We start from the raw sequence: 72089 nt of genomic DNA on the forward strand, positions 1-72089 counted from the left end.
TTTCAAAAACCTCTTGACATGTCCCTCATGCCATGTCACTGCTTTACATTGTCATATCTAGTCTCTTGTCCCATCACGCAATAGCCCTTGAAAATTGCATCTGTATTGTCTCCATGATAAAAGGCCTTTGTCTTCCCTCTATCCACCAACATTTCAGAAAGCCTATTTATTCACCTGTCATATTCCTTGCCTTGCTAGACACTAGGGACAAAATCCTAAAAATCAAATAAATGTCCTGAAATAAAAAAAATAAAAAATAAAAATTGAAAAATGTGCTGAAATAATCCAAAAACATCAAAAAAATGTCCTGAAATAATCCTAAAAACATTCAAAAAATGTCCTGAAATAATCCAAAAACATCGAAATAATGTCCTGAAAAAATCCCTAAAAATCAAATAATGTCCTGAAAAAATCCCCAAAAAGTCAAATAAAGTCCTGAAAAACGAACAAAAAAAAATTGTAAAAAACTCGAAATTCCTACAAAGTGAAAAGCATCAAAATCCAAAACCAATTTCTTTGGCATTTCGCATTTTGTCAATAAATGGTCCCCTTTGTGCATAGACAAATCGCTGTGCATACATCCAACGACAATCAATCAAACATTGTGCTTTAATGAAATCACGCATTAACAAATGAATTGTTCGACCAAGCAAGAATTCAACCTAATCACAACTGTCACATCAATCCAAATAGCATCAACGTTACCATTGGTCCTTGTCAACATTATCATGGGTCTTATATAGGGTGTGGTATACTCAAAACTAGACTGTGTCCTATCTTCGACGAGGTACCGCATTCCCTAAAACCAGATAGCATGATCATTCTTGTTTTCCACTTTTGACAATGATGATCAGACTGTTTGTTTGACTTGGTTGAATTTGTGCGTCTTATCTTTTTATTGATTTATCTTTGGCTTCTATCATGTTCCTATGTTGCTCGATGATGTCACTGAGTGATTTAGAGTGACCGGGATGGTTCATGGTCCCTGTCCTTTTTTTGTTGTTTGTTGTTTGTGGAATGTTTGTCACAAACTGGGGCAACTATATCATTGGGTGTCTATGATAAGTACGTTTGCTTTGTGAATGCCGCACATACCTCGACCCTTGATGTATGCACCCTAGGATGCTTCACTCATTCCTTGTGTGCGATGTGTCTATCTTTTGCAAAAGGGGTTGCGTTCCAGCTCTAGCCTTCAATGCCATGATGCTCTGCATCCGCTTTGCTACAATAAATAAAGGTTCTCACCTACTTATGTGCATTTATGAAAGCAAGTTTTCCTTCATCTCTAACTGTCCTCTGTCTAATTTCTTCATACTAACATTTATTCTGTCAGTCTTGGCAGTCCGTTGGGTCTAGTTTGGTCATAAGTACACAATTGCGCTTGTGCACACTGTCTTGCACTTGTGTAGCATCAAGCTACGCCTGTGTACATTACACAGGCGCAGAACATCTCTACGCAGGTGTAGAACATCTCCACACAGGTGCAGATCTGCATTTTTCCCTCCCCTATGCGCTCCGCAATGTCCCGCAATCAAGCAAAATTCATGAAATTGAACATATGGGTTTTTGAGCTACATATCGTTGTTCCCGCATCGTCTAGTCGTCTGTAGGTGCCTACACATTCCCCAAGGTGATCTGCCATTGGAATGTTCACCATCTCTCTACAAGGGTCCTTTTTCCTGAGCAACAACTCCTCCACTTTGACCAGTGCAAAAGAACTCTTTTCCTTCTCCTTGTCTCCTATATAGATCATTGTTAGTACCTAGATGGATGTGCATGCTCTCCATCTTATGATGGTCGCGATCTTTTGCACCTTCCACTGCTTGTCCTTTGTGCATCCGACCTTCGATTTTTGATCCGTTTGAACCTATCGTCTTTTGTCATTCTTATCGATCACTTGGCCTCTTTTCTGGATTTTTCCGGCCAATTCCTTGAGGGGGCATGCATATGTTATTGTTATTGTCTGGGGCATTTTCATTATTGTTCTTTGAAACAACGCTTAGAATCGCATTGTCTCAAAGAGGGGCAAAATGTAGACATCTAAAAATGGTCAACGCTTGTGGAGTCCTACTTTAACATTTGCGCATTGCCTTATTTTAGGGTTCTTGTGTCGCATTAACATTTCTTCTATGTTGCGCACTTGGTCTTTATCATTTGTGAGCATCGAGTCCTTCTTCTGCATTCCTTATTTTTCTTGCTTTCGAATTAGGTCTTGTCGATAGCAATCTTCAGTCATGATTTTGGTTGATCTTATCCTGTCGCATCATGATGCATGCTCATTTATCATCATTTTGGACATCATCAATCCTAATCGATGATAGAATTAGGGTTTTGTCCTCTTGTCAATCTTTCAATCATCTTTAGCTTGTTAGTAATCATTTGCGATTATCAACTTGTCAATCTCATCATTTTGCGATCGATTCGTCATCGATCCTTGTCCTTGTCAATCTTGTCATTTTGCGATTGATTTGTCATCGATCCTTGTCCTTTTCAATCATGTCAATTTGGATCGATTAGTCATTGTTCCTCGTCAATTGGTGCCTATCAATTTGATCTCCTTGTCAATCTTGATCAATTTGTCATTGATTTTTGTCAACCAATCTCAATCATTTATCAACATTGGTCCTTTGTCAATCAGAATCATGATCGAACCTACATTAATTTCTTATTGTCTTGACCTAATTCCTTGTCCTCTTATTTCTAGGCTTTTATGATTTGATCATTTAATCCTTTTCTTCTTCTTTGTGGGTTAAATAAATCTATTTATTTAGTCCTAGGTCTCTTTCATGAATTAATTAATGGATGAAAACCTATTAATTAATTCACCTAGTTTCTATTTCTCATATTTTCTTTAATTTTTATAATATTTCCCCTAATTTAATTCCCTCATTTTCTCCTATGTTTATGCTTCCATTTGTTGCAATCATGGAGGCTATTTTCTCTCTTCCCTTTTGTCATGGGAATGGCATTTCAATCTTGTCATAATTTGTCATAATTTTGCCATTCTTGATTTGAATTTCCTTTCAAATCTCTTCATGCTAATCTTGTCCTCTCTCCAATTTGTCTATAAATTGGATGATTTTCTTCAATGAAAGGGGGATCAATCACATTTTTGAGTAACCTTATGCTGTGAATTTCATCTCTCAACAACTTGCTTTCCACTTGCATTTTGCACTTGTAGGTGAGATCCACATCAAATTTGAAGGTGAAAGAAGAACAATGGAGCCACATGAAGGAGATATCTGCGTCGGTTTGCTTCGATTTCATTTGATTTGAATATCTTGTCTTTATGTCTTCATTGATTGGATTAGGATTGCTTTCATAGCAGCTTTAGGTTTTGTGGTTGTCCTAATTGCTATTGTTTTGATGATTTTCAATTTCCTGATCTACATATACAATTCATCAACCTTCACAACAAGGTCAGCTAAACCCTCAACTCACAATTACAAAACTACAACAAATGATACAAAGATCGACCACTGGACCAATACAATGATTTATATGACATAACATGGACCTAATTCAAATTCCCAAATACTCAACACCATCGGTAAGCATGCCAAGATCAACCACAACACACTAACCATCAAGAAAACTGCATAACATCAATAATATCACCGGTTCAGCAAAATCACCAAAAACTCACACAACAATCAATGAAGATTATCAAAACAAATAGGACATACTTAGGAAACACCAGCAAGCACATTAGAAAAATCAGCAATAGTCGCACCGACACCACTAATCAAATCTTCATCGATCAACATATGAAACTCAAGAACGCACACAACAACAACTGTCACGGAGAAAAGATAACTTGCAAGGAGCCAAACAATGAACCATCTAAAATGAAGATACACAAGACCATCCCAAACAATCTCCCAAAATCTCAGATCAAGATTTGATCACACCAAAATATACAGGAGGAAATATTGAACTCTGTAAAGCATTGATCAAGTAAACAAACTGCAAAACTGGATCATCTGATATGATCAATTAAGATTCCTGGAGCACCAAAACCAATACAGAAGAATATAATGATACTATAAATACTCCATATACCAAACCATAATCCCAATACACCAATCTACAATCACCGGAGCAAGAATATGTTGACATCAATGACAACAAAATATCCTAGTAGCAGCAATGTACAATAATTTCCTCATTTGGCATTGATGGCAACATAGGAATGTGAAAAATGATCAATGCAAAGAAATAAAATATCTCTAACAAATTCCACCTAAGATCAAGCAGGTAAAATAGTTCTTCACATGCATCTCTCCCCCTTTGACAACAACACCAAAGATCTCAAAACAGATAACCAAACTCTACCCCTTGATAGGAAAATCATGAATCTCTCCCCCTAAAACACATAACTAGACTAGTCCACCAAAGGAGCAGCACCAATTCATCCATCTGGATAGAAAGATAAGGCTCTGAGATCCACCAGATTGATGCAATTCAATGCATCTAGTTCTCATCAAGAGGGGTAGATACACCTAATTTGTCTCCCAAATAGACAAATGTATCTATAGACAAAGGCTTAGTGAAAATATCAGCAATATGTTCCTTTGTAGATACATACTCCAACTTCACTTCCTCTTCACTGAATTTTTCTCTCAAGTAATGATATTTGATTGACATATGTTTAGTTTTTGAATGTTGTAACAGATTCTTTGGCATGTTAATAGCATTGGAATTATCATAGTATATGATAGTAGGCTCATCATAAATAACTCTGATATCCTTCAATATTTTCTTCATCCAAACCACCTGAGTGTAGCTACCAACAGCAGCAATGTATTCATCTTTAGCAGTACATAAGGACATTGGATCGTGTTTCTTACTAGCCCATGAAACCAATTTCTTACCTAAAAAGAATCCTCCACCAGTGGTTCTCTTCTAGTCATCAACATCACCAACCCAATCAACATCAGTGTAAGCACATAGCATGAAATCATCATTCCTCAGATACCACAAACCATAATCCACAGTCCCCTTCAAGTATCTAAATATCCTCTTCACAGTAGTGATGTGACTCTCTTCTGGATCAGCTTGATATCTAGCAGTCATGCACACAGCATCCATAATGTTCAGCCTAGTCTGAGTAAGATATAGCAGTCCACCAACCATAGATCTGTATAAACTCTTATTAGCTTTCGGAGATTCATCATTTTTAGACAATTTGCAGCCAGTCACCATAGGAGTTCCAACCGGTTTGGAGTCATCTAACCCAAACTTTTTCAACAATTCCTTCACATATTTAGTTTGAGATATAAAAATACCTTTTCCAATCTGTGAAATCTACAAACCTAAGAAAAATTTCATCTCTCCTATCATAGACATCTCAAATTCTTTCTACATATCACCAGCAAACTTCATTCTCAAGTTATCATCTCCTCCAAAGATAATATCATCAATCAACAATCAAGATGTTATCATTCTCAATCTTAAAGTATAGATTACTATCAGCATTACCTGTATTAAATCCCAATTTCATAAAATACTTATCCAATCTAGCATACCAGGCTCTAGGGGCTTGCTTCAATCCATAAAGAGATTTCTTCCATTTACATACTATATCTCCATCATCTGATAATGAAAATCCATCAGGTTGCTCAATGTAGACTTCTCACTTAAGATCATCATTCAAAAAGACAAATTTTACTTCCAACTGATATACCTTGAAATCTTTGTAAGCAGCATATACAAGCAACAATCTAACAACTTCAAGTTTGGCTACCGAAGCAAAAGTCTCCTCATAATCAATTCCTTCTTTCGGTGAATATCCTTTGCATACAAGTCTTACTTTATTTTTGAAAACTTCACCAGCTTTATTCAATTTATTCTTGATTACCCATTTAGTACCAATAACATTCTTATCTTTAGGTCTAGGCACAAGCTCCCATGTATTATTCTTTTCAATCTAATCTAATTCTTCTTCCATATCTCTCATCCAATTTTCATCTTTACAAGCTTCAACAACATATTTAGGTTCAATTTTAGAAATCAAACATACCTCTTCAATAGCTAGCCTTCTTCTAGCCATCACACCTTTATTTTTATCTCCAATAATCTAATTTTTTAAATGATTCAATCTTAAATACTTCGGAGTCTTCTGATTGCTATGATTTTCAAGATCTTGCACCTCTCCACTGGCAGCAGCAACATCCAGATTAACAATCTCTACCGGATCAGCCCACTTCAATTCTTCAATCTGGATAGGATTTAGAACAACATGTCGACCATCATCATATTTGCAGACTCTAGTCTCTTTTCTATAATCATCATCAACCTTCACATTTGCACTTTCGACTATCTTTCTTAGTCTCTTATTGTAGCACCGATAGGATTTTCTCTTTGTTGAATATCCCAATAAAATTCCTTCATTACTTCTTGCATCAAACTTTCCTATGTCGTCATCTCTCTTGATATAAAATTTGCTACCAAATATTATGAAATATCTCACAGTAGGAACATGACCAAACCATAGCTCACAAGGAGTCTTACCAGTATCACATTTAATGTGAACTCAATTGAATGTGTAAATAGTAGTGCTAATAGCTTCTATCCAATAGATCTTTGCAACATTCCCTTCAATCAACATAGTCCTTGCAGTGTCCAAGATAGATATGTTCTTCCTTTCAACAACTTCATTCTATTGAGGGGTTCTAGGAGTAGATAATTGTCTTCTCATGCCATGCTTTTCACAAAATGAATCAAACTCACGGGAACAAAATTATCCACCTCTATCAAATCTCAGACATTTCACCTTCAATCCTGACACAGTCTCAACCTTTGATTTGAATATCTTGTGTTGGAATCCAATAACACTGAGAGGGGGCGTGAATCAATGTTATACCGAAATGAACAATTTTATCCTTATTAAAACATGCATACACCAACCAGTATACCAGTACATACAAAATTGAAAGAAGTAAAGCAACCAGTAATCCAATCACATAAATGAGAATCAAAACACAAAATTATACATGGAAAACTTCAAAGAGAAAAAACCACGGTGGGATTTGTGACCCACAATATCAATCCACTGGCCACATGAAGAGATATTACACAATATAAGGGGCCTCCACTTGCAGGAAGGCTTACAACCTAGAGCACACTGCTCAATCACAAATGGAGCCTCAATGACTACATATAAATCTAGACTACAATCTGGAGAAGTGTTGAACTACTAAGATAGCATCTTCTATGCCAGAATACAGTTTTGGTTTAAGCTTTATTTGTTCTGGTCTGAAATCCTAAACCCTTTATTGGAATAACCCTTACACAAATATCCTCACATACATAATCTCCCTGATATATTTCACATTATATCACATTCGCATATCCATCATCATCTTATTTCATGTCAATATCAAAATGATATAATCCAACTGACCTATATACCCTATACAACTTATCATGCCTTATGTCGGCTTACAAAGATAATTACAATATCAAATTACATGTTAGCTAGATAACATAAATGCATGAATATCAAAAACAATTGCCAATGTCGGATCCAAGAGATGTCGGCCTCCAATACTAATAACCATATTCTAAACCATGTCAGCCTAAATTGTCAGTAACCAAAGAAATCCTTCTATCCTACTAGTGTCGATGTTGGTGTAGTGTTTGTCGGTACACAATTGAACCAAAACATGAAGCTAGAACAAAATATCATGTTGCCATCAATGAAAACATAGTGAAACCAACCAATTGAGTGTCAATTACCAACAATCTCCCCCTTTGACATTGATGGCAACACTCATGTGAAAAATGGTCAAGCTTTCATCTGTTGGTTTCATCCGACTCCCCCTGAGCTGAATATCCATTAAAGAAAAATACTCCATACTCCCATATCTCCATATCTCCCCCTAATGTATACAACTCCTATTATTTTTCACATCTATATCACTCCCCCTTTGACATCAATGCCATCAAAAATTCTAAAAAGAATGTGAAAGAACCAAAATAAACTGTACAATGAATATCCCAAAAATATCTTACCGGATCTTAACAAATTTCAAAATTTCCGGATAAGCCTTCTCCAATAGCTCAAGATAAGTATCCCAACCAGATTTGAAAGTGTCAGAAATAGATACAAGTCCATTTAATATATGTGCAAATGACTCTTTCTCATTTACCTCTGTTGGTGTGGGCTTTCCAACCATATGCATACATTCTTTCTTATGTACACTGAGTGAATCCAACTGAGGACTCACCAAGCCTCTCAAACTTCTGGCTCTTCTTATAATTTTGTCTCTTTCCTTCTCAAGAACAGAAATTTGGGATTCCAAAATCAAAATTTGACCATCAATGGATGTAGTCAATGAAGTCAATCCATCAAAAGAATTAGTTATATTTGCAATTTTCTCCTGAAATTATTTTATCTTCTTATCCACATTAATTGTAAGTATATCTATGTTACAACATACCCTATAAATATTTGTACACTGCTTCAAAGAACTATATATCAGTTTCAACTTTTCATCAATCTTCTTCTTCTTGGATTGAATCATCTGATCAAATGCAGCTCTTTTAGCCTGAGTGAACCTCTCCAATGCTTGACAGTTTGAAATTTGTTGTAAGGATTGAAAATCCTTTGAAATGTGCTCAATAATTGTCTTAAGATTTCCGAATGGGCTTGCTTCATTGTCAATCTTGCACTCCTAGACTAGTCTGTGTAAAATAGTGATTGGTTGATCAATCCCTTTATTTGTAGATCCCTCCTTCATTAATTTTTGTGTTGTCATCATCATGAGTTTAGTAGGACTCATCTCTATTATGTTTTTCTTTACAACATACGAGGTGTCAATTGACAACAATGATGGACCAACTACCGGTTCTCTGTCGGATTCCCCTTTCTTCTCCTCTGATGATTTATCCTTTATAGCTTCATCGCTTGCACCAGTGGCTTTGCCACTTGGTGTAGTTTTTGTAACTGTCGGTTCCTCTGTAGGAACTGTAACCTCAACCTGTACATTTGTATATAAAGGACTATTATCCTCAATATTAATATCATGTACATCATCAACCTTTTCAATCTCGATATTAGCCAGTATCTCAACATTTGTCTGTACATTTGTATCTACCGGGGGCTTTATTTCCACTATCTTAATGTTTTTCAAAACTGAGGGTGAAGTACACATAATCCCCTTTCCTTTTCCTTCAATCGAGGTGTCTAAAGTGTTTGTCTTTGATTTTGGTGAAGTAAAGAATCCTTTGTTCTCTCCAAAGAACTTAACCCATGCCTTTTGAGTCTCTTTTATTACCTCATTTACCCTTCCTAGCATCAAATTGGTTATTATATGTTTTCTATTAAATAATTTTCTATCCGTCACCTCAAGTGTCCTTTCCATTTCCTTTGGAGTAATAGTAACACAAACAGATAACAACTCTTGAATTTTAATATGTTCACCTTCTTGCATTGTTGACAGTCTTCTAGCATCTAATATATTATATAACTATGTCAGTATTTGGTTTTCAATTTCTATTAAGGCTTTCTTATAAATATCCAAATATAATAATACTGCCTCCTCTACCTCTCTTTGTTCATCATCCTCTAAATGATCATAATAAACTGTACATTCTTTAACATGCCATCCTTAGTGATTTCATCTACTAAATCTGCACAATTTTTAGGTGGAACATTACCAGATTGAATAGTTGTATCAGTTTCATTCAAGTTCTTCCTTTTTGCAGTACCGGATGCAGCTGGAGTGGTTATTTTTGGTGCTTGCTTCTATGCTGGTATTTTGAATGTAACCTTCCTAACTGGTTGCTTTTTAGCCTCTACATTTATTTTCTCAGTTTTCTTCCTTACAACCCTCTTGAATGTCAAGGGTGTGTCATCCTTAGATTCAGACTCTGTTGTAATAGGCTCAATATGTACTTCTGGATTCTTCCTCTTCTTGCCTTTTTCTGGGACAACATCAATTAATGCTTTAATGTCCTTTGAGACCTTCTCAACAAATTTACTAGCCTTTCCTTCTTTCTTCTCTCTCTTCTTCCGGTTGAACTCTATTTCAACCTCTTGTGATTTGTGTTTTGCAGTACCACAAGGCTTCTCTACCTCATCAATAGGTGCATCAATCAACATTTTTGCATAAGCCTCAAGGATCTATGCATCCACTTCATAGCCCATTTCCTCAATCCAAATCTTCTAGGACTTAACTGCTTCCATAAGTGTTTCATCCTTCTTCACTATGAAGCATATGTCAATTGAATATTTTTCAACAATATGATTAGGAACCCTTTCCTTAGACTTCATAGATTTTTGGAATGCTTTGAAATATCCCCATACCTTATCATCTCTCTGACTGCCTAAAGTAGCAATTGACTATTTCAATTATCTCTCTATCGAGATATCAAATGTCCATTGCCTCTTCCCAAAACTAGGTGTGTCATTCATGAAAAATAACATTAAGCAGACAATTAAGTTTCCGTACTAGAAATTTCCTTTCTTTTCTCCCTTAATCTTTTTTAGGTTTATTAATAACTCATCTAACATCCAACCGCATAGATCCAATTTCACATTCTCTCTCATTATTTTGTATGCAGCGAAAATGCAGGAACTGGAACTGGAGTTTAGTCGGTTTGACTAAATTACCTTATATCCAATGATCATGCTACTGAATCTGATGTCTGTGTCGATAATAGTGATTATTCTCATAGATCTCATGTCAGATGTCACGTCGGTGATTTTGTTGACATAATCATTTGAAACCTTCTTATCTAGATATTTCCCAAATGATGGTAAACCAATGATTGCCCTGATGACTTCCTTGGTGATCTTGTAAGGTCTATCTAACCTAATAAACTCCCCATGTACTCTACTCAAAACATACCTAATTATCTCATCTTTGAATTTCAGGATGTCCAAAATGTCGGTAAACCCTAAGTCTTCAATGTTCTTGTATGTCGGTTTGATCTTTCCAGATTCTCCCATTAGCTCACTCATGTACATGTCCTTTATTTCAGATGTTCAAAAGTCCTCAATTGGACAACGTATGTATGCCCTAACATCTTCAACATAGACAACTCCCTCTGGAACACAGGAAAATGCTCCAACTGAGTCTTCCAGGGTAGCCACATGTGGATACTACTTGAAAATTGTCTTGGGGCTATCCTTGACCTCTACCACAGTCAGATTTGCAATAAAGCTAGGAATAGATGATGATCCCACTGCCATGTTTAAAGATAAATACTTGTTAATCGCTTCCGATGAAAACTCCTAACAAATTCTTCTAGACGCCGGTGAAATCGCTCAAGAAGAAATCTGATTGCTCTGAAATGATTTGATCTCTCTTAGTCGCTCTTAATCACTCTGAAATCGCTATGAATGCAAGGTGATCAATAATGAAGTGAATTTGACCTTTTAACCTCCGAGAAAAACCCTAATCTTTCATTGACACAAATGACTGTCGGTGAAAGATACCGGATCTTGAATAGACCATATCCATGTCGGATAAGCATCTCCAATATCTGGAACATCTTCTAGAACCTCTTCCTGGGGCATTGCAGCATATTCATTAATTTTTCTTACCCCTAAGGCATCTGCCTTAGTTACCAAATGAGGTACCTTCTGATGCAAGAGCAACCTCCTTTGTCGGATCAGTAACTGGTGCATTTCCATCTGATGATTTCTCTTCAGTATTTCTAACCCATCTCTAGGTATGATCTTATTGGATTTCATTAACTTTCTCTTTCCCTTTCTCATTTGATCCTCCATTACCAACCAGTGCATTTTTGCTTCTACAAAATTTAGCAATATGTTCAACCTCATTACATGCATAACATGTAACATTGTTCTTTTGAATTTATTTGCTAAAACCAGTGAAATTGCTTGACCTGCACTGATTAGCCATATGTTCAAACTTTTCACATGCATAGCATTTAACATTTATTCTGGAATCTTATGCCTTATGACCATACTTATTGCATTTAGAACATTTACTAGGAGCAGTTTCAGTGTTCTGATTTTCTTTGTTTCTACATTGTCTAGCCATGTGGCCAGATTTATTGCAAACAAAACATCTACCATTAAATTTATAAGCATTAAATTGTCTTACCAGTGCCTTATGGTTTTGATCTTCATTAGTAGTATCGAAACTTTGTCCTTGCTCAAATCCAAGTCCACTGGAATCTCCAATCTACCTTTGTCTCTTTGAAAACTCATTTAACTATGCTGAGCTAATCTTGATTTTTTCTTTATACTCACTTGCAGTAGTGAGATCTTCTCTCATAATTATCATTTTCCTCACAAGCTCTTGTTCATTACTTTGGGATTATACTAAATCAGTTCTCAACATATCATTCTCATGAACCAACCTACCACATTCTTCAAATTTTCTCTTCAGGGATACAGCAAGATTTTCTTCCTTTTTCTTTCAGTCCTCAATCTCTTTAGACATTCCCATAGTTATAACTTGCATTTAATTTCTCATAACCATGTTCTCCTGACTCAATTTCTGACATTGTTCCTTAAGTGCATCTTTCTCTTCATCATCCTGACTTTGCAAAAGTTCCTTCCTCCTAGCTTGAACAGATGATCACCTCTCTTGTAGGACAAGAATGAATTCCTTAGCAGAATTCAATTCATATTGTAGCTTTAAATTCTTCAACCTTTCAACATCATAATCTTCAAGTGTCATCTCAAGTTGTTTCTCCAAACCCATATCCATGGATTTCAGATTCAAGATCTTCCTCAAGCTGTTAAACTTCCTCCGAGGCACAAGGCTCTAATACCAATTGTTTGAATCCAATAACATTGAGAGGGGGGTGAATCAATGTTATACCAGAATGAAAAAATTTAGCCTTATTAAAACATGCATACACCAACCGGTATACCAGTACATACAAAATTGAAAGAAGTAAAGCAACCAATAAGCCAACCACATAAATGATAATCATAACACACAGCATTATACGTGGAAAACCTCAAAGAGGAAAAATCATGGTGGGATTTGTGACCCACAATATCAATCCACTAGCCATATGAAGAGATATTATAAAATATAAGGGGCCTGCACTTGCAGGAAGGCTTACAGCCTAGAGCACACTGCTCAATCACAAATGGAGCCTCACTGACTACATATAAATCCATACTACAATCTGGAGAAGTGTTGAACTGCTAAGATAGCATCTTCTATGCCAAAATACAGTTTTGGTTTAAGCTTTATTTGTTCTGGTCTAAAATCCTAAACCCTTTATTGGAATAACCCTTACACAAATATCCTCACATACATTATCTCCCTGATATATTTCACATTATATCACATTCGCATATCCATCATCATCTTATTTCATGTCAATATCAAAATGATATAATCCAACTGACCTATATACCCTATACAACTTATCATGCCTTATGGTAGCTTACAAAGATAATTACAATATCAAACTATATGTTAGCTAGATAACATAAATGCATGAATATCAAAAACAATTGTCGATGCCGGATCCAAGAGATGTCGACCTCTAATACCGATAACCATATTCTAAACCATATCGGCCTGCATTGTCAGTAACCAAAGAAATCCTTCTATCATGTCGGTGTCGATGTCAGTGTAGTGTCTATGAAGTGCCTGTTGGTACACAACTAAACCAAAACATGAAGCTAGAACAAAATACCATGTTTCCATCAATGACAACATAGTGAAACCAACCTATTGAGTGTCAATTGCCAACATCTTGAACTTGTTTAATGCTTCATATTTCTCCTTCAAAAAGAAAACCCACATCATCCTAGAATAATCATCAATTAGCAACATAAAATATCTATCTCCCTGCACACTTCTAACATTTGTAGGTCCACATAGGTCAGTGCACACAAGATCTATAAATCCATAAGATGTATACTTCTTGTTCTTCAAATAAATCCTTGTTTGCTTACCCAATTGGCATTCCTTACATACCAGATTAGCAGGGTTAACAATCTTAGGATGATCGCTAACAGCTTGAGTAGAACTGATGTTAATCATTGAATCAAAATTAACATGACACATTCTCCTATGCCACAACCAATTTTCATCAATCTAAGCAATCAAACAACTTTTCTTACCAACATTCAAATGAAAGATATTACCTTTAGTCTTAGTTCTAGATGCAATCTCTATACCAAAGGAATTCAGGATCTTGCATTTACCATTCTTGAATTGCAAATCATAACCTTTGTCAACCATCTATCCAACAATCAAAATATTATGCTTCAAACCTTCAACATACAAGACATCATTAATGTTATGCTTACCATCAAAGGAAATAGAACCTCTTCCATGGATCACATAGGCTTTGTCATCTCCAAATCTTACTATTCCACTATCATACCTTTCCATACTCACAAATTTTATTTTATCATAGTTCATATGATGTGAAAAACTATTGTCAATTACCCATTCATCTTTCTCTTCAACTTTAGCAGCTAAAGTTTTCTCCTCAACAATATAGCTAGTGGAATCAACCGGTACCGGTCCATCTTCTTTGATAGCAATAAAAACAACTTCATCTCCTTCTAATTTTTCATCTGTAACACCTTCATCAGTAGCATAATAATAGTTCTTCTAATGCTTATACTTACGGTTAGACTTGTAAGGCTTATCATACTTCTCATGCCTCTCATATCTAACATTTCTATCATTCTTCTCGAATTTATCATATCTATCATACTTAGCCATTTTCTTCGGGAACCTAGAAGAAAAATGTCCTACCTTATTGCAAGAGAAACATTTTAAAGGAAATTTTCCATCATACTTACCGGCCCCTTTAGGAAATATCCGAGCAATCAATTCTTTAAGCTCATCTAGTTCTCTTTCTTGCTCTTCCATCTCTCTTCTTTATCTTTCATATCTAGATATTCAGCATTCTTCAAGTTCATACTTCTTTTTGGATACAAATGCTCTAAATATTGTCTGACTTTCCATGTGATTCACCAAATTCGCTCATCTCAAATGCAACAATCTTTCTGACAAACATATCTCTTGTTAATGTAGTCACACTCTGGAGATCATCAATAGCAGCTACCTTGTGTTTGTATGCAGGAGGCAAAGATCTCAGCACCTTAAAATTACATGACAATATCACCTATTTATACAATTCATCAACCTTGACAACAAGGTCGGCTAAACCCTTAACTCACAATTATAAAATTACGACACACGATACAAAGATCGACCATTGGACCAATATAATGATTTATATGACATAACATGGACCTAATTCAAATTCCCAAATGCTCAACACCACCAGTAATCATGTCAAGATCAATCGCAACACGCGCATAACATGAATAATATCACCGGTTCAGCAAAATCACCAGAAACTCGCACAATAATCAATGTGGATCATCAAAAAAAATAGGACATAATTAGGAAACACCAGCAAGCACATTAGAAACATCAGCAATAGCTGCACCAACACCACTTATCAAATCTTCATCGATCAACATTTGAAACTCAAGAACACACACATCAGTAACTGTCGCGAAGAAAAGATAACTTGTGAAGAAAAAAATCATGAACCATCTGAAATAAAGATACACAAGACCATCCCAAAAAATCTCCCAAAATCTTAGATCAAGATCTGATCACACCGGAGTATATTAGAGGAAATATTGAATTCTGCAAAGCACTGATCAGATAAACAAACTACAAAACCGGATCATCTAATATGATCAATTAAGCTTCCTGGAATACCAAAAGCAATACAGAAGAATATAATGATACTAGAAATAATCCATACACCAAACCATAATCCCACTATACCAATCTACAATCACCGAAGAAGGAATATGTTGACATCAATGACAACAACATATCCTAGCGGCAACAATGTACAATACGATTTGCCAAAATTATTCAACATTTCTAAATTACTGAGATAATTGCATATCGATAGCCTCAACCAATAGACCAGCAGGTTTGAACTATGTTTTCATAAGATGGTCTATATCAATGACATTAATATATGATTAAGCGAGTTTGCACTATTATTTACTGGGGTTGTCTACACTCGCAAGTTCCTAATTTGTTTTTAAGATTTGTCTTTTTTGTACTAATCAGCGAATATGTCATGCATGTGATTAATCTAACATATTGGTGCAGCTTACCTTCGAATAGTCCAAGACAAATAAACCCAAACTATTGGTGCAACTTCTATAGGATGTGATCATAGAAAATGTTTACACACTAAATTAGGCACACTTCAATTTTATCAAAGGATAATTAATTATTGTCTATCGTGTTTGGGGTTAGCATCCTAATATATGCTTAACCCTTCCATGCCCATGTGAACCTAAGTATTAGAAATAACCGTTAATTCAAGTCACGTGTGTCAATCTTGTGGGTGATAGCTTGTGTGTATGCTCTACCCTTGCTTGTCAATATGAGCCTAGGTATCAAAAATAACTAGCACTTTATTTGTTTTTAGGGAGCCAGTTTTGGGATTTCATCACCCCAAATTAGAATCTTAACTTCATGAATTGATAGGATATATAAAGGGGTATGAATAAAATTCGTAGCCCAATCCATCTCTCATGGTGTTTAGCAAAATCCTAAAGCTTGGTCGATACTAAGATAGGGGTCTACGGCTGATCTAAATGTCTTGACTGGAATTCTCAATTCACACTTATGATAGAGTGGTATTCACAAATGTACCTTGTGTACCCTCATGTTATTCAAAGGATGCAATTATATTGCTTGTATAAACCTAGCAAGAAGACGTCTCCCACCACTTTCTTTGGTGAAAGAGATGTGAATCATACCTCAAAGTTACTCATAATGTACTTATTTAGGTTAAGATAGGAATCTCTTGGTTGGGCTTATCTAGCCTCCTAGAGAGAGAGAGAAGGAAAATATTTTGTAGGCTCGAAGCTCTAGCTATACACTACTTGTGGTATTATTTCTTGCACTATGATCCCATGTTAGTAGGCATTCCTACTTGTCTATGAGCCTTTTTGGCATGTATTCTTGTTGAAACTAGTGCATATACTTAGTCTATGTCTGACCTACTATTTGTTGTGTTTATTTATCTTAGTCATATTTTTCCAAACAACCTTTCAGTTCAAAATTTGGTTTAGCGGGAACACTTTGTCTTCCATTAGGCTTGTCATACTAGGAAAATTTGGTTTAGTGGGATCATTTGGTGGGTTTTACTTGCATACCAATCAATTAAATTAGTAGGCCCTCTTTGGGTTTTGGCAGGTCCGTCCATATTGAGGTCAATAATATTTTAATGGTCTCACTTTGTCTTTTGGCAAGAGTGATCTTAAATATCCACCTCCTATTTTGACAGGTTCATCTTGTCTTTTGGCATGATCATGTTGTACAAAACTAGTCTATACATAAAAAAACATTAACAATCCTAAAACATCGAGTTTGCCTTGTCTTGAGTGGGGCTATCAAAAGTTTCACCTGTCATATTTTAGGGGGTTTGATATGTATTCCGATGGTCCATTTTTTTAACAAAATCTCCATAACCCAACAAGCTTGAGCTATCTTTTAGCAGGTTAGTCAAAAATTTAACTTGTCACAGTTTGGTGGGATTGCTCTATCTTTTGGCAGGTCTATGCAAATCAAAGCCTTCCATATTTTAGTGGCTCTAATTTGTCTTTTACTGGGTTCATGTTTAAAAATAAGGTCTTTCATCTTTTGACAAGTATTTCTCTATCTTTTGGTCAGTCCATTCCCCATATGAAATCCAAAGAATTAACCCTTTTAAACCCAAGTTGCCACATAAAATCTAAGCGTTCTCAAGAAAATGAATTTTTTTTGCGTTCATTAGTTACAAATTACATCAAACTAATCAAAAACATAGTCAAATAATCCTCATCAATATTTGACCTTATATTATGGAGTTGCATACACTTACATCTAAATAAATCCTCCCCATCCTAGTACTTTCTCATAGGCCCAACTTGTCTTGAGTTAGTCAATCCATCATTCTAGCCAAATTACTTTAATGTAGAGGTCTGACTTGCATTGACTATCTTATTGATTGATAGCATTGTTTGTCTCAAGTGACATCCAAACTCATTGAAACATCAACTAGGTCTTTCAATTCACATTTGAGTGTCAAACAGACTTCTATCCACCAATCAAAAAAATAAAAAATAATCAAAAAATCCTTCAATTTAGAGTCACAATCATCACCATATAAATTCATTGAATATTTCATACCCATTAAAACTTGTTTGCAAAATAAGTCACTCATGGAGAAAGCCCCACCATAGTTTAGTTTGAACATCACATCAAAATTTTAGCCACCATGATTTCGTGAGCCCCTATTGATATACCCTACACAACATGTAGTGCTTGAAGATGAAATTGTAGATCATCTTGAGGCCCCTATGTCAATGTCCATGGAAGATTCCCTTAATCAACTTGGGAATGTGATCATAATGGATAGTATCATAGACAATCATTGTGACACAATCCTAGCATCATTACTCATGAAAGGGAGACAATTTCCACTTGGATATGACCCCACAAAAATTGTACCAAAACAAAGACCTCATCCACCACCTAATTACACACAAACATCCTACTTAAAATACTTGGAGCTTGGTAATAGTGTATTGAGAGAAGTATTGCAACCCTCAGGTGTTGGCATTTGACATTATAACAGACAATGGGAGATTGTTGGCATTTCAATAAGGATATTGAGAAGGTTGTTGCTGATTATGGATATAACTGATTAAGGATGTTTACTGTCTTGATATTATTATTTTGTCATTGATGTCAAGAAATTGATTTTCTAATTCAGTATGATGTTGCCATATCTTGAGAAGTATGATTTGAAGAGTATAAAGATGTCGGTAAAAGACACAGAAAGAATATGATGAATAAGGGGATGAATAAGGTATTCAATGGGCAACTATTACCGAGTCAGACAATTATGAGATCATGATGTTTAGATTGTTTTAACATCATACATATGTTGTAAATTGTAAGGTTAATACTATACTATGTTACCGAGCAAAGAACCTAGTCGGTAAACCCTAAGGTTATCGCTATCCGTTAATGAAGGCAGAATGTCTACCGAGTGATGTTAAGTATTTACTGAGTTGTTACCGAGTTGTAACCAAGCTATAACAAAATACATTAAATGGTTACATGCGTTATTTAATGAAGGAAGTTGATGAGCTAGAACTGATTAAATGATTGGTATGCCATGCATGAAGTTTGTTAATGAATCTATGGCAAAGGAAAATCGGCATGAAGATCTACAGCTCAGATTGAACTGCAATACCCTAGCACAAGTTCCAAGAAATGTATGCAAGTTCCAAGGCAGGGTAAAATGTTTTTAGATCGAAGGATACATTCAACCTAGTCAAAGTTTGAAGATCTGATGGCTATGATTGATCATGAGAAATGTGATCAAGGAGATTAAGCGGTTAGCTAATTGTTTATAAATAGGGAACTATTGATAAACAATGTATGCGGGCAAATGTATGCACAAGAATGCTACATAGTGATTACCGAGCACAGAAGCTTGAAGACCTATTTGAATAACAGAGTATAGAAGCCCAGCAGATGGAAAAGATTAGTTCTATGTCTAGATTGTATTGAACAAATAAGAATCTGCTTTAGCATTTTAGATGTGAAGTTGCAGATAGATTTTTATTACTGTTATTTTGTGAAAGTGACAGAAAATCTCTTAACCGAGTGGACTTAACAGTCTTATTTGTAAAACTCTCTAGCAAGGTGACATTCTGATTGAGTGTTTGAAATCCTTTAACAAGATCACTTCTAACAAGGTGAAGATCCTAACAGATTTGAGGGAAATCCCTTAACCGGGTCACATCTAGCAATGTGTTTGTAATCTTTAACAGGATTTTCTTTTAACCGAGCATACTCTAGAAGAGTATATTTCTTAGTGGGTCTGAAATCCCACAGTGGTTTTTCCTTATTTGGGTTTCCACATTAAATCTAGTGTTATGAGGTTTATGATGTTTATATGCTTTTGAGTTTGCATGTTTAGCAGTTTTGGTTATATTACTGAAGTATATGTTACCGAGGTTGAATCTGATGTTTTTATGGAAGATTAAGTTTGTATGATTCACCCCCCCTCTCATCTTGTTGGCTATTGGATCTGTACTTACATTAAGTATCAGAACTATCAATTGGTATCAGAGCTTTGGACTCCGGAAGAAAAGTTTAAAGGTACTTGAGGCAAAGATCCAAAGATGTATAAGAGGGATGCACCAAAGCTGAACAAGTCAAGTTCTCTACATGGCAGAAAAGGATGAAGTTGCACCTATTAGGAGTTGGAGAATATGTTGTATATTATCTGGAGAATGATTTCATCACACCAAGCACCTATCCATTGACTATGGAAGAGATAAAGGCAAAGCAAGAACATATGCAAGCAATGATTGAAATAACATCTGCATTGACCGACTTAGAGTTTAATGATCTAGAAGGCTGCAATGATGCGAAGGCTATGTGGGATAAGTTCATATCAGTATATGGAGGAGATGAACATGTTCAAAGAGCAAAAGTAGATAGTCTAAGAGGACAACTTGAATTTATGAGGATGAATGAAGGTGGTACAGTACAAGACTAAAGGAGATTGTCAATCAAATCAAAGGAGCAGGTGGAACTATTGAAGAAAAGGATATAACAAGTAAGTTGTTAAGAACCCTTCTACCGGCTTACGCAATCCAAGTCTCTGCAATCAATGAATTGAGGTATGTACCTAATATGTCAATTTCTTTAGATGCTACTATTGGTAAGCTACATGCATTTGAGCTAAGTAACATTGATAATAGTGGATCTTTGGTAAATAAAGTTGAATCTGCATTTAGTTCTTTTCATCTTGATGAATCTAATGATTACAATGAAAGAAAGTTTAAGTACTCTGAAGGAGATTACAGTGGAACAAGTGAAAGATTTCATAAGAACATGGAAGAAGTACACAAACTGTATGAGGAAATCAGAAAGTAGAAAGAGTTTGAAGCACTATTAGCCAAAAGGTTACCGAGAGGCAAAGGTAAGTATAAAGGAAAACTACCTTTGAAATGTTTTAATTGTGATAAGATGGGACATATGGCTTCTAACTGTACTGACAAAGATTCTACTGAAAACAGATATTACTGAGATGACAGACAAAAAGACAATCATTACAGAGGACACCGAGACTTCAGAAGAAGAGATAGAAAGAAATGCTTAATAGTTGATGAGGAATATAATGATGATAAATCAGATGAAACTGATACAGAGGAAGTAGTTTATGTGGCTATCAAAGATAGATCAGATGAAGAAAGGTATAAAGAAAAAGCCTTAATATCTCACATAAATACTAATGATTCTTGGATCATAGATAGTGGATGCTCACATCATATGATAGTTGATAAACACAAGTTTGTTATGTTAGAAGATTATGATGGAGGCTATGTAAGATTTGGTAATGATGCACCATGTCCAGTGAAAGGTAAAGGATCTATAACACTTCTTGACAATGCAAGATGCAATGATGTTTATTGGGTTGAAGGTTTGAAATACAATTTGTTGAGTGTAGCACAGCTAAACAATACAGGTTACCGAATAGAATTTCAGAAAGGAGTTGTCAAAGTTCATGACAAGAATGGAAAGTTAGCTGCTACCGGGACACAAACAAAAGGTAACACATTTCACCTTGACTCAACTCAGAACAAGTGTTTGTATGCAAAGATAAATGATACCTGGTTATGGCATAAAAGGTTTTGTCATGTAAATTTTGATAATCTGATCAAAATAAGTAAGAAGCACCGAGTAAGAGGTCTACCGAGTCTTGAAAAACCTGAGAATGCTATGTGCCGAGGATGCCATATGGGTAAGATGACAAGATCAAGCTTTACAAGTAAGTCTTACACTTCTAAGGGAATTTTAGATCTTGTGCACACTGATCTTTGTGGTCCTATGAAAGTTCAGAGTTATTATGGTGATAAATATTTCATATTATTTGTGGATGACTATTCAAGGATGATGTCTGTAATGTTTTTAAAAGAAAAATCAAAAGCTTTTCAAATGTTTAAATGGTACAAGGCAAGAGTTGAAAATGAAATAGGAAGACAACTAAAATGTCTTAGATCAGATACAGGAGGAGAGTTCACATCTGATGAGTTCAACTTATTCTGCAATGATCATGGTATTAAAAGACAAGTCTTTGCACCGAGAACTCCACAATAAAATGGAATAGCTGAGAGAAGAAACAAATCTATTGTGGATTGTTCTAGAACCCTGATGATTGAAAAGAAAGTGCCACAAACATTTTGGAGAGAAGCAATAAGCACAGCAGTTTACACCCTGAACCGAGTACAACTGAAGAAAGGTACTTTGAAGACACCATATGAAATTTGGTATGACAAGAAACCTAATATAAGTTATTTTAAAATCTTTGGAAGTAGATGCTATGTACACAAAGATGATAGAAATGGCAAGTTTGATCAGAAAAGTGAAGAAGGAACATTTCTAGGTTATTCTTCTAGAAGCAAAGCATTTAAATGTCTGATCAAATCATCTAACAAAATAGTGGAAAGTGCAAATGTGAAAATTGATGAATTTGCAAAAAGAAATGATGAAGGAAATTCCAAAGAACTAGAAGATTATGATGAATTTGTCTATGTTCAACTGACAAGTCCTACCGAGAAAACTGTTGAAGAAAATGTAGAGAATATCCACCTACCGAGTGATGAAGAAGATCATACAGAGCCTACCAAGCCCGTATTAGCCAAGTATGTCAGAAGACATCATGCACCAAGTTAGATTATAGGAGATAAGGATGATCCAGTGAAGACAAGGAACAAACTGAGATAGAACACATGTCTAATATCTGAATTTGAACCGAGAATAGTGAAAGAGGCATTTAACAGTGAAGATTGGATAAATGCTATGACAGAAGAGATTGATAAAATCAAGAAGAATGACACATGGACACTAATCCCAAGACCAAAGGACAAAAATGTAATCAGTACAAAGTGGATTTTCAGAAACAAGCTAAATGAAAAAGGAGAGGTCATTCGAAATAAAGCAAGACTAGTTTGAAAAGGTTATGCTCAAGAAGAAGGAATTGATTATGGTGAAACTTTTGCACCTGTGGCTAGACTTGAAGGAGTAAGAACATTGTTGGCATATGCTGCTTTCAAAAACTTCAAGGTATATCAAATGGATGTCAAATCTGCATTTCTGAATGGAATATTAGAAGAAGAAGTTTTTATTGAACAACCTGAAGGATTTGTTGAAGACAATAATAAAGATCAGGTATGTAAATTGAATAAAGCATTATATGGTCTGAAACAAGCACCTAGAGCATGGTATGAAAGATTGCACTCTTATTTGATTAAGATTGGTTTTATAAGGACAAGTGAGAATACCAATATATACATGATGAATGATGAAAATGGAATACTGATCTCAGCCATATTTGTTGATGATATTATATTTTGTGGAAATAACTCTCTATGTAAGAACTTTGGAAATGAAATGAGAAAAGAATTTGAGATGTCATTAATCGGTGAGATAAAGTATTTTATAGGTTTACAGATACTGCAAATGAAAAATGAGATTTTCATTACTCAATCCAAGTACATAAAGGAAATCTTGAAGAAATTTGGAATGGAGGATTCAAAACCAATAAGTACTCCTATGACTGCCAACTATAAATTATCAAAGAATGATGAATCTGCATATGTTGATGAGACACTTTACCGATCTATGATTGGAAAGCTACAATATGTTGTTCACAGTAGACCAGACATAGCACATGCAGTAGGTATAGTTGCAAGATTCTCTGCATATCCTAAGGAAACACACATGATAGCAATCAAAAGAATTTTTAGATACTTGAAAGGCACAGAGGATTATGGCTTAGTATATCAGAAAGGAAATGATTTTGGTTTAAAAGTTTATACCGATGTTGACTAGGTAGGCAACATTGATGACAAAAAAAGCACAAGTGGAGGAGCTTTCCCTTTACGAGAAAGACTAGTGAGTTGGCTTAGCAAGAAACAAGGATGTGTTTCACAGTCAACAACAGAAGCTGAATACGTTGCTGCAGCATTGAATTGTACCAACATTGCATGGATCAAACACCTATTGGAAGGAATAAATGAGAAAGTTACCGAGCCAAGAACTATATTCTGTGACAATACTAGTGCCACTAACATTTCAAAGAATCCTGTTATGCACTCTAAGACAAAGCACATCTCTATCAAATATCATTATCTTAGAGAAGAATCTCAAGAGAAGAAAGTGGTGTTGGAATATGTTAGCACAAAGGAACAAATAGCAGATATCTTCACCAAGCCACTACCAAGGGACACTTTTGAATATCTCAAAAGTAAGTTAGGGGTCCTATCCCTATCTTCTACTCACTGACCGAGTTCGGTGAAAGCATCAATTCAATGACTCTATCGAATATCTTTTTAGAGTTGATGTTGATTTACACACTTTAGGATGTTTTCTAAAGGTGTACAGGAAATAATACAAGAAACAATACAGGGAATAGGAATTGAAGACAAAATGCTCTGACTGAGACTCAGTTGATACACAACAACAGGAAATCACTTCATACAGGAAGAAATTATGTTTTAGTTCTTTACTTTTTGGCATTTTTGTCAAAGGGGGAGAAGACTAATATAAGGGAGAGAAGACTGATTGAAAATACTAGAGAAAAGAGGAGAAGTCTAATGTATGGGGGAGAAAATCTGTTGACAGCAAGAGAGCATTTTAGCATTTCAGAATCACAGCAATCCGAATCTTTTTAAGGTCAAATCAATGGGTTTTACCATCAATGCCAAAGGGGGAGATTGTTGGCATTTGACATTATAACAGACAATGGGAGATTGTTGCCATTTCAATAAGGATATTGAGAAGGTTGTTGATGATTATGGATATAACTAATTAAGGATGTTTACTAGTCTTGATATTATTATTTTGTCATTGATGTCAAGAAATTGATTTTCTAATTCAGTATGATGTTGCCATATCTTGAGAAGTATGATTTGAAGAGTATAAAGATGTCGGTAAAAGACACAGAAAGAATATGATGAATAAGGGGATGAATAAGGTATTCAATGGGCAACTATTATCGAGTCAGACAATGATGAGATCATGATGTTTATATTGTTTTAACATCATACATATGTTGTAAATTGTAAGGTTAATACTATACTATGTTACCGAGCAAAGAACCTAGTCGATAAACCCTAAGGAACCTAGTCGGTAAACCCTAAGGTTATCGCTATCAGTTAATGATGGCAAAATGTCTACCGAGTGAAGTTTAGTATTTACCGAGTTGTTACCGAGTTGTAACTGAGCTTTAACAGAATACATTAAATGGTTACATGTGTTATTTAATGAAGGAAGTTGATGAGTTGGAACTGATTAAATGATTGGTATGTTGTGCATGAAGTTTGTTAATGAATCTATGGCAAAGGAAAATCGGCATGAAGATCTACAGCTCAGATTGAACCGCAATACCCTAGCACAAGTTCCAAGAAATGTATGCAAGTTCCAAGGTAGGGTAAAATGTTTTCAGATCGAAGGATACATTCAACCTGGTTGAAGTTTGAAGATCTAATGGCTATGATTGATCATGGGAAATGTGATCAAGGAGATTAAGCAGTTAGCTAATTGTTTATAAATAGGGAACTATTGATAAACAATGTATGCACAGGAATGCTACATAGTGATTACCGAGCACAGAAGCTTGAAGACCTGTTTGAATAACAGAGTATAGAAGCCCAGTAGATGGACAAGATTAGTTCTATGTCTAGATTGTATTGAACAAATAAGAATATGCTTTAGCATTTTAGATTTGAAGTTGCAGATAGATTTTTATTACTGTTATTTTGTGAAAGTGACAGAAAATCACTCAACCGAGTGGACTTAACAGTCTTATTTGTAAAACCCTCTAGCAAGGTGACATTCTCATTGAGTGTTTGAAATCCTTTAACAAGGTCACTTCTAACAAGGTGAAGATCCTAACAGATCTGAGGGAAATCCCTTAACCGGGTCACATCTAGCAATGTGTTTGTAATCTTTAACAGGATTTTCTTTTAACCGAGCATACTCTAGAAGAGTATATTTCTTAGTGGGTCTGAAATCCCTCAGTGGTTTTTCCCTATTTGGGTTTCCACGTTAAATCTAGGGTTATGAGGTTTATGATGTTTATATGCTTTTGAGTTTGCATGTTTATCAGTTTTGGTTATATTATTGAAGTATATGTTACCGAGGTTGAATCTGATGTTTTTATGGAAGATTAAGTTTGTATGATTCACCCCCCCCCCTCTCATCTCGTTGGCTATTGGATCTGTACTTACATTAAGTATCAGAACCATCATTAGGACAAATGCCACCTATTTCTAACTTTGGTCAATCCACCATGAAAATTTAAACATCCATCCCACAAACTTCTCAACCTTCCATTCTGCAAATCATGGTTCATACCACTCTCCAACATAATACCTTTGCCACCATGCAACCTCACATACCCTTGATACTAGCAAGACCACAATCCATGCAATCCACTTTGTATGCCATGTCACAACAACCCACTCAAGCCACTTCATATAGTATGCCCCAATATTCCATGCAACCTACTTCATATGGGATGCCGACCTCTAGAGCATCCTCTTACACTACTACTCCCATTTCACATCAAGCTACCATATTTCTCCCACAATCATTTTTCTTCTACAAATTGTGTACATGCCATGATTCGCACCTCTTTCAAATGTAACAAGTCCATTCCACAATCCACTTATATCCCTCAACCTAGTATAAAACCCACTCCACCTCCTATGGTATGACATAGTCCTCCACTTTCCTCCCCCATCAGAGATTACTTTAGTGGCGAATATTCACCAATGCTGAATTTTTCACATTGGCCATGTCGGAAATGGCGAATATTTTGTACTGACTAGGGGTGGCCATGTTGCCAAAACATTATCAATTTCTGTCAAAGTCACGACCTGATCGCCATATGTTTTATGCAATTAAATGTTTCTATGCGATGAATACGCCAATGCAATATATGGTGGACACACGGTAAATTTAATTTTTTTGCCTACACTTTTAAGGTTGCCTCAATAGATTACCTTAATTCTCCTATAGGCATGTGAAGATTTGTCAGCCAAGGGGACCCAATTCGCCCGACATCTTGCCGACGTGTGTCTCCATTCACCCCAACTTTCACCAACTATATTGTATTCACCTATTATTTGGATGACCTATAATCACCTCGAAAATTACATGTCGTATTTGGACAACCTATAATCGCCTCAAAAATTATATAAGTCATGTTATAGTTACGCGGGATTCGCCAAATATTTGTATACCATATAAAATTTCAGCGGAATTTTCCATATAAGGATTGGTATAAATACATGCAAAGATCGGATCTATCTCAACACAATCTGGTGGGTTCTAGGCTCTGAATTCTGATCAATAGCAAAGTTTAAGACCAAGGAAAATCATTGTTGTTGACTGCATTGGCGACTACTAGTGACCTAAAGCCTAAAGGTGAGCAGTCATATTTTTGAAGTGGTATATTATACATTATAGTCTATTATTGCTTCTTCAACAAATTGATATTTTTTTGGCAGCCTTTATTTTGTTGGAGATGTTGAAGAGGAAGTGGGGTAGGAAACCTGAATGTGGGGAAGGCCAGGAGAGGCCAACAAAAAGCAGAACATTGTCTTCGTACTTTGGCATTGGAAAAGATTGTGGTAAAAATCAGGAAGGTACATCATCACAAGTACAAGTACAAAATTCACCACATGCACCGCATGTTGAAGACAGTGGCGAACTTGATATCTCAAATCAGGATGATCTTGAAGAAGATTATCTGGTAGATACCCAAGTTAGCCGGAATGATATAATCGACTTGGGTGATAATGCCATTGATGATAATGCACAGAAGGGGAAAAGAAAAGCCATATCAAAAAAGGGTGAACCACAATCAAAAAAGGATCAGAAGTGGGATATGTCAGTGAGGAATTTTCAAATTAATTGGGCATCAAATTTTCCATTCATTGAACCAGTGGAGAATCCAATTGAAGGCGAGCCTCCAATAGAATGCAGGTGTAAGATTTGCACTTGGAAACATAACAACGAAATTAGGTTGCAGCTAAAATTTGATGCCACAGAAAAGCATATGGGTAAAGTCTATGAAAAACAAATGATAGACGGGGTTGAAAAATCAGTGATAAGATGGAAAACAAAGGAGGAATGTAAGCATGTGAGGAATGTCAAAGAGTATTATCTTCATGAGAAATTACAGACAAAGCCTGCTGAAGTTAAAGGTTCTATTGAAGTTGTTTTTGGAAAAGCAATGCAAATAGAACAACTGGGAAAATTTCTTCAGTTAAGCGTTGTTTTTCATATTTTGAGCAGAGGGCGTGCTATGACAGATTTCCATCAATTAGTGGTTTATTATAGTTTTTGAAAGTTCCTAACTATCCTAATAGACACTGGTCAGTAAATAGTGGATGGGAATAGGCAAGTTGTCTTGCTGACGTTGAAAAAGAAGATGTACAGGAAAAAATAAGAGAGTCAAACTTCATTGCATTTTCTTTAGATGAAGTTACGGCAGTAGACAATACTTCATGGGTATGCATGCATGTTTATACTATAGAGAATCATACCCGCCAACCTCATCTACTATATGTTGCTAAAATGAAGGAGAGTGCGACAGCGGAAAATTTATTTCAACTAGTAAAGAGAAGTTTAATTGAATATAGAGGTATGGATGACATGATGGTAGCCAAAAAATTGGTTTGTGTTGGAGCAGATGGAGCTTCAATAATGCAAGGTCATATGTAGGAACGGTCTTTGTACAAAGATTGAAACTTCATTTGCATCATACATTACTGCAATTCACTGCATGGCTCACAGAATGAATCTAGCTTTTGGAATTGTGAGCAAGTTTGCTTCGGTTAAAAAAATTGAAATTTTAATCAGAGAGCTCTACTCACACTTTTATCGAAGTCCCAAGTGATTTATGGAATTTCAACACTTTGTTGATGGATTAACTGATGGGAACAAGCTTCTCAAGGATAATGATACCAGATGGATCTCTTTGGATGGTCCAACACATCGAGTATTTTCAGAATATCCATCCTTGATTGGACTATTTCACACAACTCGCGACGAATCAGATGAACCGCAATTTCCTGAACTTCTTGGCAGGTTAAGTAATTTAGAGACACTCTTAACTTTAGCAGCTCTTCTGCCCATGCTAGAGGAAATGAGGAATATTATGAAGGTTGCCCAAGAAAGATCTTTGTATATTGAAGAATATGCTATGTTGCATAAGATGACATGCATGATCCTCAATAATCTCTATCGAAATCAACCAACACTATCTGATGAAAAATTTGTTAAGTGGCAGACACTCACAGATTTGAACAATCCTGATAACTTTTTACAAATCGGTGCAGATGGGGAGGTATGTGCCAATGTACAGGGATTTGAGATACCAATGCATTTGTATGCCTCAGTTGACCCTAAGGAACCAGGAAAGCACCCCAAGAAGCAAAAAGAAAGAGTTACAAGGGAAGATTTTGACAAGATTGTTGAGACTGTAACTACTTCTGTGAAGAAAATTGCATATGATCTTTCCTCACAAATTAGAAGCAGATTCCCTCCTAACAACCTACTCGAATCCATGTCTATTGTGTTTCCTCATTATTGGAGCTTCAATAATGCAGCTGATTTTTGAAGTAAGCTACTGACTTTGATAAAACAATTTTGCATATCCAGAGAATTGAATGGAGTAACTATAAATGGACTATTAGATGAAAATCATCTTCGAGAGAAATCATCTCGTTTTGCATACACTATGAAAGAACAATATGCCAAAATGGAGAACCCCCACGAAGAGGGATCAATAACAAGGGTTTGGAAATCTATAGCTGAGAACTCAATGTTGATTCCATGCCAGAATATGTGAAGCTTGTTGATTTATGTCTTACCATGATATCGGGTTATGTGGAAGATGAGAGATTTTTCAGTGCTTTGGGGTTCTTAAAATCAAATCTAAGAAACAAACTAGACAAAAATTTAGAAAATTGCTTGAGGCTCTATACATCTAGGTATGATGTCCACACTTTTCCTTACGATAGGGCACTGCAAATCTGGAGGTCCAAATGTGAAAGAAGAGATTTGGGAAACACTTCAAACCAAAGTGGGACTATTGACTCATGTACTTGACCTACTGGTAGCATTGAGATGCAGCTCAGTGAAGGTATGCAGACTCGGAGTGAAGAAACCACAGACAAGAATCAAGAAAGCACTAAATTTGATGAGGATGAATGGAAACTGTAAGAGATTGGTATTTATTAATCTTATTACTGTATCTCATCATTCATATTACAAAAGCATATTACTTTTTGCAATTAGAATTTAATATTGATTTGTAATTGTATTTTTCAACTTTCTATTTCCAGATTTAAAATAGCATAATAAAAAAACCATAACACATTTCTCTCATTCACATATCTCTAACCCTAAAATCATGTTGTATAAATAGACTTCTTATGTCGGTGATCTGATTCATTGCTTCGATCTTACAAACATGATTTCTCGAACAAATAACCATGCAACATATTTCATTGGTTAGATGACCTCAATATTATACAAAATCTATATGTGAAATTTCCAATGCAATAACGATTCTATGTGCCTTGATCTTGTAACACGTTTTCATATGTGTGTCCAGGTTCAATGAATCTGGTAACATGTTTCACTCAGTGTATATTAACTTGGTGTATTATCTTTACTGCTTGGTAGACATGAAATAACACTCGGTAGATAGCTCGGTGTATACTGGGCTCTGTGATTGTTTTCCTTCTGTAACCGACTAGATTGTTCATACCGACTAAATATTTCGGTAGTGGTAACCGACTAGAGTATATAGAATGACTTTGTATATAAAAACTAATGGCAATTTGATAAGTAGTAACAATCTCCCCTTTTGACATTAGTTGAGATGTTTGACAAAACTACTTTCAAAGTCATTACTCAAAAATCTGTATACTTTACAAAATTTGACTAAACATGCAATATATACATTCGTCAATGAAATAGTATAATCAAATATACTCCCCTTATCAATATCTTGTACAAGACTCTGATTATGTGTGCTCAGTGATCAATACTCTGTAATCATTGTTCTTTCCTCTGTTCGTTGCTCGGTTCACTGCTCTTGGATACTCTGCATATTCTGCTCATTCTCTGCTCGGTATACTCCCCCTATATACTACACTCTAGTTGTTTGATACTTTGAATACTATACACTCCCCCTGTGTACTTTGATGCTATATATACTCTGATGATATATGATATACTCCCCCTTTTTGACAAACATCAAAATTTAGTAACCATTGGGAGGTGGCAACTGATCAAAAATGGATTTGTACTTTGTCTTGGCTTCGGTGAGAGCGATAGAGAGTGCATCCTTTACACTGTCCATTAAATAATTGTGTGCATTAATATCAGCCAATAATGAAATTAAGCCATCTACAGTGCTTCCCTCTTGTGTAGTAGAGAGATAAGTGGCTCGGTTTAGCTGTTCTTGAACGGATGAAAGATGAGGAAGGAATAATGTTTGAAGTGTCATTATGTCCATCCTGGTCTTGTGTTCTTCATTCCTCTGTTCCAATTGTTGAGCCATGAGTTGTTGTAGCTTAGTATAAAAATTCTGAACTGAATTGGGCTTGGGGGTCAACTTATTTGAGAGATCGGTGATCTCTTTCTCAATTGCTTCTGTTTTATTCTTAATGTCCTTAAGAAATAAAGAAAATATGCAGATTTTCTGAAATAATGAAAGAATGTGCTTGAGCAGTTAGCTCCTTGTCTTTTAGTTTGCTCAAGTATTCGGATGCATCTACTCCAGATGTCTCAATCTGATTTAGGAGTTCATCCAATTGAATATGGATGGCTGCATCGATTGATATTGTAGCTGAAGGTATCATATCTGATAGTAAGGTCTTTACCTTCTGAAGTACTTTATTCTTCTTTTGTATAGCCAGTTGCTTCTCCTATTTGGCCTTTGCTTTGCACAGTTCACCGAATTCAGTGAGTGCTTGCCCTTTCAATTTGGAGATGTCTACATTGGGCAACACTATCGGTTTTGATAAATCAATTTTGAAACTATGCTTTTTCAACTTCTTTTCTTTACCTTTCACTAGGTGAACCACTACAATAGCTTGAGAGGCTTGAGGACCCTCGATAGGTTGCTCGGTAGAGACAACACTTTGGTCGGTTACTTTAGCCTCGGTAGTGTCCTTCAGTGTCTCGGTGCTTGGTGTCTCAGTTGTAACATTTTCCGTGCTAGAAGGTGCTTGAGAGGTTTGTTCTTGTGAAGTACCTTCTACTGTAGACTTTTGACCTTTGGTGCCTTCACCTGTATCCTGAGGAGCTTCGGTTGTAGCAGGTTGATTGATTGGTGGGTAAGGCTGAACTTGTTCCAAAACAGATTCACTAGAGACAAGTTTTGCATAAGCATTGCCTTCTATCATTTCTTGTTCAGGTGCCTCTGCATCCATGATATCTTCATCTATTTGAATGGTGTCAGTAGGGTCTTGCTCGGTGACATCAGGCTCTTGGTCGGTGACATCGACTATTTCCACTGTAGATTGTTCACCAGCATTCTTTCTTCGAAAGATGGTCTTCCATTGCTCTTTTGTTTCCTTCTCCACTTCTATATACAGGCCATTCATCAATTTCAAGGCCTTTTGTTTTACTATAAATTGTGTTTGGCTGTTTGTCAGATGTTCTTTTATTTCATCAACCAACATATCAGGAAAGAGATGCACCAAACTTCTTTCTTTGATTTGTTTCTCCGAGTCTGGGGCATATTGCCATCTGGTTTCAATATGTGCATATAATTCCTTAGGAATAGAATTACATACTTCTAATGGGACCACTCGGAATTTTAGAAGTGTACAAATGATAGCTTCTTCAATTTGCCTCTTTTCATCAGTAGATCTAGATTCATATTTGACAAATCTGAATCCACCAAATCCACCATATTCCTTTATATTATTACAAAAAAATTCTACACTATGTACATCTACCTTCTTGCTTTTCACAATCTGAAATTTATTTGCATCTTCAGATTCGGTATCACTCGACTCTTTTGGCAAAATGAGTCTCCGAGTAGATTTCTTGTAAGTTCTAGTTACCTTAGGAATGGCAACAGTCTTTTGTTTCTTACTCAGTGTTGCAGCAGATGCCCTTGTGCTAGGTCTCTTTGTTGGAGGGGTCAGTAGGGCCATTGAAGTGTCCTATTTCTTTCTCTTCAACACTTTTCCCTTAGGTAATTTGGTGCTAAGTGTTATGGCTGCTTCTTGGGCTTCTGTCTCCTCTTCGGTGATGGCTAGAACTCCTTTGACAGGTGTAGAGGAGGATTCTTCTCCGAATTTCTCAGATAAAACCTTTATCATTTTTGTAGCTTTTCTTGTAGCCTTAGGTACTACAATGCTCATTTTTACTTTTTCCTTCACCTCTTCATAGTTTCCATACCTCCACTCGGTAGTATGCCTTGGCAATGATAGATAGGCATCAATTTGTTGTTGTGTAATATCAAAATCAATCTCGTAACCCATAGGTGACAAAGATTGAGTCCTCAGTTCCACATCAGTCACATAGCAGTAATCAGTGTCAACCTCAAAACATATTTCATCTTTGTATTTTTCTACCAGCTGTGGTGGAATCCGGTACCTGTTATGCATTTTCTCTTGGAACTTGCTGAAATAATCATCCATTATATCATTAAAGTTATCACCTAACTTCTTGATGAAGTCATTGATCTGATGGGTGATTGGTCGATGTAGTTCCCAAACAACTTTACCAACTATTGGAAAAAACTTCTCAAAGTAGAAAAACATACATACAAGTAGTGATCCAAATTTTAGAGTATTTGCCGAGTTGTTCTTCTTCGGCTTCCTGATTGTGTTCAGATTTTCAAACAAGTTCTTCAGCAATACTTCACACAAGTCAATTTTCATGCCTTTCTTAACAATTTTGTATGCTAAGTCCACTGTTGCACAGGGTACACTGTTTTCCCTTGCCGATTAGAAGAAACAGTAACCAATTACTCTAATGGCAAATTTGAGTTCAGGATCAGTGACATTGTTCAACTTCAGACCTCTGCAATCCGATTCAACTCCAGTCAAACTGATCAATTCCTTCTGTGATATCATTTTATGTGCTCATTCATGATCATAGATAGGATAACCGGTGATCAGATGAATGATTTCTTTAGTGATCTTAAACGGTTTCTCTTGTAGCCATATGAAATCATCATGCACTCGGCTTAGTACAAACTTGACCCACTGGGGTTTGAACACACGGGGATAGGTTAGGGCTTCAGTCAATCCCTTGATTTTGATATGCTCATACTTGCTATCCATTTTACCATCTGTGCACAATTCATCATATGCATCTTTGATCTCAACATGACCGAGTTCTTCAACACGGCATTTTGTGAAGAATCTCACATCCTCGACTAACAAGACTCGATCCGAGATGAGTGAAAAGGCAATTTTGTCATCCAGTTCAAATGCAATTTTGGGAGTCAAAGAGTATTTTAGTGAGGGCTTTTCTACATTTGTGACAACAATGGGGTCTTGGATCTTAGGTGCCATTTTGATTTCAGATAAAAATTGACACAGGAACCTTAGGGTTTGAGAACTTAACAAACGGCAGACGCTTCACACTCAGTAGATAATAACAACTTAATGAGTTCGGTAAACCAGCTTAGCAATGCGATGAGATTCGATGTAAATACCTTAGATTTTTCTTTGAAGATGGTTTGATCGCCTTGATTCGCTCTGCTCTGCTTCTCGAAAACTTGGTGAATGAAAATGACCGTGAAAAACCTTTAAGTACTCAAAAATACCTTATCGGGTTCCGTGCAAGTTAGGTCAAAGAAATTAAATACACTCGGTTCACTTAACTTTCTTTCCCTTTTTTTTTTTTTGCGCTTTAACCGAGTAACCAGATTTCCTTCATATACCGACTTGACAGGCTTCCTGAATTCACTGACTTAACAGTTTTCCTATAAAGTGCTCCAAAAGACTTTGATAGAATTTCAAACTTACTACTACATCTTATTATGCAGATTTTGAATTGAGTACATACTAAAATAGGAACTGTTTAAGATTTAACCTTGTGAGAATGCAGTCCCTTCATACCTTTACCAATTAATTTGGAGTGGGAGCACCTAACTCGGTAGGTAAGGTGCTTTCTTCATCTGACATGATTTCCTTCTTTTTCCAAATCATCTTGAATTTTTCTTTTATCTCTTAAGTGCCTTCTCTAGGTTGATCTCTGCAATCTCCAGCCAAGTGTCCAACTTTGTGACAATGAAAACATGCCATACCAGGATTTCTCCATGATCTTCAGTTATTCATTCCAAACCTTATAAAGTAGTTGGCACGTATATGTCCATATCTTCCACAACATTCACACCATATCCTTGTATTGTAATCCCATGGTACTGCGGAATATTGTCGGTAAGGATCTATGTGAGTTCGGTAACCTCTAGTATTTGCTCGGTGTGCAGACCACATGTGGTTCTTTTGCTTAAACCAACACTTCTCGGTACTATGTCCATATCTATTGCAGTTTTTACAAAACCCTTTGAATTTTGCCTTCTGATAATTGTTAACAGACTTTGTCCTACATTGATTAGATGTGTGACCATATTTATTGCAATTATAACAATAACCATTGTTCTTAGTGGTATTCGGTTTCTTACCTTTTCTGATTTGACACATGTTGGCAGCATGACCTTGATTTCCATAGTAGTAGCAAATAGGCTTCTTCCTTTTGATGTTATTCCTTTTTCCAACTTGTTTTGATGATTCTCCTCTCTCGGTAGTGCAGATTCCCTTCTCAGTAGAGTCTTTTCCTTTGTAACCGAGTCCTCCTTCTTCGTAGGGTCGTCTTGTGGTCAGTTGCTCATCCAACATCTTTGATGCTACATAACTCTTCTTCAGTGTTTCCTTGGATTTCTTCTCTATTTCAAGTTCATTGCTCAACCTTGATACTTCAAGTTTCAATGCTTGATTCTCATCATCTTTTAGATTTGCTTCATGATGTGTATAACCTAGTTGATCTGTCAGATTTTGTTGAATCCTAGTCAACCTTATGATTTCATCATCCTTATCAGATACTAAAGCTTCAAGTTGTTGTTTCTCTCTTTCTAGATCTCTTACTTTGTCCTCGGTTGTCCTCAATGCATCAAGATTTTCAGTCATCTATGTGCTGAAATTTTCATGTTCTCTTTCATTGCTTTTAGTTGATCAGCCAGTGCCTTGTTCTTTTCTTTCAATTGTCCAATCATTTCTTCAGTCTCTTCAAACATACTATTCTCAGATGATGTCTCAATTTGTTCCACTAACTCTTGAGATTCCTGTAAATCATCAGATAATCTTCTTCTCACTTTCAGAGATTTTTGCATTTGCCTTTGCATGTCTGCAATCACTTGATTTGCATTATCCAGCTCTTCTTGTAGATACACAATCCTCTGCGATTGTTTGTAGCCTTCCATTGATAAGATCTTTCTCTTTAGGTAGTTAAACCCTTTTCCAAGATTCAAGCTCTGATACCAATTGTTAGGCCCAATATGGAAAGCTAATGTACTGAGAGGGGAGGGGTGAATCAGTACTTCAAATCCTTTTCTCAACAATATCTTTACTGTTATTCATAAACAGAATAGTGCAGTAACATAAAATAAAGTTAAAACAAACAGATAACAATCATACATGATTCACTCCATAACACATATATTTTGGTCACGCAAAAACTCTTGGTTAGAGAGAAAAACTGTGGTGGGGATGGCACCCACAACTTCACTACTGCAATAATAAAGATTGCTCGGTTAGAGCTACATGTTTAGCTATTTCTGATAGCTTACCCTGTTAGGAGTAACAAGATCTGTTAGATCTACCTTACTAAAGGATTTTACAACACTATATAAATGTTGCACCTGGTTAGAGGATTTACAATTTATAGACTTGATTAGAGTCTTTTACCCTGTTAAAGGTTTCTCTTACAACTTCAAAATATTACAATAAGACTTGACAAATATCTGCAACTTTACATCTGAAATGCTGTAGCAGATTCTATGTGCTCAAAATAATATTACCTCACCTATAGAATGCCTCGGTAACTCATAAAGTAACTCGGTAAACCCTTATGTTTACTCTGTTCTTCGACTATTCTCTGATAACCTTCTCGGTGACCTCTATGTCTCTGTAATAGTCATAATACTCTGTGATTTCTCATGTATCACATAAGTCTTGCTTCGTACACATATGCACACACATTTCTCTCATTCACATATCTCTAACCCTAAAATCATGATATATAAATAGACTTCTTATGTCGGTGATCTGATTCATTGCTTCGATCTTACAAACATGATTTCTCGAACAAATAACCATGCAACATATTTCATTGGTTAGATGACCTCAAAATTATACAAAATCTATATGTGCAATTTCCAATGCAATAACGGTTCTATGTGCCTCGATCTTGTAACACGTTTTCATATGTGTGTCTAGGTTCAATGAATCTGGTAACACGTTTCACTCGATGTATATCAACTCGATGTATTATCTTTACTGCTCGGTAGACATGAAATAACACTCGGTAGACAACTCGGTGTATACTAGGCTCTATGACTGTTTTCCTTCTGTAACCGACTAGACTGTTCATACCGACTAAATATTTCGGTAGTGGTAACCGACTAGAGTATATAGAATGACTTTGTATATAAAAACTAATGGCAATTTAATAAGTAGTAATAGTCTTAACTATGGCATCAATGCGGCTCTTAATTCCCTTGGATGCCAAGTAGCTATCACTGGAATTGTAGACTACTTTCATAATCTTTTTTGCCTTTTCCTCTTTTGAATAAAAATGTGTGCTCTTCTCACAGTGCCCTTTGATTTTTATAAAAATTAGTCTCATACTTTCAATCAATTGAAACCATTCACACAACTTCTCACTCCTCTGCATTATTTGTCGCCAAATGTTTTCTTGTATATACTTCGTTGTATTTTTCATATTATCTTTCAATCTATCCTCCAGAGTTTTTATTTTATCATTTGCATTGTGCATGTCTTCCTTCATTTGTGCACATTTTTTTCTTTCTTCCTCTACTTCCTCTTGCAAATGTTTTTCTTTTTCCTTCCTATGATCCAATAGGTCCTGTAATTTTTTCATTTTGGCGGCAGCAGACTCATAACTTTTGTATAATTTTTGAAAACTAGCTTTTTCCTCAACATTTTTTTTACTACTTTTAGCCAGTTTTTCTGTCAGGTCCTTCAATTCTGCATCCGTCTTATCCTGCTCTGCAATTTCTACTGCAAAGCCCGAATTTTTATCCTATTCTATAAATCATTGCACTTGCTATCTGTTGCTTTCCTCCTTGATTTTTTCGTTTTCCAGGTCTGCCTGTAACTTTTCTATTTGTTTCTCCAGTTTATTTTTTTCTCTCTCCACCTTTAGTAGTGAAGTGTAAACCACTTTGTTAGTCCTTTTTGACACACTAATTTTGTCCATATTATGTAAATTGGAAAAATCCATTTGGAGGGTGCTAACTTGAAATTGAGAGGGATCTATCTGACTATGTGGTGGATTTTTATCTTTAGATGGGCCCAGGGGCATAACAACCATGAACTCCATCATATTTTTCTGTGGGTCATATGTTGGAAATACCATGTTCCTTGCAGGTTGTTCATTTACAACTTCAGACACGAAAACCCTATGAAATGTTTTTTTTTTCTTTATTTGCTTTTGTTGTGTGTTTATATTTTTCATAGTAATCACAAAATTGAAAATCTAGGCTTGCTTAAGCAATTGAATGTTTGAAAGGTGACATAGGAATACCATAGGCTCTAGTTCCACTTATTTCTGTGGTTTTAACTAATGCTTGACGAGGATTACCAACAACAGTTCCTGATGTTGTCCCACTCCCACTGACACTTTCATCTGTAGTTTTCATAGGCTTTTGAGGTGTGTGATCTGAAGCTGCAAATGATTGATTTGTAGTGTCAGTGGCACTTGATATAGGATTCTCAATAGTATGAGATTGAGTATCTACCTCTAGTGGCCTCTTGCGAGAGATATTTTTTTGTTGCCCTTGTCCAACACCAAGACAACTAGTATCAGTAGCAGTACCCATGCCAACCCCACCAATCACAACAGCACTTGATTGAACAATAATAGGAATATTATCCCCAGATTCCCCACCAGTGGCAGTGGCACTTGATTCACCACCAATGGGAATACCATGATGTGATGGTGGTTGTGGATTTGAACCTGAAACAAATATAGGTGGACCCTGAGGGTAATGAGTAGTACCTATCCCTGATGAATCTGAAGAATCAAGTCCAATGACTGGTTTATAAGGACCTTTTGATTTTGACTGTGATGGAAGTTGGACCTGAAGTGGATACCAAATGCCCTCTCCTCTGGGACCTAGACCACCACCTTCAAAACCCATTTTTTCCACAAGGTTTGCCTCTTGCTATATTTTTCTTTCATGGACTCACTGACTCCACCTACTATTTTAGGGACTGTAGTAGTTGTTGGAGGGAGCTCAATGGTAACCTCATGCTCATCATCATCTTCAGTTCTTCCATGCTCCATATCCCACAATTTGCTAAACTTTGCATCCTCGTCGATGCTCTCAAATTCTGCACTTGTCTTTGGTTCACCGAGATTCCTCCTCATAGTCCGAAAATCATTTATTTTGGTTTGAGTGAAACAATTCTCTTTACATTCGTGCATAATTGATTTGAGAATAGATTTGTTAGATGGATTAGCAGATTTTAGGTAGAAATTGTAGGACCTCCTACTTTGGATGCCCTGGCCCTCCTCTGTTGTCCTCTTTGTGTGCATTTGCAATGCCATAATTTGTGATGAAATTTCTTCTGTTGAAATGTTATTGGCGGCTGCAATTTTCTCCATCTCTTGTTTAACCTCATCCTAGGAGTCCATGCTTCTAAGCTTTTCTAGCAATGGTTTACTTTCATGTTGACATAACGCTGAAGAGTTCCCATTTTTCTTAAGCCTTTCTTGAACTACACTGATTGGATCATACTGCCAGAGACCCTCATCACCAAAGTTAAAAACTGTCAAAAAATCATGTGCCACATTGAATGCTTTTCTCTCAAATGTGAACCCTCCACATGAGAAAGGCAAGGAAGGAAATATGCTCTTCTTTTGCTGACCATGGAAGTGCCTATCTGTGCTCTCCAATTGTCGTACATACTCTAATGAAAATACCCTCTCTGTCACATGTATTGGAAGTCTGTATGCTTTTACTGTCGATCCGTAAAACCTTAACACAGTGAATTCTTCCATGAAGAACTAGTCAGCCAATTCTATTTGACTTCCGAGTTGAATGTAATCTCTACAAGACATAGGCAACCTACGCATTGGAGTGCTTGTAATTTCATTATACATTGGTGCCAAAACGAAGTCTACAAAATGGTTGTAGTTCTTTCTGTTATCATGCATCCTTATCTTTGGTGTCCAATCATATATTGGACACTCTGTTCTCTTCCCAGTCTTCTCATCAATCTTATAGCTCACAATTTGAAGCTTGTTGGTCTCGAATATTGCACGATACTTGAATAGAAGGAGATAGCACAAGTAGGATGAGAACATAAATGTCTTACAGGAACCTTTTTTGATCATTAGTAATTGTTTTTGCATGGATTTTACAATGTACTCAATAAAATTATATCTTACTGGCTAACCTGCACAATGGATATTATAAATCATTTCAAGAAGGCTTGCACCCACTTCCCTATCATTTTCCAATCCCAGGTAAAACGACAGCAAGGAAATAGTATCCCCAACCCATGGAACAAAAATGTTAGATCATAAGGAGGCTTATGATTCTGATCCAACACAATACCAGTACCACTCTTTATTAGAGCTTTGACAAATGAATCTCTGTGACTTGGATCGAGACTCTCATAATTCCCTGCCAGCTTTTCAAGGTCAATTTGGACGTTTGAGTTTTGGGCTTCAAATCCTAGGTTCAACAAATGAGCAAATTCTCCCTCGTTTATGGATAGAATTTCCTCTTGTGTATTTTTATTGACAATTGCTTTTTTATCTTCATCATAATTTTTGGCGCAAACCATGACAAAATCAAGGCAAGGGAATACTTCAGGTAACACCATGCTTCCCAATCCAACATCCCACGATGCGATTTTATTTGTTTTTTGTTGTAACATTGGGTTGAAAATAGTAAATTTTTCCCTGGATGCATCTCCCACCTTACTAGACAATGTATATCTAATATCTATGATACGCTTTTCACCATGGATAGCAAGGTCATAAATATCATGGTATTCATCAGTGAAACTTGGTGTTTTAACCAGTTCGGTTAGGTACATTTTGTTTTTCACTTGGCTTCTTGTTGAACTACTGCTTCTCATTTCCCCATCACTATTATTGTTAATAATTCAAAATAATGCTAGAAAAAAACCTGAAAATGCTAACCCTCAAATTGGACCACGAGATTACCAAAAGCAAAAAAGGCGGGATGTAGGTGTTCTAGATTTTACCTGGAAATTGGAATTTCTATTTCACTAGATTGGCGCAGATAGACTCTGTTGCAACTTGCATTCTTCAATCTAGTTGTTGTTTCTGAATCTCCCTCGATTTACAGGTTTGTCCAAGAAATGAAAGACGATTATGATTTACGAGTCTCTTATTTTCAAAACTCAAAAAAGTAGAAAAGTAAAACCTAAAGGGCAAAATATCTAGAATCATGTTGTAATTTTATTAATTACTATTAATAACTATTCAATGTCGAAGGACAAAACATTCATTACTTCAGTATAAATTTCGAGGACATTAAGAATCATGTTGTAATTTTATTAATTATTATTAATAACTATTCGATGCCGAAGGACAAAACATTCACTACTTCAGTATAAATTCTGAGGACATTAAATGTAATATGTTCAATTTTGGGTGAAGTTCTCCCAAATGTGTTCACTTCCCACATTCGGGCCGAAATCCACCCTAAGTCGTTGATCTTTTCTCATCCAACGGACAAGGGACCAAGGTATGTGTTGTGACTTTACGGGTCTATTTTTTAAGTCTGTTTAATAATTTTAAACTTCCGCCCAAAAAAGTGCTTAATAGATTTAATTATATTTAATTAAATTTAAAATGTTTCAATTCCGAGCGAAGTTCTCCCAAATGTGTTCACTTCCCACATTCGGGCCGAAATCCACCCTAAGTCGTTGATCTTTGCTCATCCAACGGACGAGGAACCAAAGTACCTGTTGTGACTTTACGGGTCTGTTTTTTAAGTCTGTTTAATAATTTTAAACTTCCACTTGAAAAAGTGCTTTATAGACTTAATTATATTTAATTAAATTTAAAACGTTTCAATTACGGGCGAAGTTCTCCCAAATGTGTTCACTTCCCACATTCGGGCCAAATTCCACCCTAAGTCATTGATCTTTGCTCATCCAACAGACGATGGTACCTGTTGTCAGTTGTCGTGGGTCCCATGACTTCTGCCAATTTTTGGGCACGTCACCATACTCGTGTCACTTTTCTGGGCAAAGTTCTCAGAAATCTGTTCCCTTCCCACATTTGCCCGGAAATCCACCCTAAGTTGTTGATCTTTGTTCATCCAACGATCGATGGTACCTGTTTTTAGATGTAGTGGGTCCCACGATTTCTGCCATTTTTCTGGCACGTCACCATACTCATGTCACTTTTCAAGTTTGATTTTTAAGTCTATTTAATCATTTTAAACCTCCACCCAAAAAAAAGTTTAATAAACTTAATTATATTTATTTAAATTTAAAATGTCCAATTCCGGGTGAAGTTCTCAGAAAGGTGTTCACTTCCCACATTCAGGCTGAAATCCACCCTAGCCGTTGATCTTTGTTCATCCAGCGGTTGATGGTACATGTTTTCAGATGAAGTGGGTCCCACCACTTCTGCCATTTTTCTGGCACGTCACCATACTCGTGTCACTTTTCGGGTCTGTTTTTAAAGTCTATTTAATCATTTTAAAATTCCGCCCGAAAAAGAGATTTATAATCTATAGACTATAGACTTAATTCTATTTAATTAAATTTAAAATGTTCAATTCCGAGCGAAGTTCTCACAAATGTGTTCACTACCCACATTTGGGTCGAAATCCACCCTAAGTCGTTGATCTTTGCTCATCCGACGGACGATGATACCTATTGAGAACTTGAGTGTTGTCAGATGTCGTCGGTCCCATAATAAGGGACATTTAAATTTTAAAGATGTGCAATAGTTTGAGATAACTATTAAATATAATTTTAATATTATTTGTAATTAAAGATGTGCAATAGTTTGAGTCTTTGAGATAACTATTAAATATAATGTTAATATTATTTGTAAAAATTTGAAATTAAAAAATAGTATAAAACATGAAACTTAGTTTCTAGAATAAAACAAATAACTAAATAAAAATATAAATTTTGATATACAATTTGAAAGGTAAAAGTTTAATATAAAAAAAAAAAAAACATTCAATATTAAATCTAAAATATTAATTTAAAGTTTAACAAAATTCTTTGAAAATATGTTTATGATATATAATTTTAAAAAATAAATTTAAAATATATATACATAAATTTAGTGTATTAATTTTTTAAAAATGTGCAATCCTCAACCTGTTAAGGCGAGCAAATTTGGAAAGTACAAATACCAAGGTGGTGATTAATTGTTGCAGAAGGAGTTGTCTGCGGCATGTCGCACGAACGGAGGAAGGGGAAGATGGCAGGAAATCTTTTTCTTGATCTCATGGCATTAATGCCTTATCGTGCACATTCATTACCCAGCCTATAAGACGGAGGCAGAATTTATTACCTTTTGATATGTGTACCAGTTTTTGCTTTGAAGCAAAACAAATATGTAGTTTGTAGAATTGTACCTTTTGTAAGACGTTTTTTGCAGTAAGTGATTTTGAAATTGCAGGTGACCATGGAGGCCAATTTCACACTTCGAACAGACAAGAAGTTGGTGCCCTTTTTGGGCAAAGCATCTGATAAACGAATGCAAGGACTGTTCAGGTTTAAGGAGGAGAAGTTGTGGGCGGCAGTTCGACTGATGCTTGCGGAGGAGGTGGCACATATCAGTAACCAGTATCGAACTACCATGGAGGTTTACTCTCTGATTCTGGCGTGGGCCTGTGAATTCGAACTGGAGGTGGAAAAGGTAAAACTCACATTGGTCAAATTGATTGATGGGGACTTTTTGATTAACCTGGATTCAATCTTAGAGTGGGTGGTGCTGGGAGTTGGCATTCGAATTAAGGAAGGGGATGACCAGGAGGAATTGCTTCCTTTTATTCGTGTCCCAGAGGATAAAATCAAATACTAGTGCCGTGAACGTGCCCGAGTGGGGTGGGAAGCGATGAAACTCTTTGTGAAATTAACCAGGGTGGATGAAGTCCTGAAGGTTTTGCATATGGTGGCAAGCATGGAGGTTGGTAGGGAATTGAGAGATAGGGCTGAAGAAGGAAGGGCCATACAGCTACTGGCAAGCTTGGAGGGCGACCTCGACTTCGGGTGCCTAAACTGCATTCCAAAAATGAAAGCTGAAGCGGAAAAAGGGAAAGCCAAAGCATCAACCTCTGAGGAGGGAAAGGACTAGGAGGAGGTGACCCAGGGGGATAGTGAGACTGAGTGACTGGCCTATCAACAATGAACTGGTTTTTTTGTCTCTTTGCTATAAGTTGTGGGCAGTATGGTTTTCTCTCTGTCTGCGTTTATGCACGAATGACTACAAATTTTGTATCTTCAAACTTTTGAATTAATAAAATGAAAAAAACCTTTACCAGTAAACTTTTGTATCTTGAAACTTTTGAAATTTTGTATTTTGAATGACTATATAGTATATATTTATAAAATTATAATCAACCATAATCAATGTACAAATAATTAATGGAATGAACTGAATTTTTTTTATAGCATTACATAAAAAAGATCACAGTATTAAATTTTTCCATTGTTTAACAAATAATTGAAATAACGTAGCTCATATACAAAAAGCATTTGAAAGAAATTAATTAATAAAAATGAAATAGAATTATAGAAAGTATTTTTATATCCATAAGACTGTAAGAGGCAAACTGAAACAAACTGGAATTTGAAAAATTATCATTAATATTTATGCTTTTGAAATTTACAATTTTTCCGTCTGAGACTTGAGTCCCCCAAAAACTTAAAAGCCAAAGTGAGTGAGCCACTGGCATTGAACCTATTAGGGTTCGAGGACATAGGAAAAAAAAACTATAGGGGGACGGGGCTAGGGCACAGGTAGTGGAATTGTTTACAATTTTGCCCTAAGAATCTGGCCCTCCTTCCATGTAGAATTCTTCAGACAACATAAGATGAGAGAATTCTTCAAGCCACATGTAGTTTGGAAAGTCGTCCAGGAGGAACCATTTTCGAAGGAAGTCCCTGCTAATCCGCGCCCATTTTCTATGACGCGTTAGCTGCTCCGCATTCAAGTTTAGGAGAAACTGTTGCCTGGCCACTGGCACTGTTTGGTCAAGGAGGAGAAGCTTAGATAAATCACTCGCCCAAGGGATCCCCACCCCTACTTCTGCAAGAATGATAAGAGTAATGTCATCTCTGAGGAATTCTTCCTTTAAACCTTCCTCAACAGCATCAGCATATCCACCTTGTCTCCTCCTAGGTCCAGAAGAGACGCTAAGAAGTGGGATGTAAGGTCTGTGTTAACACGGTACCTATTTTTCGTTTCACAGAAATTCTCTGCCCAGCACCATCCACACAGCCTCATTAGTGAATGACCCAACCTCCTTACAGACTAATTGGAGGGTTGGGTCTCTAACAGAGCCTAAAAAGGCCCTCTGGTCCTCTGTAGAAATGCTTCTCAAGCGGATGGGAGTGTCCATCTTGAGAAAACAGATTAACAAATTAAACAACTTGAGCAGTAAGCCTATAAACCTAAAATACTGTGAGCTCCGATGATTTATCTACCAAATGGCAAAGGCTAATTGAAGATGAAAGAAGAAGAGATCGTATCTAAATTGTTGAAGCTCTTGATTGTAATAATTACTTCTTTAACAGTATTAACTGCTATAATTTTTTTTAAATCTTTCGTATCTCTACAAATCTTTCCCATAAATGCACTATTGTACGAAAATGGAAACAGCTATGAACTAGTACCAAATTGGCAAGTATCACATTGGAAGTCCGGCAAACAGAGTGGATTGAAATTAGTGAAAAGATATATATTAAATTAATGAAATTATCGATCGTGATTTGTGACATTTGATATGTGTCTATTGAATCCAATTCCATTTCGGGCACTTTCTGGTGAGCTATGTTCTCTTCAGAAAATGGGGCTGAAATAAAATTTCAACCATTGATCTACGATCATCAAACGGTTTAAAATCATTGATAGATTTTAGGTATGTGTCATCCTTCACGTGTCAAAGAGGTCGCGCTTATTGATACATCGTGCAGAGTCTGGATGTGATGTACTGATGTGATGTGATGTGCCTTGTCTATTGATGGCAATGAATTCATGAAATCGCCAATAAATTATATATTGTATCATAAATAACAAAATATTCGCCAAAACAAATTAAATAATTTTCAAGCGGTGGATAAAAATCGCCAATACATTTAAATAATGTTTCCTTCGAAGTAAACATTTTCACTCATACAATTATATATTTGTTCCTTTAAACAAAAATTATTCGCCTCCCACAATAAATATTTTCCCCATAGAACAAGGTACTATTCGCCAGAAATTTATGGAATTTTCATACCCTAGAAAAAAATTGCCAATACAAAATAACTTTTTTCCCCATTTAGAAAAAAAAATTCACCATCCATACGAAAATCTTCCCCCGAAAATAATGTCTGATTCGCCAGGATTTTACACAGTTGCCCGGGGGGGTTTCTTAAAGTTATCCCTGTCCCCCATTCAATAAATCAATTTCACAAGCCACTTTTGCACCTACATATGTGAACTATTTGGGCCTCCCATCATTTGCATATGCCACTCAAAATACCTACATCCCACATGGTAGCATGACTACTAACCACACATATACTACTCCCCCTACATTCCACCTTACAATCCTCCATACAAACAAAATCCTCCTCACCATAACATTCACATAGGCATTCCACAACCTAATGCTAATCTCCCACCTCCACAATACACTCAATACATAGGCATTCCCTAGAACCAAGATTAATATCAACAACCATTGCAAAAACCCATTTACCGACAACTGCAACCCAATCATTACCTTCAAAATCCTCTACCCACACATCAACAACCTCAACATAATTCATTTGCACCATCATTAAGCTCCAATGTGATAGGTATACTAGCATAATAAGCACCTTTGAATTAAGAGTGGGAGTATATTCAAAGAATTCCCTAAAGGAGTTACAAGAGGGTACCAACACAAAATCCTACAAATTTGAGGAACTTTGTCCTTATCCATTTGATAAATTCATAACTATGATTCCTTTTCCTAGACATTTTGGGAAACCCAAATTTGATAAATACAAAGGAAAATGAGACGCCACAAATCACATGAAATAATTTTACATGTCTTGTCAAGAGGTGGCTTATGTTGACAATTGTCTTTTGGCATTATTTCCTAAGAGTCTAGGGGCAAAAGTACTTGAATAGTTCCTTAACCTCCCTCGTGGTTTTTTTAATCCTTCATAGATCTATTAAAAAAATCTTTAGCTCACTTTTCATATAATAACAAACATGATCTCACATTGCCTGATCTATGAAACACTAAACAAAAAGAAGGGAAAAGTCTACCAGATTGCCTACAATAGTGGTAAGATCTTTCAACTCATCTCCCATGCAAACTTCCTGAAAAATTATTGGTCGCAATCTTCACTCAAAATCTCACTCAAGAGATGGTCATCAACCTCCAAATGTGATGTGTTAATACCTTCAAGGGTACCATTAAGAAAGGAACTATCATTGAAAACAGATTGATTGCCTAAGGTTTGGTTAAACTTTACAAGGACAACACAAATGTACCAAAAAATTATAGATCAAGGTTTTGGAACAACAACAAAAAATCATACGAGATGAATTTATTGACACCAAACATGTTCACATTATCACTACACTTAAACCTCCATCTTCTCCAATGTGCCAACCAACAAATCAACAAACAAATGTCATTTTGGTACCTCAAGGAAAAACATGACAAAATACCCAATGCAAATTTACACCCTTCGAAGATCCTTTAGATGTGATATTTAACAAAATGGTACAAGAAAATATGGTAGTCTTTCCTCAAATGCAACCATTAAAGGAGAAAAAACCAAAACTTTCATGGTAAAAAGATAACTAGTATTATGATTACCATCATGCCAAGGGACGTGTCACAATTAAATGCATGAAGTTGAAGCACTATATTTAGAATCTCATAGACAAAAAGGAATTCATAGTTGATTCTCCTAGAAATGCTTCTCCTAATGCAAACTTAAAAATCTACCAAAATGTATTCCCTACACACTTTGGCTAGCACTTCAAACATAAATTCTTGGTCAAAAAAGAATTAGAATAAAAATTAAAATAACCACACCAATAACATAAACTACAACTCGATCCCTTTCGATTACAATAATATAGTTTGTTGTATCACATGGTTCGATGATAATGTGGATATGATTAGAATCAAAGTTCAAGATCCTCAATGTGTGGTTCCTACCAGAAGAGTGAGGATATATGCTCCAATACCATCTAATACATCATCCTCTAATACACAATATAACCTCTTGGAACAGCTTGGTAATGATCCATCTCAAATCTACATCTTCGATCTCCTTTAAATATCACCCATCCATTAGGACATCCTCACAAAAGAATTACAAGATTCCCAAGTTCCCAATGATATATATTTCACACAATTTCAATCTCTTGTGGGACACTTGGCATCCACTAAAATTATATCCTTCAATCTATTAGACATGCCATTTGTACTATCCAATCATAATATTTCACTTTACATTGCAATCATCATCAATTATTATAAGGTGAAATGAGTCTTTTTCAATAATTGTTGTGCCTTCAATTTGTGTACTTTAAAATTTGTCAAACAAGTGGGGTACACTTTAGTAGATATTTAAAAATCAAATAATCCCTATCAAATCATATGCCAATGTAGAAATAAGTGCAAAAGGAATTATTCCCTTGCCCATTCAACTTGGTCTAGCACTACAACATACAATATGTCATGTTGTTGAACTTGATCTTCCCTACAACATCCTACTCGACCACCCATAGATCCATGCCATGCAAGTCATTCCATTAGTGTCTCAAATTCCCACATAATGGCATTGAAGTCATCATTCACACCAATCCCAAACCTATTGAGTACTAGATCATTCTCTTGAGGCCTCATTCTCTCATTCACATCATTTCCCACAGATAAAAGTTGGAACCTCTAATGGTAGCTCCTCTTTGTCCCATCTGGATCCTAACATAATCCTCTCATCCAACAAAACTGAAACCATTCTTGATTTTGCAATTGCCGAAGTCAAGATCAACAACAAAGGTTGTGGAGAATATGAACTTAAGGATGCTTTTACCATGGGTTCCATACCCTTAGATCCTCACACACATTGTAAACCCTCTCATCAGGAGAAACAAAAAGAACTTGTGGTCAAAAATATTGGTCTTATCACTTCTTAGACAACTAGAGGACTCAATCAGGAATTGATTTAAGAGGACGTCATTAAATGGTTTCATCGAGATCAACCAAAACCAAAAAACAATCTCCTTAACTATTTCAAGGAAATATATCTAAAGTCCCATGAATTGGCTACTCAAAAATAGGATTATCAGGGTGGAGTTTTTGGTTATGTAGAACAAGGAATGAATGCACCTATTGAACCTATAATAATTCCCAAACAATAAGGAATTGGTTTTGGAAATACCACTACTAATGGATCCTCAACTTCAGTTAACACTTCCTAAAATGATGAGAGTGATTACACGATTGTTGAGGATGTTCTTGAAGAAGTTATCAAGAGAGCTTACAAAGATATCGATATCTTCTCCCTTTTCAATAAATCCATACTAGTCATTGAACTTTCCCTTTGTCACTGTTACCAAAATTTTGCTTTAGCTAAATTTTGGTGGCCTATTACAAGCCTTACACAATGCAATTGAAGGAAGGTACACAAAAAAAATTCACACAATCTTCATTTTGCAACATTATAGTTTAAAGCCAAAATTCATTTCATATATGCAAGTGTTTCAAACAAATAATGGCAAAAGATTGCATAGAAATAGATTTTTATTTACAAAAAATGTGTAAGGTGTCCCACACAAGCCGTGGGAATAGTTGACATAGCTATAGGCATATACTCTAATACAATTATTCAACTAAGCAATATAAATAAATGAAAGAATGATAATGACAGTAGGGTGACCTGTCATTGCCTAGAATGATGAGCCCAAGCTTACTCGTCCATATTCAGCTTCTTCCACTCGTATTTCATCAATTCATGTAAGAGAATTGAAAATATGTTAGAGAAATGAGGATAACTATACTGTCACACTCAAACTCATCAGAATACATAGCCTATCTACATAAGAATATCCAAATATATGTCTATAGCTATCAACATATCAAAATCAGAGGCAAAGAGTCAGTACAGAAAAGAGATAACAGCATGAATCATGTTTTGTCTAACGTGTTTGTTCAATGTGTAGGTACAAGTTCATGTAATATTCCATATTTGAGCATGTGGTGTTAAATGAGGCTCCCACAAGGGTTGAACCCACCATGCCAATACACCACTAAGGCTTCAGAGAATAGAGGCTTCTCATCCACAACAGTGAACTCTTGAGATCATTGTTATAAATGGCAAGTCAGTGTCCAATGGAACCATACTGACAAGTTGAAAAGTTGGACAACCATAATGAGGTCTCAAAATGTTTAAGTTTTTTGAGTTCATGTGCACTATCAAGTTGTAATCTAATGACAGTCAAATTAGAACAATGACAAGTTACCAACAACCCCAAGTCATTATTCTAGAATGAGATGATTACCATTTTTTTAGAGCAGCCTTAGGAAAATAGAAATGCACAATGAATACAAACTTAAGTCAAAAAATAGCAAAAAATGGATGACGACAAACTCAAAATCAATCAAATTCAGTCTCTTCTTGTGAAGATTTCAAAAGGCACAAATTTTAGTGAAAGAGTCTAATGAATAATCACCATGAATTAGAACCAACAAACCATAATTATCATTGTTTTGAAAGAAAAAGATATTGTGTACCAGTTATAGGATTGTCAAAGCAATGACAATAGCAGCATTTACTATCCTAAACACATAGATTAGTCTAAGGTATTCAATACATCATGAACAACTACAACAATACCTTTCAAAGCCAGCACAAGGATCTTAAGGAAAAGGCAGTCCCTAACCTTGATAAGGATACATTCAATAAAAGAAATGACAAGGTTTTTGCTCATCACAAGTCATTCTCCATAGTCTACTGTCTAGGACAGCATAGTAGCCCTAATGAGTAGATATAGTTTTAATGAAATCAAATACAACAAGGTCATGTAGCAATACACAAAAACATGACACCAAACAATCATGAAGGTATACAAAGATAGATGAATATTTGCAGTCTATAGGGTTTGATTGGTTGTTAATATGAACAGTGAATGTCAAAGGGTTTGAAAGAAAAATATCAAGCATGACCATCACATCCATCAAGAACATAGAAATGCCAAATCAAAGGTGTAGTATTACACAACATGAAGTACAATAAACACCTTTTACTTGAATAAGACATAGTGAGACATGGTAAAAAGTTCACAAGTAAGATGATCAAGCACTAGAAGGGTTATCATCATTGGTAATGAAGAGTAACAGCTTTGTAGGAACAGTGAGCATATAGTCATATAACAACTAGCTCATTAAGATCACAGTACATGGAGTAGATATGCAGATATATAGCAGCCAAATTTCTATGATGGCAATAAAAAGACAATAATATATTCATAGAGTAGTATTATGCAGTGAACATGGTAATACAAAACTAATCAGTTCAAGGGCTATGATGATACAGAGGTTGTCTCTTCATAATAGAGTAGCAAATATGAACAAATCCCTCATTAATATGGAGTCTTAGATCAGCCACAGAAGCATAGGAATAATCTAGTACATCAGCTGCTTGAACACAAATATTGAATTCACTACTCAGATAAATCAAACCCTTACAATAACATAATGTTGCAGTCATTTAAATCAAAAAAAATAGTAGTGTGGGCTATGAGAAAGAGAGTACATATAATGGTGATCATCCTCAAGAGTACAAGCTAAAGATCTCATATTTATCAAAACACACAGTTATGGACAATTTTGCATATTAGAGCAGTTATATTTATTGCAGGACATTCATGTTAAATGACAATGACAAACCAGTCAATCAAGTAATATTTCCAAAGTACCAAAAGACAGAGATCAAACAACCACTATCACAAATTCTTAGATCTTGACTTATATGAAGTCACAATGCAATAAGATTAAATATCCATAATCTACATAAATGGCAAAAGTATTCAAGCTATAGTGGCAGTGTAGCCAAAGAACATTAACAGCTATAGGATACCCAAAATTATGTTCATTCATGGTAGGGCAGTCAAAGATGATATGACAAGTGATGATAAATGTATCTTAAGACAATATGTTTGCATCAAAACAGGGAAATCATTGTCTAACAACCATGACAGTATTTTAGACAAGGTTCTTATTCAATTAACAGTTAAAGATAGTATTCAAATAGATTTGCTACTAAGTCATCATTAGGAATACATCTCAGAAAGCTCCCAGCATTTAATCATTTACAACTCAAGAGCATTCAAAGAAGAACAAGTTATGACTCCAAAAAAATATTGATGATAGAGACTTTGAGCATAGCCAAGCTTCAGGATCCAAAGACATCCAAAGTGTGAAAACCAGATAAGGACAGTAGTGTTTCCAATACCCATTTCATACAGTGATTTGCATAGTGTTAAGATAGATTTTGACCTCATAAATTATAGTCACATTGTTTTGAAGGGTTCTCAAGATCCGTAAACTAGGTTTTTCTAATGTTTTGACATAAATTAGAAGACGAAGAGTCAAAAAAACCTAGAAAATCTCGTGAAAACCTAGTTCACAAAATTTGAGAACCCTTCACCCATCTAAAAGGGTACAAATAAAGAGTTTTCCCAGCCAAGGTATTCTATCAGCTGAGTCTACAGCAATAAAGCAATAAGAAATAAGATAGGAAATCAGTCATAGAGAATGTTAGACAGCTCAGATAACCAGAGGACAACTAAGAGGGGGGTGAATCAATTGTCACTAGATTATAAAACTTTTAAGTATTCAAATCCTTATTACCGAAACACATAAAATCAATACCAGAATGCATAAAATAAATACTAGAATAACTGTTATAGCAATTAAACATAAACATAAATCATAGAACAGTTACCATTCATCCAGAACACATGACACCAAGATTTTTACAGGGAAAACCTAGTAAAGGGAAAAACCAGGGTGGGAATCCTACCCATAGTCAGATAATACTTCTTTAGTAAGAATGTGATTATAATAATGAGGGGCCTGCACATGCAGGAAGGCCAACAGCCTAGAGCACACTACTCATCACAAAAAGGAGCCTCACTGACTACAAAATAAATCCAGACTACAATCCAGAAAGAAGAATGAACTGCAAAGATAGCATCTCCTATGCCTAAGTACAGTTTCAGTTAAGCTCAATACCGGAGGCCTTAAACCTCTTCCACAAACCCAATTCGATCACCTATGATCAACCAAAACCTTTGCATATGATTACAACATTATTCGCACACAGCTAATCCTATATCCATAATCCCATATACCCATGATCTACAAAGAGATCTTACATCATATATATACCAACCCGGGATCTAAACAATTAGGTCGGCCACCTAAAAGATAATACAATAAATTCATAACATAAACTCGCAATCCAATGATCAACCAATTAGGCTTAGGCCGAAAACAGTATAAACCAATCATTAAATCCTGACAGTAACACATCAAGAACATCCTCCAACACGTTACATTAATTGGTCCATAACCTAGCTAGCACCGGACCCAAAATAGGTCGCCATAAACCAAATCCAACACCACTGATCAACTGGAACACGAACATGATAACCATCAGCATCCTGAGAACCATCTAGAAGTTGCACCAACACCACTTATCACATCCATCAAAAGATCTTCAACAAAGCTCTGTCAATAAAACCCTTACCGGTGACCAAAAGGCTTACTAGAACAAATGATAGCATCTGAGTCATCAAATACCAAACCAACTGATCATGATACACATCTGAATAGCATGAATGACAAATCCAAATCAATTCCACAAACCAAAGCCTACCAAAGCATACTAGATTAATCTCATAATCCAACCACTCTACCAGAACCAATCAGAAACCGGTAAACAACCAAAATAGTCAATGTTGCCATCAATGACAAAACATCAATGCAACACATAATCAGTTCCTCCAAATTGCCAACAATCTCCCCCTTTGGCATTGATGGCAACACTAGATGTGAAAAACATCCAAGTACCAAGAAATACCAAACAAGTCTCCCCCTATGGAAGACAACCAACAATCTCCCACAAAATGATATAGCAATGAAGCTCTGAACCAAACTCCCCTAATGAATATATATCTCCCTTATTTTTTTCACAAGAATAACTCTCCCCCTTTGACATCAATGCCAGAAATATGACATAAACATTAAAGAAAAATCATAAATCCTATGAATCTTACAACTGACTACTCCCCCTAAGTAGTAGCACCACCACATCAATCTAAAATGAGTAATAGCTCTAATAATGCATATCAGACGGATGCCAATCAGAATCACTCGGGTCTCTACCTGAGGGGCAAAAACCCCCAATCTATCTCTAAAGTATTCAAATGATTCTTGAGGTAAAGGTTTAGTGAAGATGTCTACAATCTATTATTTAGTGTTCACATAAACCAATCTGACTTCATTTTCTTCCACCTTCTCCTTCAAAAAGTTATATTTGATAGATATGTGCTTTTTTTTAAATGAAATACCAAATTCTTTGATATATCAATAGCAGCAGAGTTATCACAGTGAATAACTACCGGTTCATTACAAACCACCTTTATATCCTTCAGCATTTGCTTCATCCATAGAACTTGTGTATAGTTACTAGCAGCAGCAACATACTTAGCTTCGGCAGTAGATAAAGAAGTACATAGTTGTTTCTTGTTGATCCATGAAACAAGTTTCTTTAGGAGAAAGAAAGATCCATTGGATGTGCTCTCTTGGTCATCAACATCTCCAGCTCAATCTGCATCTATATATGCACATAATGTAAAGTCATAATTTTTAGGATACCACAAACCATATTCAGTTGTTCCCTGCAAATACCTAAAAAATCCTTTTCACCACACTCTCATGATTTTCTCTAGGATCACTCTGATATCTTGATACAATACAAACTAGATTCATTATATCTGGTCTAGTCTGAGTCAGATATAAAAAACCTCCAATCATAGACTTGTACCTTGTAGGATTTACTGATGCAAATGCATATTTCTTTGTCAATTTCTCACTTGTAACCATAGGTGTACCAACCAGTTTAGAATTTTCATACCAAATTTCTTCAACAACTCTCTAGCATACATAGTTTGACATATGAAAATACCTTTATCAGTTTGAGTAATCTACAAATCTAAGAAAAATTTCATCTCCCTAATATTAGACATCTCAAATTTATTCTTCATATTGTTAGAGAATTCCATACACAACTTATCTTCACCTCCAAAATGATATCATCAACAAAGACTTCAATAATAAATATCTCATCATCAGTGATCTTATAATATAAATTATTGTCAGCATTACCTTTAGTGAAATCAAGATTCAAAAGATATTTATCCAGTCTTGCATACCAAGCTCTAGGGGCTTGTTTCAATCCATATAAATCTTTCTTAAACCTGCAAACCATGTTTTTGTCATCTGAAAGTAAAAATCCATCAGGTTGCTCAATATAAACTTCCTCTTCAAGATCTCCATTCAGAAATGCACACTTAACATCCATCTGATAAACCTTGTAGTTCTTATGTACAACATAAGCAAAAAATAATCTCACAACTTCAATCCTAGCTACCAGTGCAAAGGTTTCACCATAATCAATTCCTTCCTTTTGAGAATATCCTTTACAAACCAATCTAGCTTTATTCTTCACAACTTGTCCATCTTCATTCAATTTATTCCTAAAAACCCATTTAGTTCCAATAACATTCTTAATTTTAGGTTGGGGAACTAAAGTCCATGTATTATTCTTTTCTATCTGATCTAATTCTTCTTCCATATCTTTCATCCAACATTCATCTTTACAAGCTTCAATTACTGATGTCGGTTCAACTTGAGAAATAAAACATACCTCATCAGTTGCCAACCTTCTTCTTGTCATCACTCCTTTATTTTTGTCTCCATTGATCTGATCTTCTGAATGATTCAACCTTACATACCTATGAGTCTTCTGATTTTCTATTCCTCTGACCTAACCTTCAGTTACTATTTATTTTTTTGTGCTTGTCGGAGTAACTGGGTCAACATTTTGTTCCGGTGTAGGTGCTACCAATTTAGTTATGATCATTTCCACTGTCGGTTCTCTCTCATAAGTTATGATTTGACTTCTATTCTGCTCATCCACCTTGACATTTGTGCTCTCCGCAATTCTCTGCAATCTTTTGTTATAACATCTATAAGCTTTTCTTTCATTAGAATAACCAAGAAATGTTCCTTCATCACATCTAGGATCAAACTTTCCAATGGAATCATCTCTTTTGATATAGAATTTACTACCAAAGATTCTGAAATACTTAATTGTCGGTGTATGACCAGCCCATAACTCATAAGGTTTCTTACTGGTATCTCCATTGATATGAACTCTGTTGAATGTGTATACCATCATGTTTACAGCTTCTCTCCAGTGGATATGAGGTAGATTAGCTTCCATCGTCATAGTTCTAGTTGCATCCAAGATAGTTTTGTTCTTCCTTTCCACAACTCCATTATGTTGAGGTGTCTGGGGTGCATACAATTGTCTCCTTATCCCATTCTTCTCACAATAGTTGTTAAATTCATCGAATGTGAATTGTCCAACCTGATCTGGCCTTAAACATTTAATCTTCAGTCCTGTCTTTGTCTCAACTTTAGCTTTAAATATTTTAAACTTTTCAAATGCTTCAGACTTCTCCCTTAGAAAAGTAACCCACATCATTCTTGAATATTCATCAATATTAGCACAAAATATCTATCACCCTGAAAAATTTTGATTCTAGAAGAACCACACAAATCAGTATGAATAAGATAAAGAACATCATTAGATTTAACTTGTTTACTCTTAAAAGAAGTTATGACTTGCTTTCCCATTTGGCATTCCTTACATATCAGATTATAGGGCTTTACAATCTTAGTTATATTTCTAACTGCCTCGGTAGAACTAATCTTCACAATGCAATCAAAATTCACATGACACAACCTCTTATGCCATAGCCAACTCTCATCAATTTGTGCAATCAAACATGTCTTCTCATGGGAGTTCAAATGAAAGATATTACCTTTAGTATGTGTACCAGATGCAATCTCCAATCCACATCTATTAATAATCTTTCATTTTCCATCCTTGAATTGTAACTGAAATCCCTTATCCACCAACTATCCTACACTCAAAAGATTATGCCTTAATCCTTCAACATAATAAACATTATCAGTGTTATGCTTACCATCCAATGATAGTGTTCCTCTTCCCTTGATCATGCATGCTTTGTCATCTCCAAAGCTAAGCAAACCACCATCAAATTCTTGCAAAGATAAGAAATTCCTTTTATCTCCAGTCATATGATGTGAACATCCACTGTCAATTACTCATTCATCCTTGTCTTCAATTTTAGTAGCAAGGGCCTTCTCTTCAGGTAACGGATCATCTTCCTTGATAGCCAAAAATACCCATTCCTTTCCATTGCCGCATCCACAAGTTGAATCTTGTGTTGATTCATCATAAGAATCAGTCACACCTTCCTCATCCACATAGTAACATGATTTGTCTTCGTTCCTCCTGTACTTATGCTTCTTCTGATAATCATGATTAGGCCTAAAAGATCTTCTAGCTCTTTCTTCAAATCTTGAATTCCTTTCAGGACATCTAGATGCAAAATGACCTATCTTATTACATGCAAAGCATTTAAAAGGTGATTTTCCTTCATACTTACTTCCTATCGGTCCTTTAGGTACTCTTCTAGCAAATAAGGCTTCAAGATGCTCAAACTCTTCATCTTCTTTCTTAATATCCTCTAGTTCCTTCTCATATAAATATTTCCAATCACTCTTGTCGGTAGATGATGTAGATGCATGAAAAGCAAGTTTAGATTTAACGGCTCCAGAAGGTCCAAATTCCTCAAGTTCAAAAGCAGATAACTTACCAACCAAGGTATCCCTATTAACAGAGGTGTTTTCCATAGTTATCAACTCATTAATTGTAGTAGCCTTCATCTTATAAGCCCGTGGCAAATCTCTCAGTACTTTATAAACTATTTCATCTTCGCTCAGAGATCCACCACAACATTAAATTCCCAAAACAATCTTATTAACTCTCTCCATAAAAGCATTAATCCTTTCATCTTCTTCCATCTTCAGGTTCTCATACCTCACCTGGTAACCATCAAGTTTAGTAATTTTAACAGTAGGGTCACCTTCATTCAGAGTCTCCAATTTGTCTCATATAGCCTTTGCAGTTGATTTGTCAGTTAGTCCCATTATTTGTTGATCAGAAAGTGCACACAAAAGGGCTTCTCTAGCTCTACAATCATTCTCAAGTTCCTTATCCAGACCTATCAGAGGAGGATTTCCAGATGCCAGATTAAAAGATGTAACACCATTCTCAGTGATCTCCCAAATTTCCTTTCCAATTCATCTTAGATGAGTCTCCATCTGAATCTTCCATACCTTGTAATTTGTTATGTCAAGCCTAGGAATTTCTCTCCGGAAAATAGTTGCAGATGAACTTGATGAACTTGAACTGCTAGATGTCATAGGATCTTCCTCAAGAAATTAATTTTCTGCAGAGAAGACCAAGCTTTGATACCAATTGTTAAATAATCAAAGGACAACAAAGAGGGGGGCTGAATCAGTTGTCACCGGATTATAGAACTTTAAGCATTCAAATCCTTATTATCAAAACACATAAAATCAATACCAAAATGCATAAACCAAATACTGAAATAACTGTTATAGCAATTTAAAATAAATATAAATCACAAAATAGTTACCATTCATCCAGAACACATGACACCAAGATTTGTACGTGGAAACCCCGGTAAAGGGAAAAACCACGATGGGAAGCCTACCCACAGTCAAATAATACTTCTACAGTAAGTATGTGATTATAATAATGAGGGTCCTGCACATGCAGGAAGGCCAATAGCCTAGAGCGCACTGCTCATCACAAAAAGGAGCCTCACTTACTACAAAATAAATCCAGACTACAATCCGGAAAGAAGAATGAACTGCAAAGATAACATCTCCTATGCCTGAGTACAGATCCAGTTAAGCTCGATACTAGAGGCCTTAAACCTCTTCCACAAACCCAATCTGATCACCTATGATGGACCAAAACCTCTGCATATGATTACAACATTATTTGCACATAGGTAATCTTATAACCATAATCCCATATGCCCATATACCCATGATATACAAAGAGATCTTATATCATATATATACCAACCCAGGACCTAAACAATTAGGTCGAACACCTAAAATATAATACAATAAATTCATAACATAAACCCACAATCTAATGATCAACCAAATTGGCTAAGGCCAAAAATAATATAAACCAATCATTAAATCCCATTGGTAACGCATCGAGAACATCCTCCAACACGTTACATAAACTGGTCAATAACCTAGATAGCACCAAACCCAAAATAGGTCGCCATAAACTAAATCCAACACCACTGATCAATAGGAACATGAACATGATAACCATCAGCATCCTAAGAACCATCTAGAAGCCACACCAACACCACTTATCATGTGCATCAAAAGATCTTCAACAAATCTCTGTCTATAAAACCCTTACCGATGACCAAAATGCTTACTAGAACAAATGATAGCATCTGAGTCATCAAATCCCGAACCAATTGATCGTGATACACATTTGAATAGCATGAATGATAGATCCAAATCAATGCCACAAGCCAAAGCATATTGGACCATACCAGATCAATATCATAATCCAACCACTCTATCGAAACCAACCGAAAACCGGTAAACAACCAAAACAATTGATGTTTCCATCAATGACAAAACATCAATGCAACACATAATCAATTCCTCCAAATTACCAACAGAGAATGCAAAGATGATTCATTGTGAAAGAGCAATCCAGGGCTTATGATTCCATACCAATGATAAATGACAATAAGGAGCATATACGCATAACAGTGAGAAAAAAAAATGCAATCTTATCATTTCAATGATAGTAATAAAAGAATCAACATAGTAAAAAATCAGTCATTAAATAATGAATAGAAGGCAAGGTTTGATAATCATCAAAAAGAAAAAAAATCAAACATAGTTATAACAGCATTCCATTGAACACTTTTTGTCACACTATGAAGATATCAATGTTGTTCAATAGTCATAAGTATAAGAACAGCCACCTATAGATGTAAATGGAGGTTAGCATCAAAAAGAGTACAAATATTACAAAGAGCGGCAAAGAATACAAGATTAATGGCTTTATGTAGAATTTCCAGTCTATAGAGGAGACAACAGTATATGAGCTATCATGGTAGATACCCAGCAAAGAAGAAGACCAGCCATTGAAAAATAATGATGATGGTTTAACAAAGATTTCATTGATAAACAAGTGAACCTCATCCTTTAAAACCATTCAAATGGCAGAGGTCTCAGATAGTATAATACATCATCAAGACTTGTGTGTTGCTGCATATGAAGGACAAGATTACCAAGGGAATGAGAAGCCCTCTGAATAAAGAACAGCAGTCACAATATGGTAAAGAATACTCAAATCTGAGTCTCAAAGCAAGGCTACAACCACTAAAAAATGAAATATTGTATCAAATACAGTAAGCACAGCCATGTAGAATGACAGAGAAGCGGATTTGAAACAACAAAGTACTAGCAACTCTATAAAATTACTAAAGATGCATGAAAGACGTTCCAGTATTTTTTGCAAAGAATCCCTAATACTTCGCAAAGCATGAATTTTGCTAATATCTTTCCTAAATTCTTTCCAAAAGATAAAAGTTCATGTTCCTGAGAAATTGAAGCACGAAATAAGCGAGGAAGCATCTACATACCACGATATAAGCCATACAATTCCAGATTACAAAGCCTTCAATTCTAGCTCGAGCAAAAAAAAGAGTTCATGCACAATGGTGGAAAAAAATTCTTCTCCAAGAAAATGGAAAGATTTCCATCCTTTTAGGGTTCAACACCTTTCTCCTATGTGCCCTAGTTCGAGTTATTAGAATGGGCTTGTTTCCTTTTTATTTGTTTTTATAAAACAAACATGCATCCCTCTATATGCCCTTGTTTTTTAATATAACTTGATAAGTTATAATAAAATAATAATAATAATAATAATTTATCTTAGCTTTTATTAAACAATATTATTAATTGTTTTAAATAAAAAAATAAAATTATTTTGAAAGCAGAAGAAATATAATATTTCATGCAGAATTCAACAAACTAGGAGATATTTTCTTTCAGAGCTATTTTTTCCATCATTCATCATGCAGTTTTTCAAGGGGGTTGCTTTTTCAATAAAGTTATTTTTAGTAGTTCATTCATCATGCAGATTTTCAGAGGAGAGTTGCTTTTTCAGATGGGCTATTTTGGGCAGAGTGACAGTTCCCTTGATAGCAGAGGGGTTCTTTTTTCATGCAGATTTTCAGTGGAGGGGGAGTTTCTTTTTCAGTTCTATATTTGGCACAGTAGGGCATGCAGATTTTTGGGACATGTTGCTTTTTCAGATTGGCTATTTTTAGCAGAGGTGGAAGTTCTATTTTCAGCAGAGGGGTTCTTTTTTCATGCACTATCAATTGGGGACCTATTTTCAGCATTGGAGGCTATTTTTGATAGGGTTGCACATGAGTTTTTAAGGCTATTTTGGGCAAATTTGCCCAAGGCTTTTCCTCATGCAGTTTTTTTCATTTTAGGGTTTTTGAAGGGGAATTTTCTATATATTCTTTTTTCCTCCTTTTTTCCCTTTGGTTCTTTCTTTTTTGCTACACACATAGCAGAAAAAGCATTGTATCTCAGCAATTTTTCAGTTTTCAGCATTGTAATAGAAATTATTTTTTCAGTGTGCAATAGAGAATTTTTTTTAGTTTCCTTGTCAATTATTCTTATTTTTCCATTGTCAGATGAATGATTCGATAGAGTAATTGTGCTTTAATTTCCAATCCTTTGCTCTATCTCATTTATGCTTTGCAGAAATAGGAAGATTTCATAGTAAATTCAGGTTGTGAGTTGTGTTCATCTATTTTCCAATTATTTGCATGTTGTGAATAATCACTTTTCCTACATGCAGAAGTTGGATAACTTCGAGCCTTCGCATGAAATGTTGATGAATTTCATGATCTTATTTGATTTGTGAAATAATTATTGGTATTTGTTGCAGCTAGTTATAGTTTTAGGATAGCAAGTAGAACTGCATCATTTTTGTGTATCACCTCCATTAGGATAGGTTTTTTTGTCACATGCAAGCCTTTTAACCCTTTTCCCACAAAAAGTAAGTTGTAGGAGATTCATCAAGATAGGAAGTCGGCCTGGTCTTCGGAGGTCTACTTTCAGTATAGGCAACCCATAGGCCTGATAGTATTCCCATGTTTCACATGATTGCTAGGTTTCATACTTAGCATTTTTAGGCGCAATCCTTCATGACAACGGTTTTTGGCACGCCCGGTGGGATACGTTTGAGCTGTTACAGCTCAAAAAAAACTCCATTTTAGCTATTTTTTTGGTATTGACAACAATATTATAGCCTTTTGAGGTTATTTTTCAAGTACCTGGCGACCTTTCTAGTTTCTATGTGCAGAACAGGTCTTAGCAGCATATGAGGAAGATTCTCAGTACATTCAATTGTCATAAGAGCACATCCTTTTGTACCATTTGATGGGGGCAACCCATTAAATTTGACTCAACATGATCCTATACTAGTAGTATCTCTCAAGAGTCTGCCTATATTCACAAGTGAAGATCTCATCATGCATATTGAGCACATAACGGATATTGCATCCCTGGGTGCATTTCACCATATAACCCAGGAGAACGTAGCACTCAAGCTACTGGCAGCATCATTCAAAGGCAAAGCACTCCAATGGTTTAGAGGTTTTCCTGTAAATTCAGTTAATTGATGGGATGATTTAGGTGATAAGTTGGCAAAGCAATTTGTAGATAAGTCAGATCATCTGTCATCAGTTGAGTAAATGACCACTATCAAGAGGGCTCCACAAGAGAAGATGGTTGATTTCAACTACCATTTTGAGCGAACATGAAATAGGATTCCTACAATGGTAAAAACCCTCTCTTGGACTTATATTTTTATATTATTTGAGATCTTTAAATAGGGATATTGTTGTTATGATTCAGTCTATGGGCGAGGTTACATTACCAGCAGCTTATGATGTAGTTATTAGAGAATAAAACAACCTTATACAAGCTGGTAAGATTTCCCCTAGACCTCCTATGCCTATTTTTCTAGATATACAACCATTGATGCCTTTACAAGCACCCCCCTATAGTTGCATTACCCATTGTTCCAGCACTAGGTTTTCAAAATTTTACTCAAAATAGTGTTGTTATAGAAAATTCAGAGCTTCAAGAACTTAAGGATACCCAAGAAAGGATGGAAAAATTACTGAAGACTGCTAGTAATGAATTGGTAAGCCTTAAGAAGAATCAAGGCCAAAATCAGAGTTATCAAGCTCCATACCAAGCTCCTTTTCATCCCAGTAGACCTAATTACCAGAATGACCCTCAGAATCAGAGGAGGAATTATAACAAAAGGCCCAATCAGCAGTACAATCCAATTACCACTAGTAATACGAGAGATATTGTACCTAGTCAGAATAATATGGCTCAAGATTATTATTTTTGTGCCAACAACCTCATAATCAAGCATCCTGCTTGAATGCAATGCATGCGCAGTCACAAGCTTTGATGGTACAAAATAACTCATTGTCTTTTCAGGATGAAGGTTCTAATGAGGAACCGAAAGGTCCCGAAGTGGCTATGATGAATTGGCAGGTTGAGAAAATTTGTGAAGTTAATCTTTCACAAGTGCAGAATAGACCTTATTCACCTATTGTAACCAACACAAGGTCAAAAAAGCATGCAATGGACATAGGACAATCTGCTGCAAATTACCAATAGCAAGTTGTAAATCATAAACAGTGTGTTGCAACTAATCAGCAACAGACTGATAAGGGGAAACATTAGCAAGATAACTTAAAACAACAGGTTTCCTCAAGTCATCCAGCTGCTAATGGACCTCCTATTGCTCAAAAAGTACAAATTTTGCAAAGAATATGGCCTAAAACACCCAAAGAACAACAAAAAGTTCACTATCAGGCTAAATCATCTCAAGCACGGCCTACTATTTCAATAATGCAAGAAAGACTATTTGAAGATAATCTAGAGCAACAAATTATCATAAAGGAAATGGAGATAAAGTTATTATTTGCCAAGCAAGAGGTTTCCAAGGTTGAACCACTGAATTATCAGAGACAAATCTCCTTATCATCATCAAAGTCCAACCACTCTACCAGAACCCAGTAGACAACCAAAGAAGCTAGTGTTGACATCAATGCAACACATAATAAATTTCTCCAAATTTCCAACAAGTGAAACCCAATATTCCATAATAAAAACACAAACTTCTCTAACAAGAGTCGTAGAACATATGAGAAGATAAAAATGCCCAATAATAGCCTTAAATATCTCATAAATAGGAGAGGATCACATAATGAGAAAGAATGCAAATGTCAACCCGGGGGAGATAAGAAATTTCCCACAATAGAAATGTACCCACTCATAATTATCATAATCAACGGTAAGCCTTAGCCAACTGAAAATATTTCATCACACATGCCAAATATCATTAAATAGAAATAGATATAGCCGCCATATTATGAAATCAAACCATCTCAAATTAAATAAAGCAATAACATCTTATCAAAAGTGAATGTCATCACATTATTTAATAGTGAAATCCGTGATATAAACAAGGCTCGAGGAACCATACGTTCGGAGAAAATTAAAAGCAAAAAATAATGAGGATGCCAATTACTTGAAGTACATCAATATCTCCTTTGTATCTATCAAATAACTTATCCATGGATATGACAAATCCATGTAAACCATATGGCAGGTAGGAAGGAGTGACGATGGTAGAAACAAAGATAAACATATCAAGTAATCATAACTTCTGCAACTCTTAAAAGAACCAACACCATCAACATCTTGAGAATAACTAGCATCCTCAATATGAGTGATGAAGAAATCAAGTTTGAGTATTATCTTAATAGCGAGGGGAGGTCAGAACCTGAAACCTCCAAAACCTACTACTTTCATTAATAGCCTTATTAGAAAGCAAATCTGCAATATAATTAGCTTCATGAAAACAATGAGAGATTTCATAAGAACTAAAGCATTGAATTTGTAATAGAACCTTATCCAACAAGCATTGATGATCCCAATTAACCACTTTCTTATTAATAAGAGCATAAAAAATAAACATGTAATCTCCTTCAATTATAATGTCCTTAATTCCAAGGGAGATAGCTATATCAATCCCAAATCATAGGGTTTCCAATTAAACCTTATTATTGGTACCATCAGCTATCACTTTACAATTAACATTAAGAACATTTGCCTTACAATGAGAGATAAGAATACCCACTCCTAATATTCTAGGGTTTCCTCTAGAAGCACTGTCATAGTTCAATTTGAACTTAAGTGGGGGAGGAGGAATTCACTTAGCATTCTTCCTAAGAGCCACTCTATCACTTGAGCTAGAAACATAGCCATGAAGAGGAAGAGATATAAGAGAGAGCCAAGAGTTTGTAATCTGATTGTCCCACAAAGAGAAAGATTCCAAATTATATAAGCTTTTGTAAATGTAGGATAAGGTTACTTCTAAAATAGACTTTTCTATAGAAAATAAGACATCCTTCAAAGGATAAAATTTATTTCTAAAGATATGATTGTTTCTCTCAAACCAGATGTTCCAAATAAGGAAGGAGGGGCTAATATCCCAAATACAATCAAAACAAGATGAGGAATTCAGCTTTGGCCAACTTTGAAAGTGGGATTTCAATGAAGAACAAGGGGTAGAATACCAATAGAACTTCATAAAATTCCAATAATAACATTCTCTAGCAAAAGAACAATTAAGAAAAAGATTATCAGAGGACTCAATAAAATGACCGCATAACACACAAGGGAAAACAACAATAATACCAAGTTTGTCCAATCTCAACCGAGTAAGGACTTTGTCTTGAACAGATAACCAAGCAAAATCCGCAGCTTTAGGGAGACAAGTAGGACCCCAAAATAGCCTAGTGGGGAGGTCAAAGACAATAGAGGCATCAATGAGAGAATTATATCCCTCCACAGAATATTACCAGATTCAGCTTTAGTCCAAATTAACTCATCCTCTTGATTACTAAAAATAATAGAACTATGACTTATCTTTTCATTATAAGCTGAAATCAAATCCCAAGAGACAGGAAAAGAATCAATTGGTTTCCAGCAAGCCACTGGCAATACACTAGAGTAATCAATATAGAAGTAATTTGACACAAAATCTCCCCAAAGAGACTTTAATAAAACCATTAACTTAGACCAATCCTCGATGATTTTTAGAGAGGGATACCCATTCCAAGCATCATCCCAGAGTCTAGCCTTTCATCCATCATGAATAAGCCATGACAAATGAGGTAAAATGATTGATCGAAAAGACGAAAGGAAATTCTAAATAAAAGAGCCTTGACCTAGAGAAGAGGTTAAAAAAAGTCTCTCTCTCATAATTATTCAAGTATTTAGAAAACATAATCTTTCCCCATTTAGACAAAGGATTTTGATATAATTTACAAACCAGTTTAGCCCCCAAAGCCATATTTTGAAGAGTTGGACTTCTAATTCCAACTCCACCACATTCCTTTGGGAAACAAACCTTCTCCCAAGCAAACCAAGGAATCTTAGCTCTTCCCCCAACATTGTCATTCCAAAGAAAACAATGCAAAGTATATTGCAATTTGACAATAGAATTCTTAGGAGCTTTAAGAACTAACATAAGACAAATTGGGATAGCATTAAGGAAAGATTTAATCATCATAATTTTCCCTGAAAATGAAAGCCATTTATTTTTCCCAAATAAAATCCTAGAGTATATAGAAGAAATAATTGTTGCAAGGTGAGCCCTTTGTCCTATGCAGCACAAGTGGTGGGTTTGCGACATGGCTTAACCACCTCCTATGGATTTTGTGTCTGGTGGTTGTAGCGGGAATTGATAGGTCAACTTTTTGGTGCAACGGCAACCGTACCCAACAAATGGTATCAAAGTTGGGTCGCGAGTTCAAACCCCGCTTGTGCTGAGGGGGGAATTGTTGTAAGGTGTGCCCTTGGTCCTATGTAGCACAAGCAGTGGGTTTGCAACATGGCATTGATAGGTCGACCTTTTGGTGCAATGATAACCATACCCAACAATAACCTTATCCCAAAAGTAATGCTTCTCGGAGCCTACGAAGAAAGGAATTCCAAGGTACTTACAAGGAAGAGAGCCCACAGAAAAGCCCCAAAAGCTAGTTAACCTACTTTGGACCAGAGGTTGGACATTAATGAAAAAAACCTTTGACTTAGCAAATTAACTAACTGACCTGAAGCAAAAGAATAATCAGAGATAATTTGTTTAATGTCTTGGATTTTGCCATCATAGCTTGCCCAAAAAGTAAAGTATCATCGGCAAATAAACAATGGGTTTGAGGCTCAGAAAGATGGGGAATAATAATTCCTTTCTAAGAACCACTCAAATTAGTAGACTTTATATACCTACTCAATCCTTCAACCATAAGAATAAACAAGAAAGAAGAGATATTAGGCACCTATTTAGATTTAAGGCACTTTGGTAGTTTAAGAACAATTATAAGGCGTGAGAGGGTATTAAGTCTTATCTTTTCTAGACAAAAAGTTACGTTTGCAATGGCCTTTCAATTAATGAACAATCTGTTTAGTGGTGCCATGGATCCATGCCTTATAATTCTAATGAGGTATTATAATTCTACTAAGTATCATTCACAAAGTCAACAAGAATTTTCTTTCTTAGCCAAATATTAGAAGAAAATTTAAGTTGTCTAACCAAGATCAAGAGACTTTTTAGGTTCTTTTCAAAGTTATTCTTCACTATATGATTCACAAAATTAGGGTGAAATCATTCAAATTTTGGTGAATGGATTGGAAATGGTATTCCAATGCACCATTTTGTAATTATAAGCCTCATAAGGGATATTTCTAGATTTGTCCTCATCTTCCTATGGTCCATCACTGACAACTTTAGTCTCCATATTCCAAGCTATTTGGTCAACTATTCTTGATATTGCATCTGTCTTTGAGACAACATAAAAGCATGGAGGTTTTCCCTATAAAAAACATGTTTCTGAAGAGTTGGAAATTCTTATGATTAAGATTATTGGATGTTTATCCTCTAAAACTCACCCCATAGCTTAATTCACAAAACTTAAATCAAAATTATCTTTTTAAATCATTTGTCCAAAAATATGTATAATTGGATAAGAAAGTGCAAAATATATAATTGAACATCTTGCAAGAAAAATCACAACACTTTGAATCCATACAATATTATTTAGTAGAACTAAACCTTGGTAAAAATTAGATAATTCGAACAAGGTATCACTTCTACAATTGCTTACAAAAGCTAATCTAATCAAACTTGAGAGAAATTTTTGAATACATGACAAGTATTTCATAGACTCATGTTGTAATCAATCAAAATCACTGGAAATATCAAGGCAAAAATGCTTAATCATGTCAATGTAGAAGGGGCAAGTGAGTTGTGAATAATAATGCTCCTTATGTCTAACACATCTTCCACATTGTTGTTATCCAAGACCATAATTTCATAAGTATAAGCCACGTCATAATTAGAAGCCTCATAAGGGATATTTCTATCTTTCGATGGTTGGATGGTTGAACAATCACTATTAGGTTTAGTCTTCTTGTTGGCAAGAGACACTGTACCGGTAGAGATTAGTGCATGAGGAATGTTTTTGGGTTGTCATTGATGGTAACTCAGATCAGATATCATATTCGGTATATGTAGAAGTGATCTACTGGAAGTTTGAGAAGCTTGTTATTTATTTATGCTTAAGCCTGGAAGGTGGAATACAGTATGCGGCAGAGTATGGATCCATTTTGCAGATCTTCATTTTGGTTGCATAGTTTTGGTTGCAGTGAAATATTTATATGGTTAGATGTTCGAGGCAGCTTGATTCGCAATTCTAACCTCTGGTATCGATTCCCGTGCAAGATAGAAGATCTAGTATCCAATAATTCAAGAAGAATAGAGTTATTCTAGTGTAATGTGTTGTGCAGAATCTTTGGGATGATTTTGGTGATTGGTTTTGAGTTTGAGGTGGTCAAGCCAACATGTGGGAAGCCTATTATCAATTTGTTTAGGTCCGCATATGGATTGGTAATCGGATTGGGCCAACTTATGGTTACACATTTTGTGTTGCATGTTATGCGGTTTCTTTTGAGCTGGCATGGAAATTGATTTAATTTGTTGATGCGAATATATAAGAACAATTCATTTGAGCATTTTGGTGTGTGGTGTGATGAGATATGAGAGTGGGAAGATTGTATGAGCAATTGTGCAAATTTTTGTGTGTGTGATTGAAGGTTTTGTGCTTCAGTATATGACAAAGCAGCAAAACAAAGCAGAGAGATAGAACAATGGAAGAAGACTACTTGCGCTTAACCGGAACTGCTTTTTGGCATTTGTAGATGCTACTATTCAGTTCAGTCATTCTTGTTATCATTTGCAATCACTTGTAAGGCAGTGAGCCTTCCTCTGGGTTGTAGCCCTATTTTGTATTTGAGCGATGAGCTCTAGGTAGTGTGCCTGAATGCATGTGCATTCCCCTCTTGTAATATTATCATACTCCTAATCATAGTATTATAATATTGTGGGTTCTAATCCCATTTTGGTTTTTCCCTTTCCAGGTTTCCACATAAAAATTCCAATATTATGGTTTTGTGTTTGTTTACATTCAGTTTTTGCACTTTACTTTTATTTTTTTGTATCTGGTGGTTAAAGAATCAATTTAAGAAAGTTGTTCATTGCAAAACACTGATTCACAACCCCCCCCCCTCTCAGTGTTCATTAATTCCAACACTTCTCTTGGTACTTGGCATCATATAATGCATGCTATATAGTCAACTATTCTTGAGCCTAAATTGGCACATATTGCCTAACGTATTCTTTATCAAGGTCTTCCACTCAATTCTCACTTGATGAACTTGGGGTTCCTAATCCATGTTGTCCACTTTGTTGATAATTGGAGAGTCTCAAACATATTTTCTATTCTACACTAGAGCTCAAGCAACTTGGAATTGAATTTATGGGTTTTTTTTGGGCCTTCTAGAATATCTCCTTGTTTAATGCATATGGTTATGTAAGAGGAATTGGTCTTGTCTTCTTTTGAAGTATACTCAAATTTGTCATGCTTTAAAGGTGGAGTTTCTCTTAAGTTTTGAAAAGATAAAAATGTTGTTCCTTTTTTAGGATGTTCTATTGATGTTTATTTTCTCTATACACTAAATCTATACTTTTCTCTAATGTGTTTACACAAATTCAAGTGCAAGATAATAAAGTTGTACTTGAGGTGGTCCATCTATAAGAGCTTTTGGACCACTAGGGCAATTCTATTTGCACTATATTGCCAAAGTCTCACATCTCTCATCTTCTCCTCCTTGAGGATGTTGTCAAGGTCATAACAAGTTTGCACAAAAATTCCATGGTCCTAGTCCTATGGCTTACAATCCTTAGGGAATAGAGATAATGTCACCTCCAGTTGGACCCAACCCTCATGACTACCTTCTACCTCTTCTCATAGACATAGTGCTCCTGGTTGGCTAGACTCTAGCAAGATTCCTTGGTTTGAGCTAGCCAATTTTTCAATGCATGTGCAACAACCTTTTGAGGACACTACTAAGAAAGAGAGTACACTTAGTAGTTAGGACCTAATGATTATTGTTCTACCCCCAATGATATTTGGGAAAACTGTAATAACCCACCATAATTAACTCAACAAAATTGACCATTCTTTTTTTTTTTTTTGGTTTAATTCAATCATTGTGTTTGATTCAATTGCATACTCTGGGCATCCATCCATTTGGATTAGGCATTCATCCATCCGGGATGAGCATCTAACCATACAGGTTAGGCATCGGTCCATACGGGACATAAGATTTCATCTATCCAATACGGGATAGGCATCTACCCATACGGGGTAGGCATCGGTCCATACGGGACATAAGATTTCATCTATCCAATACGGGATAGGCATCTACCCATACGGGGTAGGCATCAGTCCATACGGGACATAAGATTTCATCTATCCAATACGGGATAGGCATCTACCCATATGGGGTAGGCATCTATCCAATTGGGATAGGAGGTGCTCTGGCCAGAGACTTAGACTCATTGGGACCATTCGGGTCCTGAGCCACTCACTAAGTACTACACTCTTCTAATAGAAGTGCACCGAGGTCACCGTCCTTAGGAGTAATTAAATAACATAATACAAGCTTGAATTCTGCCTCGGAATTTGGCTTAGAGCCTCGGGAAGTCAAGCGAATCCATACAAGATTCCTTC

This window comes from Cryptomeria japonica, chromosome 6, assembly GCF_030272615.1.
Source record: "Cryptomeria japonica chromosome 6, Sugi_1.0, whole genome shotgun sequence".
In the NCBI taxonomy this organism is placed as follows: Eukaryota; Viridiplantae; Streptophyta; class Pinopsida; order Cupressales; family Cupressaceae; genus Cryptomeria; species Cryptomeria japonica.